Source organism: Nicotiana sylvestris, chromosome 6 (assembly GCF_000393655.2).
Source record: "Nicotiana sylvestris chromosome 6, ASM39365v2, whole genome shotgun sequence".
NCBI lineage: Eukaryota > Viridiplantae > Streptophyta > Magnoliopsida > Solanales > Solanaceae > Nicotiana > Nicotiana sylvestris.
In genome coordinates, this window is record NC_091062.1 from 211,717,810 (window position 1) to 211,782,111 (window position 64,302).

Below are 64,302 nucleotides of genomic sequence, written 5' to 3' on the forward strand. Positions count from 1 at the left end.
TTTTTACCTTTTTAGTCCCTTTTTAAATCTTCTTTTAGCTTAAAAGTCCCTCACATATTGGCTTGTTACTCAAGTTATATTGTTAAAAGTCTGAAATTCACAGAGAAACCCTCACCAGAAACTTCCAAATCAGTTACACTAAAGATTCCTTATGCCAATTCCATAGACTAACCCCACCTAGACTTCCCAAGTTGCCCCTGAACCCCTGTTAATATACTAGACAGACCGAATGGGCCATGGGTCAATTTGACCCAACTGTTCAGCCCCAAAAGAGCCGGAATAGACCCAAAACCCAACCCTGAAGATCAAAAATCTATTCGGCCCAACTAGCAATTATCTAATTAACAAATTGTAAACACCGAGTACCACAGGACAATTAACACTTTAGCCTAAATGATTTACTAACTAAACTTAACCAAACTAACAGTTTTAAAACTAATCTAATTACAACCTAACTATACTAACTAAAAACAAGACTCTAATTACTCATGCATGAATAAATAAACTCCAGAACAAATGAAGAATGATTCAAGAATAGGAGAAGAGATAGAAAATCGAAAAACAAATGGAGAACAGATTAAACCAAGAGAAGAAAAGAAGAATACCTAAGAAAGGTTCAGAAAATGAAAGAGGGGGCCTGGGTCTTCAGATCCTCGGATTTTCTGGACAAATCTGATGTTAATCGTGCGTTCTTATGAAGAACACACGAATAAAATCGGATTCGACACCAAATTTCGCCAAAACTTGACTTGAGATTTCTGGGGTTCATTTCTGATCTAAGATTCGAGGAACTATGGCAATATTCGAGGGTAATGGAGTATGGATTTGGAAAGAGGGGAGTGAGGAGGCTATAGGGTGTGATTTTGGTGGCGTTTGGAGGGGGTGCCGCCACCGGAGGCTGGTGGGAAAGGGTGGCAGCTATTAGGATTTAGGTTTGGTCTCCGGCGTGAGAGAGATAATTGAACTAGGGGGAAAGAATTCGGACCTATAAATACTAACGGGAAACCTAGTTCCTGTCTGTTGGATTAGGCACGATCAACGGCTCAGATCAAGGTTTAACGAAATGACGCTGTTTGGTTGGGGTGTGGGACGGACCGGGTTGGGGCCAATCTGGGCCGGATCTGAGGGAAAAAAATGGTTGGGCCTGGAATTGTTAAAACAAAAGCTGGCCCAATTTTGGGTTCTTACAAAGGAGACTCAATTTTTGATTACCTTTTCTTTTCTTTTCAAATTAAAACTCAAAATCTAAATTAATTCTTAATAAAGTTATCCTACAAAGTAAAATAAATTAATTAACTTTAAATCAATATTACCATAAATAATTAGATACCAAATTAAAAGAAAGACTACCAAAATTTGAAGCTAATAATTAAAAGTTACTTTTTTTTCTTTTGATTTTTCTATTTTTATAAAACAATTAAATTACTAATTAATTTTTAAGAAAATGCAAAGTTAAACTCTAAATGCAAATGCAACATATTTTTGTATTTTTCATTAACTAAAATGCACACATAAAATGCAAATAACAGAACATGTCATGAAAATCCACAATATTGCGAACACTGAAAGAAATTATTTTGTTTTGAATTTATGGGAGTAATTCATATATGGCAAAAATCACGTGCTCACAACATGTACCTCCACCTCTAATACCTCTACCTCCACCTCTAGCACCTCTACCTCCACCTGTAAAACCTCTACCTCCACCTCTAGCTGATTGAGCGGGTTGAACGAGTCCCTCAATGAACCTCATCACTCTCTCTCTCTCAGTAGAAGTATAAGAAGAGCATGACGGGTAAAACCATTAAACCTGGTTTCGTACTAAGTAACAGTCATAGAACTCCGCTAAAGGTGCTCAAACTGTCTCGGGCAGATCTCTCTCTGAGTGATAGGACGAAACTTCTCCAAAAATAGTTAAGAAACTGATCCCAAGTCAAAGTTGATGACCTAACTGGTCTAGCCAAACAATAATCTCTCCAACAAGTCTTGGCAGATCCAGACAAGCGAAAAGTAGCAAAGTCGACCCTATTGGTCTCCACTATCCCCATGTTCCTAAAAACCTCATGACAAATGTCTAGATAATCCTGGGGATCCTCAGAAGATGCACCGCTAAAAGTGATAGCGAAGAGCTTGGTGAAACCTATCCAACCTCCGCAAAGCCTCCGAAGATGTAGTTGATATAACACCGGTCTGTGCTGTTGTTAGGCTGAAGAAGCGGTACGTGACCTCGCCATTCGTGAAAGGACAAGAGTAGAGGTTTCAATTTAGCATTGAGAAAACAAAATTGCACGACAGGAAAGAATAGATGAGAAGTTTTTTTTCCTAACTCTGTAGCCTCTGGGATAAATACAGACGTCTCCGTACCGATCCCTCAGACTCTACTAAGCTTGCCCGTGAATTGTGAGACCTATGTAACTTAGAGCTCTTATACCAACTTGTCACAACCCAAATTTTCCACTCTCGGGAGTCGTGATGACGCCTACTCGTGAAAGTTAGGCAAGCCGCGTAATATAGAATCCCTAACTCTTTTATTTAGCCTCTTTAACAATTTAAGTTAACAATGAAATAATAGTGAAATATTAAAAATTGATACTAGCGGAGGACTTAATCTGATAAATTAACCATAACCAATGTAGACACGTGATTTTTGACCCTCCCCGAGAATTTTCATATTTTTAGCGTGAATATTTGAAATTGGGTCTAATATAGCTATTTGGACTATTTTACTTTATTTCATTGCAAAAAAGAAAAATTACAAAAAATATATATATAAATTTTTAGTTTATGTATTTCTCATAAACTTGAAAAATACGAAAAATAGTACCTTATCTTGTACTTTACATAATTTCGAAAATTACTAAAAAATATAGTTCTATTAATGTTTTGTAGTCATTTTAATTTTGAAAAAATACAAAAAATATTACTTTATATTTTATCTTTATATAAAAACGAAAATTACAAAAAAATAGTTTTATTAATATTTTGTAGCTATTTTAATCTTGAAAAAATATTAAAAAAAGATATAGTTTTGTTTTAAATATTAGTCTTATTTTTGGTAGTTATTTTGCTTACATAGGATTAGTTAAGCAACGTCGTGTTCTTATTCTCGGATCCGGGCAAAAGAATAATATTCGGGTTCAAACTACCCGGTTTTTAGGCCTAATTTTCGGACCTAGCCCATAATAATCCGAGTCCACCACACATGAGGGACACGCGTGGGGAACACGGACGGAACACCGTACACGGGGAACCCCACCGTGCATGGGGGAAACAAATCTTGGACCCCTACACACGTGGGGTCCATTTTTTGGCAATGGGTACAAAAATACACGGGAAGGCAAAGGAAAAAATGGACAGACTTTGAAAATTTTTTGGAGGAGGAGCACTATTCATCATCTCCTCCAAAAGCAAAACCTAAGAAAAACCCTAACAAACCCTACTCCAAAAACCACCAGCCCCCACTCCCCCGACGCCATAAACACCACCTCCATCGACACCGCCCAAACGACCCCTCGCTCCCCAGCAATGAATCAAACCCAGCGACCATAACCCCACTCCCCCACGTCGTCGCTGCCCTTCGAGCGTGGCTGCTCAAGCAGTCTAGCAAACGACCACCTCCAAACGACCCTACACCAAACAGACCCTTCCACCACCAAAACCACCATAAACAACACCACCAAACGACCACCCCGTCTCCTCCCAAACTCCATCGCAACCAGTCCGTCACCTTCCCCATCACCCTCCCATCGTGAAACCACCATCACCATCGTCGACCACTGTCCAAACCACCACCAAACAGGCCCGTTAGCATCCCTCCCCCTCGTTGTCACTGCCCAGTTCGTCAGCCTCACGCACAGCCCGAACAAAAACCAGCAGTTTCACCATTTTCAGTCCAACGAGCAGCTATTGCTGCGTGCCAAACAGTCGTTGCTGCGTTTCCGAGCAGCTGTTGCTACGTGTCTTCGCCTTCGTCGCCAACGACCCCTCGTATTCCCAGCAACCAGTAGCAGCGTCGTCACTGCCCGTCGACCCTACGTCCAAACGCCATAACCATTGTCATCACTTTCTTCGTCATTCAGCCCGTCGACTCTACTGTTGCGTCGCCAGTCGGGCAGCAGCTGTTGCTGCTTTGCCGAGCAGCTGTGGCCACATTTCTTCTCCTTCGTCGACCACTGGCCAAACGACCCTCCATAGCTGCCCCTTCCTCAAGCCAAACGACCACCTAAGCCAGCCTCTCCTCGTCTCAAAACCCCCAGAAATGACCAACTAGGCAGCCATGAAACCATTCTTGAGGTTGCCGTTCGTGTTATGAGTTCCGTCGAGGTTGTTGCTGTCCATTTTTTGCGAGTTCGAGATGTTGAAACTCAACGTTGCTGTTAAACGTGAGTATTCATGTTACGGCTCGGTATGTCCTTTGCTTTCACGTCTTGTCTCGGTAAATTTGAGTAGTAGTAATATACTTGTCATATTTTAAAGTTTATATCGTCATGTTAGTTTATCACTGATTGTTAATGTTATGTTCTGTTGTTAATTTTATATTTTGTTTATCACTGATTGTCAGATGTTTGCCATTTATTGTTAGATTACTAGCTTATATTTCATTAAGCTAGATTAAGAAGAAAGAGAATGATAGTTTAAAAAATAGCATCCAATTAGTGATTTGTGGCAACGTTGGTGTTTATATGTAATTAGATTAAAGGAACCGGGAGTACATTTCATGTGACCCGGCTCCAATTTGGAACGAGGTTAAATAGAACTTGTCGTGAACCACGAGTGCATTACATATAGCATGACTTGCAATATGTTTTAAGTAATCTTGAATTAACTCTTTAAATAAGTATAGCAGAATGTAGTTCTCTTTTAAAAAATATAAATGAGACGAGCCTCGCTAAATAAATCACACATCGCCGGGGCCCTCAATAAAATACATAACCATTGACTAGACTTTGGACTTGGCCGTTTAATGAACCTTCACGGCCTCTTCCTAAAATAACAATACGTTAGTCTCTTTAGGACGCGCCTTAATAAACCTTACATTCTTAAACTCGGGTGCACATTTATGTGACCCAAATCCAAATCTCAACGGAGTCGAAATATGTCTCTAATTACGGGTACATTGATTGTGACGTGGTTCGAGATGCGTGTCCATGACGTTGCCAATTCCTTTTAAAAAAATAAGAATGAGATGAGCCTCGCCAAATAAAAAATACAAAATTGCGGGGCCCTCAATAAATATTTGCCTTAAAATTGCTTAGACTTCGGGATGGATCGTTTAGTAAAATTCCACGGCCCTACCCAAAGTAAATGATACGCTAGTCGCTTTAGGCGCGCCTTTAATAATTTAATTGCCTTAAACTCGGGTGCACATTGATGTGACCCAAATCCAAATCTCAACGGAGTCAAAGTGTGTCGACGACCACGGGTACATTGATTGTAACGCGGTTCGAGATACATTTTCACAACGTTGCAATTCCTTGTAAAAAATAATAATAATAATTATGAAAGCGGTCAAAAGTTAAAATTTGCACATAAGTTCATATATGTATAAAATCAGATAATCAAGCCGAATATAACAGTTGAGCGACCGTGCTAGAACCACGGAATTCGGGAATGCCTAACACCTTCTCCCGGGTTAACAGAATTCCTTATCCGGATTTCTGGTACGCAGACTGTAATATGGAGTCATTCTTTTCCTCGATTCGGGATTAAAATTGGTGACTTGGGACACCCTAAATCTCCCAAGTGGCGACTCTGAAATAAATAAACCAATCCCGTTTTCGATTGTCCTTTAATTGGAAAAACTCCCTTGTACCCATGCGGGGGCGGAAAAAGGAGGTGTGACAGCTCTGGCGACTCTGCTGGGGACAAACTCCAGAACCACTGGTTTAGGGTTAGAATTTCGAGCTTAGATAAATTGTTATATTTGTTTATTATCTGATATATATTGCATGTTCTGACATAACATACTAAATGTTGTCTTTTACCGCTTTGATATTATCTGAACTGTATATAAACTGTGCCGAAACCCTTCTCTTCTTACCTCCGGGGAGAAGCTCGCTGGTCGAGGCTCCCTATTCTGTTAGTGTCAATACCTGAAATAAGAAAGAGGACGGATAAGTTACGAAGCCGGATGGCCTTTTGGTTCCCGGTAAGTTGCCCCCTCCTCGACTCGAGTTGTCCGCTCGGGTACACAGTCTAGAACATATACCCAGGTTATAAACCTAGTATAACGAAACCTCATGCCGGATCCCTAGTAGGAACGCTTATTTGCATCACGTTGCATTTGACTTAGGGGACTCAACACAGGGGTTGGGTCCGTCTAGGACTAGCAACCTGAAATGAAAAGACCATTCTGATGCATCCTACTTGCTCTGTACATATATTTGTTTCGAACTTGCAGACCAATGATAGTTGAGGACAAATGACACTCCTTATCATGCTGATCACGTTAAATAAGAAAGTTGCACGATTTTTTAGATAAACATGCTATTATGTTAATTAAGCACATGGGGAACATTGTGGAATTCAAGAAGCCTTGGTATTCCACATGTCCCCCACGCTTCATTTTTTGGGAAAAGCACATGGGGAACATTTGTGGAATCCAAGAAGTCTTGGAATCCTCTATGTCCCTCATGCTTCATTTTTGGGAAAAGCACATGGGGACCATTTGTGGAATCCAAGAAGTCTTGGAATCCTCTATGTCCCTCATGCTTCATTTTTGGGAAAAGCACATGGGGACCATTTGCGGAATCCAAGAAGTCTTGGAATTCTCTATGTCCCCCACGCTTCATTTTTGGGAAAAAACACATGGGGAACATTTGTGGAATCCAAGAAGTCTTGGAATTCCCTATGTCCCCCATGCCACATTTTTGAAAAATAATAATAAATATAAAAAATAAATATATATATATATATATATATGTATATATAAAACATGAAAATTCAAAAGATTTTGTATGTTGTCATCATTTTCCACAAATTAAAAAAAAATCGTGAAAAGAGGAGAAAATAACAGTGTAGAGATATAGCTACTTATTTTTAGAAAAAAAAAAACAATGTCCAAGTAGTATCGAAACTCTGCCGAAATTCTGGAAAAAAGAAGAAGGAATGTTTTATGTTTTACGTTAGTTTGTTTGTTTGTTATGAACGAAAAATAATAGTTTGTTTGTTTGTTGTGAAAAAAAATAGAAAATAGAAAAGGGTCTTCTCAAAAATAGTTTATTTGCCCGAACTACGCGGGTTTGATTCTCACCAGATGTGAGATACGTAGGCAACCCTCATCGGGTCCAACCCCACCATTTTGCTAAAATAACCAAAAACAAATAAATAACAAAAAATATATATGTCAAATTTTAAAAAAGAAGTCAGGTGATGCTGTTTTGTCATAAATAGCCGAATGTTCCCGAAAGGGACGCCGGAAGGCTAACTTTGCATAAACAGCCACCTTCGGGTCATTTTTAAGATTTGGTCCAGTTGACCCACACAGCCTTAAAAATCTTCGTCCCCGAGACGTTGAAAGGCCGTGTTTGCAATATTGACTTTTTTTATTCGAAAAACGATAAAAAGAGTCATAAATAAGTCAGGTGATGTTGTTTTGTCATAAATAGCCGAATGTTCCCGAAAGGGAGGCCGGAAGGCTGACTTTGCATAAACAACCACCTTTTGGGTCATGTTTAGGATTTTTGGTCTAGTTGACCCACACAGCCTTATAAATCTTCGTCCCCGAGGCGCTGAAGGGTCGTGTTTGCAACACCACGTTTTCATTGTAATTTGAAAAAAAAACAAAGAGTCCGCGGTTAGGTGAATACCGTTTGAATTTTTAGTCAAAAAATAAGTCGAGCCAGCTTCGGTCGCGTCTTAAACTGTTCTTGCCGAAATAGCCTTAGAGTATCTTTCAGTTGTCGAAAGGCTATTTTCGTAAAAGAACGGACAAGTTTGTCAAATGTCATAAAATAATCCTCACCGGCCTCAAATTCATGTGAAATTTGGAGGGGCCTACGTTTGCAAAAATAACCGTTCGGTTGCATATGCCAAACGGAGAAAGGAAGCTGGCCATTTGTTTTTGGAGTTTGTAAATCTTTTTATTAGAATATGTGGGTTGTTTGATTTTCGAGTTTGTAGGTCATCTTCAAACCTTTGAAACCCAGTTTTGTTTAATATGAAAATCGAAAAAAAATGTCTATTAATGTTTATCTTTATTGCACGGACTACGCAAGGTTTGATTCATGCGCGGTCATGATACGTAGGCAATCTCCATAAGATTCGACCATAACATAAAAAAAAAAAAATCGAAAAAAAAACATCGAAAAAGAAAAAGAAAAAAATGTTGTTAATAATGAGGACCGACTGAGTCCATTCTAACCTGTTTGTTTCGCAAATAAAGTTAAGGTGGTTGGTTTGTGGTAAGCCGGACAATGACACCCAGAATCCTTTACTGGTATCCCATGATACACACTCTGCGGGGATCAGGCCTGATAACAGAAGCACTCAAATCCTATTTGGGAACTTGTTGACGGAGGTTGATGATATTGAAGGAAATGGTCTTGACAATACTGATGCAAAGCTCAGTGGCTAAGATGCCAGTTTTGATAAAGTGGGAGAACGCTCCGTTCCTTGGTTAACAAGAAAGGGGCATTTGGTGGCTTATTTTGTTGTCATTTCTGTTGTTCGGATTATTAGGATTGTAATTCGGATTTTGTCCTGTGTCAAACCTTCTTATCTTTCCATTTTTCGTCATAGCGGTTTGTTCAAGTTTTGTCCAGGTTGTTTAGGATTTTATTCCGGTTTGTTTTGTTTTTTCAAACCATTTCACCGGTAATCTAATACAAAAGCTGGTCTTTTATTATTTCCAGTCATCTTTTTGTTTAGTCCTTCTATCATTTTTGTTCAGCACCGATTCTAGTGACATGACATGCGCACACAGTTTGGGCCTAATCTTAAAAGTTAATCATAAAACCTCGGAAAGGCTATCAAAGCATTTAAAGGAAATAAGTACGGTTTGATATTATTCGGAGCTCGAGTCATGTGGAACTAGGGCAAGTTAAACACAAAGAAAACCGTTAAAAGCAAAGATTCGCCAAATTGGCATGAGGGTCGTTCATAATAATGAGAATGAGAGTGTCACCCAACGGTGCTTTAGAAGTGACAAATGAACAAACAGATGTTGAATATAATTGTTAAGTCAAGCACCATCAGAAGAGGCTACGAATTTAAATTGTGTTGTTTGCACTTGGCATGTTTTGAAGACTGGAATGACGAAGGCATTTTGTTCTGCTACCTAAACACTTTATCATTCGTTACCCCTTTTGAGCCTTATTTATTTTTCTTTCATACCCCTCGTTCGGAATCAGTAGCAACGAAAAAAAAAGAGAAAGAAAGAAAACAACAAAACGAAAAAAAAGAGAAAAAAAAAGAAAAGAAAATGATAACAAAGAAAAAAAGAAAGATGAAAAAGAGGAATTGGGAACTACGTTTGACCTGATTCCTCAAAGAGGATACGTAGGTGCTTCACGGCTCGGTCATAGTTTTGGAAAAAAAAAATCAATCAATTAAGATATTCCCAAGCAAGAAACTGGGGCAGAGGTTGCGTTCGTTGTAAATAAATCTAGTTCCGAAGGTTGTAATTAATGACCCAAAATCGATGAATTTTTTTTTGAGCCTTTAATACCCTTTTTTTTCTAGCCCTATCCAAAACCCACATTACGGTCCAAAGAAAGACCTTCTGATCGGTCTTCAAAAGATGCCAAGTCAGATAAATGAAGAGTCTTACCGGCGAACATAACATTCTGTTCCACAGCAGAAATGACTCTAACCTCCAGCAGAAAGAGTCATACCGGCGACACTCCAAATCCCCAGCTGGGAAGTGATACAAATGAGAGAGTCTTATCGGTGAAAACCTTCACGGGCACCATAAGGCGATGAAAGCTGAGAGAAAAACCAAAAATGAGAGAGACTTGATAGTGAAAACCCTTCGGGCACTACAAGTCGAATAGGATTGAGAATCAGATGGGGAATTTCCAATTGAGGATCTTGAAGGATGATTGGCGGTAGAGGATAGGCTACATGTGCATGTCATGACCATTAGAGTCGGTATCTGCATTTGATAGGTTTTTACTTATAGTTTCTTTTGTTAAAGAGTCATCTTTTTCCTTTGTCTTTTTATTCTGTCCCCTTTTATCTTTTTCCTTTCATAGAAAAATCCCCAATAGAGTCTGTTTGGTCAGAACAAATGTGAATTGACTTCAAAATATGCCATCAGCTTTCCAAATATGCAAGATGAGATCTGACTAGTACATCCAAGTGGTATAGTCAGCAAGGAACAAGCGCGAGGCCAGTGTCAAAAAAGATATCCCCAGCAAAAGGAAATTGACAAAAAGATTGACAAGTGTAAAGAGGGATACCCTTGCCAAAATCAAAGGTTATAAACCTCAAGGCCGAAGCCCGTGGGCAAATCAAGGAGAGCAATGAGCATGATTTGGGAAATTCTTACTAGACTAAAAGGTCGGGGAAATGCCAGTTTCCGAGCTATGTCACAAAAGAAGAGGGATATCCCCAGCAGAAAGGGATTATCCCCAGCAAATAATATCATCCCCAACAAGTTGTGGAGCACAGAGCAAGGAAGGAGAAAGGGAACTCCATCACAACCAACCACCGCATTTTAAACTAACAAATTTTGTTTGATTTGAAGCAGGTAGAAGAGATGGCATTGATGCAAGAAATGCATGCACAGGGATATTATCAAACTGGGGCAGAAAATTTTCCTTCCATTTAGAAAATTTTCTGGAAGTCAGGTACCCATTCGGGGAAGAATAAAAGATAACGCCAGTCTCGAGGGAAGTGGTCTTAGAACCAGTGTTGCCCCCAACATAATAAGTTTCAATGGAGGAAGTTGTTCCCCAGCAAAGGGATGAAACTTGAGCTCAGAAAAAGCAAGAGGCCAACATCATTCCCAACGGCCTTCCGAAGAGTGAAGCACTAGTTCTGAAGGAATCAAAATCCCCCGGCAGTGTTATCCTCAACAGCGTTATCCCCAGCTGATAACATGTTACCCCCAACGGTAAGTAAATAATCCCCCAACAGTGTTATCCCTAGCAGTTTCGAGGAGTCCAACACAAGGTTGGAAAGTCGGTATCCTCAGCGGTTCCTTTCGGGGAAAGGCAAAATGACTCTCAAGGGAGGTAGTCTTCGAAGGAAGAAGCTATGCAAAAACAAAACAAAGAATAAAAAAAATAATAAAAAAAAAGAATAAAAAGATAATAATGAGAAAAGAAAAGAAAAGGAAAGTCATCCCCATCAAAATAATCCCCCAGCAGTTTCAAGGGAAGACAACACAGGTAAGTAAATAATTCAGGAAGAAGGAAATAGTTCACGCATAGGAGACGCACTTCCTAAGCGAAGATTTCATTAATAGGAGACGCACTTCCTAGTTTGAAATCATTGGAGTTTTACCCATAGGAGATGCATTTCCTCCTAAGTTTAGTTTTTACCCATAGGAGATGCATTTCCTCCTAAGTTTGTTTTAGTTTCACCCATAGGAGACGCATTTCCTTCTAAGTTTGTTTTTACCCATAGGAGATGCATTTCCTCCTAAGTTGGTTTTAGTTTCACCCATAGGAGATGCATTTCCTCCTAAGTTTGTTTTAGTTTCACCCATAGGAGACGCATTTCCTCCTAAGTTTATTTTACCCATAGGAGATGCATTTCCTCTTAAGTTGTATGCAAAAAAAAAAGAATAAAAAGTATATACAAAAAAAAAGACCTAGTCTGATGAACCTTCTCCTAGGATCAAAATCTTAGTCTGACGAATTTTTCTCCTAAGATAGAGACCTAGTCTGATGAACCTTCTCCTAGGATCAAAATCTTAGTCTGATGAATCTTTCTCCTAAGATACCAAAAAAAAAACCTAGTCTGATGAACCTTCTCCTAGGATCAAAATCTTAGTCTAACGAATTTTTCTCCTAAGATAGAGACCTAGTCTGATGAACCTTCTCCTAGGATCAAAATCTTAGTCTGATGAATCTTTCTCCTAAGATACCAGAAAAAAAGACCTAGTCTGATGAACCTTCTCCTAGGATCGAAATCTTAGTCTGACGAATTTTTCTCCTAAGATAGAGACCTAGTCTGATGAACCTTCTCCTAGGATCCAAATCTTAGTCTGATGAATCTTTCTCCTAAGATACCAAAAAAAAAGACCTAGTCTGATGAACCTTCTCCTAGGATCAAAATCTTAGTCTGACGAATTTTTCTCCTAAGATAGAGACCTAGTCTGATGAACCTTCTCCTAGGATCCAAATCTTAGTCTGATGAATCTTTCTCCTAAGATACCAAAAAAAAGACCTAGTCTGATGAACCTTCTCCTAGGATCAAAATCTTAGTCTGATGAATTTTTCTCCTAAGATAGAGACCTAGTCTGACGAACCTTCTCCTAGGATCAAAATCTTAGTCTGATGAATCTTTCTCCTAAGATAATAAAAAACAAGACCTAGTCCGATGAATTTTCTCCTAGGATAAAAAAAAAGAGTCATTTTTAGCTTTTTAGATTATCAATGTTTAATTTTCCTAAAGCCAGGTGCCCACCTGTATAACGAGAGGAATACATTTCAGTCTTTTCATTTCAAGTGTCGAAGCCAGGCGCCCACCTGTATAATAAGGGAATACATTCCATGTCGTACCAATAGGAGACGCACTTCCCAGCTTGGCTTTTCAGGTTATATTTTATTTTAGGAGACTCACTTCCTAAATTGAGATTTTACTCGTAGGAGATGCACATCCTAGTCTAGTCTTTAGTTCACTCTCAGCACTGCATCAGTAGTATCGGTGGGTTACGATTTTGCTAACAACTCACAAACCTTCCCAGTGCAAACTGGGTTAGGAAATTTCAGTTGTGTTGTTTGTTTTGGTTGTCAGAAGCCTGCTTGTAGAGCGGAGGTTGTTATACGTCGAAGATTGAAGAAGTTAGGGGTCCGCCTGTAGAACAGAGGAACATCGTTCAAGGTCAAGCCGTAACCCATTGGAAGGCAGAAGGCTACAACAAAAATCCCCAGCATTCAATCCAAGTTAGAAACAACAAGAAGCTCGCCTCAAGAATGCGAGTCAACAGTCTGAGATAGTCAGCAAAAGCTAGTCACAAAAACAAAAAAAAACAAAAAAGAAAGAAGAAGAAAAAAAAAATGAATCCAAAGTACGGAAGTGGAGAACAGATGTGGTCTGCTCAAGAACTAGCACCTACAACTAGCAAGTGTCAAGGTTCAAATCTAAAGTCTGTATGAAGCACCATTCAAGAATCAAGACCAAGTTTCAGAAGACTTAAAGATAGGAATCCTTGTAACTAGTAGCTGATAGGCTTAGTTAGTCTTTTTCAGTTTTCATCTTTGATGAAATGACAAGACCGCGGACCGGAACCTCAACGGAACGGCACCTCGATCGGCTCTTCACCTCGGTACACTTTACCATCTCTCTCATTTCCGAACTACACGTGGCCTGATTCCTGTATAACCAAGGATATGTAGGCAGCTCAGATACCAGGGCTCGGTCACATTCCCTTTTTTTCCTTAGTGTAGTCCGTCCAAGTAATGGTCGGGTCAAAAACATGTCTAGTCGTTCTTTGTAGGAAAACTCTTCGTGTTTCCAGTCAAAGAGGGGCAGTTGTAGACACGTGATTTTTGACCCTCCCCGAGAATTTTCATATTTTTAGCGTGAATATTTGAAATTGGGTCTAATATAGCTATTTGGACTACTTTACTTTATTTCATTGCAAAAAAGAAAAATTACAAAAAATATATATATAAATTTTTAGTTTATGTATTTCTCATAAACTTGAAAAATACAAAAAATAGTAGCTTATCTTGTACTTTATATAATTTCGAAAATTACCAAAAAATATAGTTCTATTAATGTTTTGTAGTCATTTTAATTTTGAAAAAATACAAAAAAATATTACTTTATATTTTATCTTTATATAAAAACGAAAATTACAAAAAAAAATAGTTTTATTAATATTTTGTAGCTATTTTAATCTTGAAAAAATATTAAAAAAAAGATATAGTTTTGTTTTAAATATTAGTCTTATTTTTGGTAGTTATTTTGCTTACATAGGATTAGTTAAGCAACGTCGTGTTCTTATTCTCGGATCCGGGCAAAAGAATAATATTCGGGTTCAAACTACCCGGTTTTTAGGCCTAATTTTCGGACCTAGCCAATAATAATCCGAGTCCACCACACATGAGGGACACGCGTGGGGAACACGGACGGAACACCGTACACGGGGAACCCCACCGCGCATGGGGGACACAAATCTGTAGGGGTCCATTTTTTGGCAAAGGGTACAAAACTACACGGGAAGGCAAAGGAAAAACGGACAGACTTTGAAAATTTTTTGGAGGAGGAGCACTATTCATCATCTCCTCCAAAAGCAAAACCTAAGAAAACCCCTACTCCAAAAACCACCAGGCCCCACTCCCCCGACGCCATAAACACCACCTCCATCGACACCGCCCAAACGACCCCTCGCTCCCCAGCAATGAATCAAACCCAGCGACCATAACCCCACTCCCCCACGTCGTCGCTGCCCTTCGAGCGTGGCTGCTCAAGCAGTCCAGCAAACGACCACCTCCAAATGACCCTACACCAAACAGACCCTTCCACCACCAAAACCACCATAAACAACACCACCAAACGACCACCCCGTCTCCTCCCAAACTCCATCGCAACCAGTCCGTCACCTTCCCCATCACCCTCCCATCGTGAAACCACCATCACCATCGTCGACCATTGCCCAAACCACCACCAAATAGGCCCGTTAGCAGCCCTCCCCCTCGTTGTCACTGCCCAGTTCGTCAGCCCCACGCACAGCCCGAACAAAAACCAGCAGTTTTACCATTTTCAGTCCAACGAGCAGCTATTGCTGCGTGCCAAACAGTCGTTGCTGCATTTTCGAGCAGTTGTTGTTGCGTGTCTACGCCTTCATCGCCAACGACCCCTCGTATTCCAAGCAACCAGTAGCAGCGTCGTCACTGCCCGTCGACCCTACGTCCAAACGCCATAACCATTGTCATCACTTTCTTCGTCATTCAGCCTGTCGACTCTACTGTTGCGTCGCCAGTCGGGCAGCAGCTGTTGCTGCTTTGCCGAACAGCTGTGGCCACATTTCTTCTCCTTCGTCGACCACTGGCCAAACGACCCTCCATAGCTGCCCCTTCCTCAAGCCAAACGACCACCTAAGCCAGCCTCTCCTCGTCTCAAAACCCCCAGAAATGACCAACTAGGCAGCCATGAAACCATTCTTGAGGTTGCCGTTCGTGTTATGAGTTCCGTCGAGGTTGCTGCTGTCCATTTTTTGCGAGTTCGAGATGTTAAAACTCAACGTTGCTGTTAAACGTGAGTATTCATGTTACGGCTCGGTATGTCCTTTGCTTTCACGTCTTGTCTCGGTAAATTTGAGTAGTAGTAATATACTTGTCATATTTTAAAGTTTATATCGTCATGTTAGTTTATCACTGATTGTTAATGTTATGTTCTGTTGTTAATTTTATATTTTGTTTATCACTGATTGTAAGATGTTTGCCATTTATTGTTAGATTACTAGCTTATATTTCATTAAGCTAGATTAAGAAGAAAGAGAATGATAGTTTAAAAAATAGCGTCCAATTAGTGATTTGTGGCAACGTTGGTGTTTATATGTAATTAGATTAAAGGAACCGGGAGTGCATTTCATGTGACCCGGCTCCAATTTGGAACGAGGTTAAATAGAACTTGTCGTGAACCATGAGTGCATTACATATAGCATGGCTTGCAATATGTTTTAAGTAATCTTGAATTAACTCTTTAAATAAGTATAGCGGAATGTAGTTCTCTTTTAAAAAATATAAATGAGACGAGTCTTGCTAAATAAATCACACATCGCCGGGGCCCTCAATAAAATACATAACCATTGACTAGACTTTGGACTTGGCCGTTTAATGAACCATCACGGCCTCTTCCTAAAATAACAATACTTTAGTCTCTTTAGGACGCGCCTTAATAAACCTTACCTTCTTAAACTCGGGTGCACATTTATGTGACCCAAATCCAAATCTCAACGGAGTCGAAATGTGTCTCTAATTACGGGTACATTGATTGTGACGTGGTTCGAGATGCGTGTCCATGACGTTGCCAATTCCTTTTAAAAAATAAGAATGAGATGAGCCTCGCCAAATAAAAAATACAAAATTGTGGGGCCCTCAATAAATATTTGCCTTAAAATTGCTTAGACTTCGGGATGGATCGTTTAGTAAAATTCCACGGCCCTACCCAAAGTAAATGATACGCTAGTCGCTTTAGGCGCGCCTTTAATAATTTAATTTCCTTAAACTTGGGTGCACATTGATGTGACCCAAATCCAAATCTCAACGGAGTCAAAGTGTGTCGACGACCACGGGTACATTGATTGTAACGCGGTTCGAGATATATTTTCACAACGTTGTAATTCCTTGTAAAAAATAATAATAATAATTATGAAAGCGGTCAAAAGTTAAAATTTGCACATAAGTTCATATATGTATAAAATCAGATAATCAAGCCGAATATAACAGTTGAGCGACCGTGCTAGAACCACGGAATTCGGGAATGCCTAACACCTTTTCCCGGGTTAACAGAATTCCTTATCCGGATTTCTGGTACGCAGACTGTAATATGGAGTCATTCTTTTCCTCGATTCGGGATTAAAATTGGTGACTTGGGACACCCTAAATCTCCCAAGTGGCGACTCTGAAATAAATAAACCAATCCCGTTTTCGATTGTCCTTTAATTGGAAAAACTCCCTTGTACCCACGCGGGGGCGCATAAACCCTTACATTCGAGGACGAATGTTCCTAAGGGGGGGAGGGTGTTACAACCCATATCCACATGTGTTAGTTCATGCCATATATTAGTTAACATAAATCCAAGAAGGAATTATCTTTGAGATGATAAGAAGTCAATCCTATTGGTCTTAAGTGATACAAGAGTGTATAAGGGTGATTAACCAGTATTAGAAGTTAAACGAATCAAGGATGTTGTAACTCGTATTTTCAGGTAATCTAGCGGTGCTTAATACACTCAAGAGGTCATTTATTAAGGTATTTTAATCATATAATATCCGTATCATAAGTCTTGAAGTCAAACGAGTTATGAAACAAAAGTCGACAAAAGTTGTCGCAACTTAGGTTCATAATTTTACTTAAACATTAGGTCAAATGTTTCTAATCTTTTCTCATAATTTACAAGGAATTATGGGGTGATCTACCAACCAAATTAAAGATCTATGAGTCTAGTTTCCAACGCATTAAACCGTTCATCGATACGATCTCGGAGTAGAGAGATATTCGCATTTTCGCGAGACTGCGCCAAGCACCTCTCTATGGGGCCCACTAAGTCGGTTTAAGATATTTGGACCTATATAGGATGCCTCCAACCCGTTTTAAGTCATTTCTTTTCACTATTTTCAGACCTTAGAACCCTAGGAACATCCTCTCAAGGTTCTCTCAAGATTCAAGACCCAAAAAAAGGGCAAACAACACAAATCAAGTGTCGGGAATTCCGTGGCGCTAGTAAGTCTCTTGTTCTTCTTGTTGTTGCTCATTTTTGTGTCGTTTCAGCTCGTGTGGGAGGTTGTTTTAAAGGGTTTATGTTCTGTAAATACTCCCTAATGTTCTTAATATCAATCCTAGGTGATTTCAAGCCTTCTAAAGTGATTCTAGTGCCGAAAAACTCTAATTGATCGCTAGTTTCGCTTTTTTGTTGTTGTGGCAGCATTGGAGGGATATTTCATGGAAATTTAAGGTCAAATTGGAGTTGTTCTTTCTGTATAAAGGTAAGGAACCTCTTACTCTATATGTATTTAAGATTATCCAAGTTGCGGCTAAGCCATTGAAGCTAGAACTTGTGAGATATATATCGAAAGGCTTGGTAGTAATGTTATTGTTTTGTGGACTGTTTTGCGTTGTTGTTGGGCTGCGTATTTTACTACTATCTTGTGGAGTTTTGGAGGAGTAAGGGTGTGGAGAAACACCATATATATGTAGGGTTATGGGCTGATAGTTATTCGTAACATTTCCAGGTTGTTTGACACGACTACGGTGGTCGTCGTATGTATGGAGTGATTAGGCTATGTGTGGACTATTTTGGGAGGCTCAATATGTTTATTATTGATGTTGTTTGGGCTGTTTGGTGACTGTTTTGAATGGTGTGAGGTCATATATATAGGGGAGGTGCTGTCCGTTTCATCGTAAAATAGGTTGTGGTCGATACATAATAGTTATGACGCTTAAATGATAACGATAGTATCGTTTCTCTTATTGTAGACTAAGGAGTTTTGACAATTGCATAGCTTGAGATTGGGGCAGTATATACAAGGTATGTTAGGCTATCCCTTTCCTTCTTTTGCACGACTCCGATTGTACATAATGTAATGAACGATCTTCCAAGATACTCTACTCTTAGAAGCTAGCAGTACTTACATTGTTTTCCCTCTTATGGAACGATTGATGTTAATGTTGCTTCTCTTAGTCTTATGTTATCAATGTTATTGGTACTTCCTGATTCTTATAAGGTTCATAGTGAAGAGTTAGTCCTAATAACGTGTACAGAGGATACCGACCTTACGTCACTCCGAAAGGTTTAGAATGTGATTCCATGAGTCGAGCATGCATTATATATATGTATCTATTTTACTCTACCGAGCCACGCTATAGTTGGCCGGGTACGACACCTATTGTGCAACCACTGATCAGTTGGGTTTTACCGAGCTCCACGTGGCCGGGTACGATTCTACCGAGCCTATTATGGCCGGGTACGATATGATGATGATGATTTATACATATGTATCATGCATTTCATGTAAGTAGCCCTCAGAGGTACTAAGATGTTACAGGTTGTATATTCTTTATCCTTGCTTACATTACTGATCGTATTTATGGTTCCTTGCCTTACATACTCAGTACTTTATTCGTACTGACGTCCTTTTATTTGTGGACGCTGCATGTCGTGCTGCAGGTCCTGATAGACAGGCAGGTGCAGCTCCCCCACCACAGTAGACTGTCCAGTTCAGCGGTGATTGGCGAGATCCCTTCTCCGGACTTGCCTTGGTCTTGGTATGCAATTTTTGTTATAGACATTATGGGTATGTCGGGGCCCTGTTCCGGCTATGTTGCAACACTTATGTTCTTTTAGAGGCTCATAGACAGGTGTCGGCTCATGTATAGTTTGGTATGCCTTGTCGGCTAGTTTTTGTTGTATAGTCTTTCATAGTAGCGTGGTAGCTCATACCTTATATGTAGTTTCTTGATTGTCTGGTCATCCCCTGCTATGTATGTTCATGCCGTCATATTTTATTGCTGGTTGTCTATGATCTAGGTCTACCATTTATATTGATCTCGTCAGCCCTAAAAGATAATAATGAAGGTTAGATGAAATGTGCATTGGTGCTCGGCAAGTGTGGTCGGGTGCTAGTCATGGCCCTTCAGTTTGGGTCGTGACAAACTTGGTATCAGAGCAAGTCTGTCCTAGGGGTTGTCTATGAGCCGTGTCTAGTAGAGTCTTGATTATGGATGTGTAGCGCGCCACATTTATAATCAGGAGGCTACATGACATCTAGGGTTGTTACCTTCTTCCTGAATCTAGATCGTGCGTAGAGTTGAGTCGTAAGTGTTCGTCTCTAATATTCACCTTGTTTTTTTCAGTGATGCCTTCGACTAGGAAGCAAACGATTAGTAGACGGCTTGATACAGCAGCGGGAGAGGGTACCAGTCAGGTGCCCCAAGTCAGAGCAGGACAAAGTGAGGCTCAAAGTGAGATGCCCTCTCATACCTCATCTACTCCATCTCCTCCAGAGGATATTAGAAGGCACCCAGCGCCTCCAGTTCCTCCGTCTGGCACTCCAGACCAGGATATGCGGAGTGCTTTGCAGTTATTGACTAGCTTGGTAGCTGCTCAGGCTCAGAGGCAGAATACAGGTGCTGCTGAGAAACCAGTTAGTACAAGAGTTCGTGATTTTATTAATTTAGACCCTCCAGTGTTTACCGGATCAGACCCCAAGGAGGACCCACAGACTTTTATTGACCAGGTTCATCGTACACTTCGGGTTATGCATGTTAGTGATACAGAGGCAGTAGAGTTGGCTTCTTATCGGCTACGGGATTTAGCGGTTCTCTGGTATGATAGTTGGGAGAGATCCAGGGGTCCGAACCCTCCTCCAGCTGTGTGGAAGGAATTTTCTGAGGCCTTTCTTCATCACTACTTGCCAGTTGAGATACGACGAGCTAGAGCTGATAAGTTCTTGAACCTTAGACAAGGTAATATGAGTGTGCGAGAGTACAGTATGCAGTTTGATTCTTTGGCAAGGTATGCTCCCCATATGGTGGCCGAGATGAGTGATAGGGTGCATATGTTCGTGAATGGGTTGGGACCACATCTGATAAATGAGTGTACGACAGCCTCCTTGGTGGAGGGCATGGATATTTCCCGTATTCAAGCTTATGCCCAGACCCTAGAGGATCGTAAGCGCCAGCAGAGGGCAGTTAGGGAGCAGGATAGGGGCCAGCATAAGAGGGCGAGATTTGCAGGGTATTCTGATGACTTCAGAGGCCGCATCAGGCCACAGTTTTCGAGGAGTTCGGCGCCACCTGTAGCTAGTGCTCCTCCACAGTTTCAGAGGCCTCGATATGATCGATCCTATTCTGGTCCAGGTCAGAGTTCGCGGGCATCTGGCTCGCAACATCACAGGGATACTAGTCAGATGAGACCCCCAACACCACATTGTGATCAGTGCGGCAAGGCCCACTTTGGACTGTGTCGTCGAGGTTCTGATGCATGCTATTCGTGCGGGCAGCCTGGCCATATGATGCGGGATTGTCCTAATAGAGGAGGTGATGGTATGGCTCAGCCGACTGGATCTGTGTCTGGTTCTTCCTCATCAGTTCGACCTCCAGCACGGGGTTTTCAGCAGTCGACAGGTCGTGGTAGGGGTAGAGGTGCAGTGCCGAGTTCGAGTGGTGCTCAAAATCGAACCTATGCTCTAGTAGGTCGACAGGATCTCGAGTCGTCTCCAGATGTTGTTACAGGTATTATATCTGTGTTTTCTTATGATGTATATGCGTTGATTGATCCGGGATCTACATTATCATATGTTACACCCTTTGTGGCTAATAAGTTTGGCATTGAACCTGAATTGATAAGTAAACCCCTCGCGGTATCTACTCCGATAGGAGATTCTGTGATTGCTAGAAGGGTATATAGAGGTTGCACTGTGATGATTTGTAGTCGTCAAACCTCGGCAAATTTATTTGAGTTAGAAATGGTTGATTTTGATGTGATAATGGGAATGGACTGGTTGGCCTCATGCTATGCAAATGTTGACTGTCGTACGAAGATGGTTAGGTTCCAATTTCCGGGTGAACCCGTCATTGAATGGAAAGGGAACATTGCTACACCGAAAGGTAGGTTTATTTCCTATCTTAAGGCAAGGAAAATGATCTCAAAAGGTTACATTTATCATCTCGTTCGCGTTAGGGATGCGGAGGCGAAACCGCCTACTTTACAATCAATCCCTGTGGTCAACGAATTCCCAGATGTTTTCCCAGATGAACTCTCAGGCCTTCCTCCTGAAAGGGAGATTGAGTTTAGCATTGATGTGTTGCCTGACACTCAACCGATCTCTATTCCTCCATACAGAATGGCCCCGGCAGAGTTGCGAGAGTTGAAGGTGCAGTTGAAGGACTTGCTGGATAAGGGCTTTATTAGGCCTAGCACTTCACCTTGGGGTGCACCAGTCCTATTCGTGCGGAAGAAAGACGGGTCGTTACGGATGTGTATCGACTATCGACAGTTGAATAAGTCTACTATAAAGAACAAGTATCCACTTCCAAGAATTGATGACCTGTTTGACCAACTCCAGGGTGCCAAGTATTTCTCTAAGATTGATTTACGTTCAGGGTATCATCAGGTGAGGGTTAGGGAGAAGGATATTCCAAAGACGGCCTTCCGGACAAGATATGGGCACTTTGAGTTCTTGGTGATGTCGTTCGGGCTAACAAATGCCCCAGCAGCTTTTATGGATCTCATGAATACTATATTCAGGCCCTATCTTGATGTGTTCGTGATTGTATTCATTGATGACATTCTAGTATATTCTCGTTCGGAGGCGGAACATGCGGGCCACTTGCGGATAGTATTACAGATGCTTCAGGATCGTAAGTTATATGCTAAGCTCTCCAAATGTGAATTCTGGCTGAACTCAGTAGCATTCCTTGGCCATGTGATATCTGATGAGGGTATTAGTGTCGACACTCAGAAGATCGATGCAGTAAAGAATTGGCCGAGACCTACAACACCATCAGAAGTCCGCAGCTTCCTAGGGCTAGCAGGATATTATAGGCGGTTTGTAGAAGGATTTTCCTCTATATCATCACCATTGACTAAGTTAACACAAAAAGCTACCAAATTCCAGTGGTCTGACACTTGTGAACGTAGTTTTCAGGAGTTGAAGAATCGATTGACATCTGCACCAGTGCTCACTCTTCCTGAAGGAACAGAAGGTTATGTGGTATATTGTGATGCCTCAGGTATAGGTTTGGGGTGCGTATTGATGCAGCGTGGGAATGTGATTGCTTATGCATCAAGACAATTGAAGAAGCATGAAAAGAATTATCCAACCCATGATTTGGAATTGGCTGCAGTAATATATGCTTTGAAGATATGGCGGCACTACTTATACGGCGTCCATGTTGACATCTACACAGATCACAAGAGTTTACAATACATCTTCAAGCAGAAAGAGTTGAATTTGAGGCAGCGTAGGTGGCTTGAATTATTGAAAGACTACGACGTCGAGATATTGTATCATCCCGGTAAAGCCAATGTTGTGGCAGACGCTCTCAGCCGTAAATCAATGGGAAGCTTAGTACATATTGAGGCAGGTAGATGGGGGTTGATTAAAGAGCTTCATCAGCTAGCCAATATGAGAATCAGATTGTTAGACTCTGATGACGGAGGTGTTACTGTACAGAATACATCAGAATCATCTTTGGTAGCCGAGGTAAAAGCACGACAATATGAAGATCCTATCTTAGTACGATTAAGAGAAAGCATTCAACAGTGTAAAAGTATGGCTTTTGGGATCGGAAAAGATGGGGCACTGAGATACCAGAGCCGATTGTGTGTGCCTAATGTGGCAGGGTTGCGAGAGAAGATTATGAATGAGATTCATCAATCCCGATATTCCATCCATCCCGGCTCGACAAAGATGTATCATGATGTCAAGGAGCAATATTGGTGGGATAATATGAAGAAGTCTATTGCAGAATTTGTAGCCCAGTGTCCCAATTGTCAACAAGTAAAGATAGAACATCAGAAACCCGGTGGATTGCTTCAAAATATAGAGATTCCGACCTGGAAGTGGGAGGTGATTAATATGGACTTCATTATTGGATTACCTCGCTCTTATCATAAGTTTGACTCCATCTGGGTGATAATTGATCGACTTACAAAATGTGCCCATTTTCTGCCAGTGAAGACAACTTACACGGCTGAAGATTATGCAAAGTTGTATATCAAGGAGATTGTTAGGCTTCATGGTGTGCCCATATCTATTATATCAGATCGAGGAGCTCAATTTACGGCTAACTTTTGGAGGTCTTTCCAGAAGGGTTTAGGCACACAAGTAAATCTCAGCACTGCATTTCATCCGCAGACTGACGGACAGGCTGAACGTACCATTCAGACACTGGAAGATATGCTACGAGCATGTGTTCTAGATTTTAAGGGGAATTGGGATGATCATCTTCCACTCATAGAATTCGCCTATAACAATAGCTACCATTCCAGTATTAAAATGGCCCCATACGAGGCACTATACGGGAGGAGATGTAGATCACCAGTTGGATGGTTCGAAGTCGGTGAAACAGAATTATATGGGCCAGATTTGATTCACCAAGCTATTGAGAAGGTGAAAGTGATACATGAGCGATTGAGGACGGCACAAAGCAGGCAAAAATCTTATTCTGATGTCCGACGTCGTGATCTAGAGTTTGAGGTTGGTGATTGGGTTTTCCTGAGGATCTCACCAATGAAGGGTATTATGCGTTTTGGGAAGAAAGGTAAGCTGAGTCCAAGGTATATCGGGCCGTATAAAATTCTTCGACGGATTGGACAGGTTGCTTATGAGTTAGAATTGCCATCCGAATTGGAATTTGTCCACCCGGTATTCCATGTATCTATGTTGAGAAAATGTATTGGAGACCCTTCTCGAGTCGTCCCTATCAAAGATGTACAAGTTACAGAGGACCTATCATATGAAGAAGTGCCAGTGGCGATATTAGATCGGCAAGTCCGCAAGCTGAGAACAAAAGATGTAGCTTCCGTCAAAGTATTGTGGAGGAACAAAAATATGGAAGAAATGACATGGGAAGCAGAAGAGGAGATGAAGTCTAAATACCCTTACTTATTCCAGAATGAAGATAACAAGGATGCTGGTGGAAGACAGGATACATTGGAAGAAGAAACGGCTCTATGAGGTAAGCAATAATTTGAGAATACTCCTCCTTAATACAAAATGGTGATATGTAGATAATGTAAATACGCATAATGCTTTGTGTAGCCTTGTGAAGCCATATGTTGGGCTTAATTACTTGCAAGTTTTGCTAGTGACCATTTTATAGGGGAAAATTGATCGGAAATTTCCATTGGAATCCACGATGATTTAAACTCCCCATAAACCCTTACATTCGAGGACGAATGTTCCTAAGGGGGGGAGGGTGTTACAACCCATATCCACATGTGTTAGTTCATGCCATATATTAGTTAACATAAATCCAAGAAGGAATTATCTTTTAGATGATAAGAAGTCAATCCTATTGGTCTTAAGTGATACAAGAGTGTATAAGGGTGATTAACCAGTATTAGAAGTTAAATGAATCAAGGATGTTGTAACTCGTATTTTCAGGTAATCTAGCGGTGCTTAATACACTCAAGAGGTCATTTATTAAGGTATTTTAATCATATAATATCCGTATCATAAGTCTTGAAGTCAAACGAGTTATGAAACAAAAGTCGACAAAAGTTGTCGCAACTTAGGTTCATAATTTTACTTAAACATTAGGTCAAATGTTTCTAATCTTTTCTCATAATTTACAAGGAATTACGGGGTGATATACCAACCAAATTAAATATCTATGAGTCTAGTTTCCAACTCATTAAACCGTTCATCGATACGATCTCGGAGTAGAGAGATATTCGCATTTTCGCGAGACTGCGCCAAGCACCTCTCTATGGGGCCCACTAAGTCGGTTTAAGATATTTGGACCTATATAGGATGCCTCCAACCCATTTTAAGTCATTTCTTTTCACTATTTTCAGACCTTAGAACCCTAGGAACATCCTCTCAAGGTTCTCTCAAGATTCAAGACCCAAAAAAAGGGCAAACAACACAAATCAAGTGTCGGGAATTCCGTGGCGCTAGTAAGTCTCTTGTTCTTCTTGTTGTTGCTCATTTTTGTGTCGTTTCAGCTCGTGTGGGAGGTTGTTTTAAAGGGTTTATGTTCTGTAAATACTCCCTCATGTTCTTAATATCAATCCTAGGTGATTTCAAGCCTTCTAAAGTGATTCTAGTGCCGAAAAACACTAATTGATCGCTAGTTTCACTTTTTTGTTGTTGTGGCAGCATTGGAGGGATATTTCATGGAAATTTAAGGTCAAATTGGAGTTGTTCTTTCTGTATAAAGGTAAGGAACCTCTTACTCTATATGTATTTAAGATTATCCAAGTTGCGGCTAAGCCATTGAAGCTAGAACTTGTGAGATATATATCGAAAGGCTTGGTAGTAATGTTATTGTTTTGTGGACTGTTTTGCGTTGTTGTTGGGCTGCGTATTTTACTACTATCTTGTGGAGTTTTGGAGGAGGAAGGGTGTGGAGAAACACCATATATATGTAGGGTTATGGGCTGATAGTTATTCGTAACATTTCCAGGTTGTTTGACACGACTACGGTGGTCGTCGTATGTATGGAGTGATTAGGCTATGTGTGGACTATTTTGGGAGGCTCAATATGTTTATTATTGATGTTGTTTGGGCTGTTTGGTGACTGTTTTGAATGGTGTGAGGTCATATATATAGGGGAGGTGATGTCCGTTTCATCGTAAAATAGGTTGTGGTCGATACATAATAGTTATGACGCTTAAATGATAACGATAGTATCGTTTCTCTTATTGTAGACTAAGGAGTTTTGACAATTGCATAGCTTGAGATTGGGGCAGTATATACAAGGTATGTTAGGCTATCCCTTTCCTTCTTTTGCACGACTCCGATTGTACATAATGTAATGAACGATCTTCCAAGATACTCTACTCTTAGAAGCTAGCAGTACTTACATTGTTTTCCCTCTTATGGAACGATTGATGTTAATGTTGCTTCTCTTAGTCTTATGTTATCAATGTTGTTGGTACTTCCTGATTCTTATAAGGTTCATAGTGAAGAGTTAGTCCTAATAACGTGTACAGAGGATACCGACCTTACGTCACTCCGAAAGGTTTAGAATGTGATTCCATGAGTCGAGCATGCATTATATATATGTATCTATTTTACTCTACCGAGCCACACTATAGTTGGCCGGGTACGGCACCTATTGTGCAACCACTGATCAGTTGGGTTTTACCGAGCTCCACGTGGCCGGGTACGATATGATGATGATGATGCCCATAGAGGCGAATGCTTTAAAGGTTTATGTATTTATACATATGTATCATGCATTTCATGTAAGTAGCCCTCAGAGGTACTAAGATGTTACAGGTTGTATATTCTTTATCCTTGCTTACATTACTGATCGTATTTATGGTTCCTTGCCTTACATACTCAGTACTTTATTCGTACTGACGTCCTTTTATTTGTGGACGCTGCATGTCGTGCTGCAGGTCCTGATAGACAGGCAGGTGCAACTCCCCCACCACAGTAGACTGTCCAGTTCAGCGGTGATTGGCGAGATCCCTTCTCCGGACTTGCCTTGGTCTTGGTATGCAATTTTTGTTATAGACATTATGGGTATGTCGGGGCCCTGTTCCGGCTATGTTGCAACACTTATGTTCTTTTAGAGGCTCATAGACAGGTGTCGGCTCATGTATAGTTTGGTATGCCTTGTCGGCTAGTTTTTGTTGTATAGTCTTTCATAGTAGCGTGGTAGCTCATACCTTATATGTAGTTTCTTGATTGTCTGGTCATCCCCTGCTATGTATGTTCATGCCGTCATATTTTATTGCTGGTTGTCTATGATCTAGGTCTACCATTTATATTGATCTCGTCAGCCCTAAAAGATAATAATGAAGGTTATATGAAATGTGCATTGGTGCTCGGCAAGTGTGGTCGGGTGCTAGTCATGGCCCTTCAGTTTGGGTCGTGACATCTTTACCCAGAATTTGGTGTCACAATATCACAAACTGTCTACGAATTACTACATACAAATGTCTGAAAGGAAAGTACAATCTGTTTCAGAAGCAAATGAAAACAGAATACATATAAAGATAGAAGAGAACGCCAGGTCTGCAGACGCCTGCAGGAGTACCTCGGGATCTCTAGCTGGACCGAAGGCAGCCACCCAATGCTACGGTCCAAAAGCTGCCGCTCCGGGATCTGCACATAGTGTAGAGTGTAGTATCAGCACAACTGACCCCATGTGCTGGTAAGTGCCTGGCCTAACCCCTACAAAATAGTGACGAGGCTAGGACCCGACTACCAAATAAATTTGTGCAGTTCTATAATATGCAGCGGAAAATAAAACATGAATAAACAAGTAAAGATGGGAGGGGTACATGTTGTGGGGGAATATCAGTACCAACAGTAAATTAAGAGAAAAGCATAAGAACAATTTAGAATTTTGCAGCCAAACAATAAGGAACTCGTAACCAATCTATGAACACTTCGTATTACCAATTGTTGCAGCGCGCAACCCGATCCCAAAACATAATAACTTTGTTGCAGTGTGCAACCTGATCCATATCATTCATCACTGTTGCGGCATGCAACCCGATCCAATTATATTATTGTTGCGGCGTGTAACCCGAACCAAATATAGTATTGTTGCGGCGTGCAACCCGATCCAAATATAATATTGTTGCGGCGTGCAACCCGATTCAAATACAATATTGTTGCGGCATGCAACTTGATCTCAATATACAATTTAACACCAATCACACTGGAGCCCCGACAAGGGAACAATAAGGGAATAACAAAATCCCGGCAAGGGAATCAATAACAATATAATAGAATCAAGTAACAACAGAAAATAAGTAAATAAACGTAAAGGACAACATAACTCAATTATCTGCAAGATTCAGGAAAATCAAGGACAAGTACACGACATCACCCTTCGTGCTTTAACACTCTTTTACCAAAACAATACTCACAAGAAATAAGGGTAAGGAAATAAATGAAGTCACAATAAAATCCCGTCAATGGAACAACAATACAACAATCGAATTCCGACGAGGGAACAATATCAAAAATCCTCTTCTCTTTTCCTTTTCACATTTACTTCACAACTCACTTCACAACTTGAGCCAATGCTCTATAGGGTTCAATTGCCAATTATTCTTCCACAATTCATTTTACAACTTGAGTCAGCGCTCTTCAATATTCAAATTCCAATATTACTTCCATGAGCCTTGCTCAACAATAGAAATCCTCACAAAAGGCATGAACAATACAAACGAAATCACATTAATCATAGTATGAGACTCACGAGCATGCTTGATACCAACGTATAGATACTTGTCACCATGCCTATACGTCGTACTCAACAAATAACACATAGCAAATAGAACGCAACTCCTAATCCCTCAATCTAAGGTTAGACCGAAACGTACCTCGATGTCACGAACACAATTCAAGCCTCTACTATCGCTTTACCTCTTGATTCCATCACCAATTCGCTCGTATCTAGACACAAGTTACACAATTACATCAATAAATGCTAAATGAATCAATTCTAATGCATGAAAATGAGTTTTCTAAAGTTTTACCCAAAAGGTCAAAAAATCTCCCCCGGGCCCACATGGCCAAAACCCGAGGTTCGAACCAAAACCCGATTACCCATTCCCCCACGAACCCAAATATATAATTTATTTTGAAATCGAACCTCAAATTGAGGTCCAAATCTCCAATTTTTGAAAAATCTAGGTTCTACCCAAAACACCCAATTTTTCCCATGAAAATCATTAATTTTGAGTTGAAATCATGTGAAAAGATGTTAATGATTGAAGAAAACGAGTTAAATGCGAACACTGTGTCGCATTTGCGACGACTGGCTAAGAGGGGGAAGCATCGCATTTGCGATAGGTCCCTCGCAATTGCGAGGTAGCTGGATTGGGCCATTGTTCGCATTTGCGACAAGGCCTTCGCATTTACGAACTCGCATTTGCGAGATGCGAAGCCCGCAGGTCTGCAATGCAACAGCTGAAGGTCTGCAATTTTTCCAAGTCCAAAATCCACCCCGTGGCCTATCCAAAACTCACCCGAGCCCTCGGGCTCCAAACCAAACATACACACCAACCTAAAAACATCATACGGACTCGCTCGTGCATTCAAATCACTAAAATAACATCAACAACTATGAATTTAACATCAAAATCATGAAATTTCTTAAGAACTTTAAACTATCCAATTTTCTCAAAAATGATCTGATTCATGCCGTTTCAAGTCCGTTTCTTATCAAATTTCACAGACTTATCTTAAATCATATATAAGATCTGTACGGGGCTCCGGAACCAAAATACCGGCCCGATACCATCAAGTTCTAAACTCATTTCATTTCTAAAACTCAGAAATAATTTCAGAAAATAATTTTCTTTAAAAATTCATTTCTCGGGCTTGAGACCTCAGAATTCGATTCCGGACATACGGCCAAGTCCCATATTTTCCTACGGACCCTCCGGGACCGTCAAATCACGGTTCCGGGTCCGTTTACTCAAAATGCTGACCGAAGTCAAATCAATTCATTTTAAAGGCAAAATTCATCATTTTTCACAGATTTTCACATAATGGTTTTCCGGCTACGCGCCCAGACTGCGCACGCAAATCAAAGTGAAAGAGATTTTTAAGGCCTCGAATGCAGAATTTATTTTTAAAACAAGTGATTACCTTTTGGGTCATCACACAATAAAAACGAGAAGAATGGACCACTGTACCTACAAAATAAGGCACATAGCACGAAATGTTCGTAAAAGATAAAAATGCAATCCAAATTTAAATGATTACAAGCAAGCATGTGAACAGAAGCGTATTTGCTTCTTCATACTTCTAACAATACAAAATTTATTTATCTACTTAACAAGGGGTGTACCGGATTCAACTGAACTCATAACTTTTAATGCGGTGCATGAATTCATGTGTAAAAATTTATTGAAATTGTAATAAATAGTACTATAATATATATGAACTCATAACTTTAAAAAATATAATGAATACTTACCCACAATCTTTTCATTCTTTCCGATTTTTGTGGCTTAAGTTTCCAAAATAAGACAAGAAGAGAACCATTAAGTCCAAACCCCAGCCTCGAGAAATGTATAACTTTGGGGCAACGCACCAATTGAGGCTAAAAAAAATAACTAGAATATGCACGTTTCTATAAACCAACTTTTGGCTGTTTTCCCCTTTTGGGCAACCATGATTCCAACAATATGAACACCATATTGTCACTAACAATAGCAAGTTAGAGATTATTCAAGGTCTATTAGAAATAGCCTTTTTACCTGCATAAAAAATATCCATAAATTTTACCTGTGGAACTATATTAATAATTTGTTTGGTCAAATTTTTAAAATTGGTTTATTTTGAAAAGTGTTTTTTCAATAGTATTTTTTTTCTCAAAAGTAATTTTGGTGAGAAGTAGTTTGTGTTTGATTAATTAATTTGAAAAGCACTTCTAAGCAGCAATTAGTATTTGGCCAAACTTTTAAATAATATTTTTAAGTGTATTTTTCTTAAAAGTGCTTTTGGGGAGAAACTACTTTTTCTGCTTCTGCTCCTCCTAAAAAAACACTCTTTTTTTTCTTCCAAAACTTTGCCAAACACTTCAAATTTGAAGAAGCTTGGCTAAACAGTTTATAAGTATGATTGTTGTAACAATAAGTTAGAGATAAGATGATTTGAATATTATGCTTCGAGTTCAGAATTTTAGTATAAGTTATTTGATTTATTAGGTATGAAATCTATATTTGTAAATATTTAATAAATTTTTTAATATATACATAAAGTTTGAACTAAAATTATTGAATTTAAATAAATTCGTAACATATTAACTATATCCGCCTGACCGCCTCTAGATAGTAAATGGATAGTTAAGTTTTATATCGATATGATAAATAAAGTTAAATGTATAATATATGCTTCCTCTAACTAACAAAAAAGAAAGAAAAAAAGCTCTTGCACACTTTGATTTTGCCGGTATTTTTAATCTTTATTTCAGGTACATATTTCAACTTGTAGTCTTGTACAAAGTATACAAGACTGAACATCTTATGATTATTTTACTTGTTATGTTTGTCAAAAGTAATTAACTTTCCCAAAATATCTGTTATATTAATCTAAGGAAGAATTAATGATCTTTTTTTCTTCAAACTTTACCCTAGAGTGAGTATTTATTGAAGGAAGATCAATGTAATGAAAGATCAAAGCATAAATAAGAGTAAATTAATCAAATAAATCTTATCATTACTATTTTCTTTAGTGCAAAACGCTAATAGGACAAACAAATAGAAACAAAGTACTAAATCAAAGAACCTACGCAGAAGCAATAAGGCAACAAGGCAAATCTAGTAAGGCATTAATATTAACAGCACTTTTCTCGTAAGATCATATGATTTCGTTAAATCTACAAGTATTTTTGCCCGTCTTTTTGTGATGACCTTTTTGCTTTAAAAACCTCTTTTAGCGTCACCTCAATTTGCGTGCGCAATTCGGGCGCGTAGCCGGAAAGCCTAAATGTGAAAATCTGTAAAAAAAAAATTGATAAATTTGACTATAAAATGAATTAATTTGACCTCGGTCAACGTTTTGGGTAAACGGACCCGGACCCGTGATTTGACAATCCCGAAGGGTCCATAGGAAAATATGGGACTTGGGCGTATGCCCGGAACGAATTCCAAGGTCCCAAGCCCGAGAAATGAATTTTTGAAAGAAATTGTTTTCTGAAAAATATAAAGGTTTTTGAAAGTGAAATGTTATGTGAAACCTGTGGTATCGGGCCCGTATTATGGTTCCGAAGCCCGGTACAGATTCAATATGATTTATATGTATTGTCGGTAAAGTTTGGTTACCCATTTGGCGTGATTCGGACCTTAAATGCAAATTTGATGTTTAAAGAAGTTTTGAGAAATTTCATTGATCTTGAGGTTTAATTCGATAGTCATGATGTTATTTTGGTGATTTAAGTACACGAATAAGTCCGTAGGATGTTTTTGAGGTTGTGTGTATATTTGGTTTGGAGCCCCAAGGGCTCGGGTGAGTTTTGGATAGGCCACAGGTGCATTTTGAACTTAGAAAATTGCATGTTTTATGCTGGTGTGTTTCAGACCTGCATTTGCGAAGCCTGTCTCGCAAATGCGAGCCATGCGAGAGGTGGCCTGGGCAGCCTTCTTCGCAAATGCGACACCCGCCTAAATCCCTACAGTCGCAAGTGCGAGCCCCCCAGTCGCAAATGCGACTTCGCAATTGCGATTCACCCTTTGCATTTCCCAACCCAGCAGAGGTCGGGGTTCGCAGTTGCGAACCCCTGTTCACAATTCCCACATCTGAGACCTGCAACTTTTATACTTAGACGATTTTAAACCCATTTTTCATATCCTCTCAAGACATAAACACGCTAGAGTGATTTTTCAAAGGCTTCTTCTTCTCCAAATCAATGGTAAGTCGTTTTTAACTCATGTTCTTCAATCATTAACATCTTTTAACATGATTTCAACTTAAAATCAATGACTTCCATGGGGGAAATTGGGTGTTTGGGGAAGAACCTAGGTTTTTCAAAAATTGGGGATTTGGACCTCGATTTGAGGTCCGATTTCAAAACATATATTTGGGTTCGTGGGGGAATGAATAATCGGGTTTTGGTTCGAACCTCGGGTTTTGACCATGCGGGCCCGTGAGCAATTTTTGAATTTTTGGGCAAAACTTTGGAAAACTCATTTTCATGCATTCAAATTGATTCATTTAGCGTTTATTGATGTAATTAAGTAACTTGTGACTAGATACGAGCGAATTGGTGGTGGAATCACGAGGTAAAGCTATAATTAGGGCTTGAATTGTGTTCGTGGCATCGAGGTAAGTGTTTGGTCTAACCTTAGCTTGAAGGATTAGGAGTTGTCTCCTATTTGCTATTTGTTTCTTGTTGAGTACGACATATATGCATGGTGACGAGTATTTATACATTGGTGTCGAGCATGACCGTGAGTCTTATATTGTGATTTTCATGACTTCGTTATGTTATTCATGCCTTGATAAAGGTTTCTATTGTTGTGTAAAGTTTGTGGAAAGAATTGTGACCTATGACCATTGAGGATCGTTGGCTCAAGTTGTATAACGAATTGTGAAAGTATAAGTGATAATTGAAACTCTAGAGCATTGGTTCGAGTTGTGAAGTGAATTGTGAAGTAAATGTGAGAAAGAGAAAAGATCGTTATGTTGCCCCTTGCCGGGCTATTGTTGAGTTGTGGTTCCCCTTCATTGTGTTCTTAATTGATATTACGGATGTTTAGGTTGATGATTCTTTGTGTTAGGTGTTGTAACAAGCTTAGTTATAGCTGAGGTAGTTAGGTGTTGTAACAAGTCTGGTTGTAGCTGAGGTAGTTAGGTGTTGTAACAAGTTTGATTATAGTTGAGGTAGTTAGATGTTGTAACCAGTTGGGTTATAGCTGAGGTAGTTAGGTGTTGTAACAAGTTTGGTTATAGCTGAGGTAGTTAGATGTTGTAACGAGTTTGGTTATAGCTGTTTCTCCCTTGCCGGGATATTGTTTGTTGATATTATTTTTCCCTTGTCGGGATTCCTTGTGATTATTGTTGGCTTGTACATGAGAGCGGGTGATAAGCCTACCACAAGATATAATGAAATAGGAGCGGGTGGTACGCCTACCACAAAATATAATGAAATGGGAGTGGGTGGTATGCCTACCACAAGATATAATAAAATGGAAGCGGGTGGTACGCCTACCACGAGATAAATGAAATCGGAGCGGGTGGCACGCCTGCCACGAGATAAATGAAATGGGAGCGGGTGGCACGCCTGCCACGAGATATAATAAAATGGGAGCGGGTGGCACGCCTGCCACGAGATACAGGAAATGAGATCGGGTTGCACGCCTGCAACAAGATGTGAAAAAAAAGTGAAATCTGCCTTTATTTTCCTTATTCTTGTTAGTGGTTGAATTTTGATTCCTTTATAGTTCTCTTGATATTCTGTTTTTACCTGTTATTCCCCGAAGCATGTTTCCCCTCCCATCTTTACTTATTTATTTCCGTATTTCTTTTCTGCTATATATATTTGAAATGCACAGGTTTATTTGATTGTCTGGTTCTAGCCTCGTCACTACTTCACCGAGGTTAGGCTAGGCACTTACCAGCACATGTGGTCGGTTGTGCTGATACTACACTCTGAACTCTTTTGTGCAGACCCCAGTGTTGTGAACTTCGGACCGCAGTGAGATTGCTGATTCTTAATCATCAGGCGACCCGAGGTAGTCCTGCAAGCGCCCGCAGGCCTTGGCGTCTCCTTCTATCTACTATTCATGTTTCTTTCTTGCATTTCTAGAGACAGTGTTGTATTTATTCCTTTCAGACCCTTTATTTGAAGTATTCTTAGACCGTCTGTGAAACTGTGACACCAGTTCTGGGTAGTCGAGACTCAAATAGTTGTATTAGATATTCATGTTCGGATAGCTTATTGTTTCTTTCTTCCGCTTGTGTTAAATTCCGTTGTTTAAATGTTATTATTTCGAAATTGTTAATGAATATAAAATGGGTAAAAAGGTAAATTGTGCAATTAATTGGCTTGCCTAACTCATACTAGTAGGCGTCATCACGACTCCCGAGGGTGAGAATCCGGGTCGTGACACTTTTTCACTTGTCTTTGAATAAGTTTCATTGCTTCATATGTGAATGAATCTTATTTTATAAGTATGTATGTTTTACTATTTCTTGTGTCGTAATTGATAGAGTTTTTTCTGAAATTATCATTCCAACTTTTACGCCCATATTTTTTGGATTAAGAGTTTGCTCAACGAAGATTGGGATCGTACAGGACTGGGCATATATCGGATAAAATCGATAACTCGAATCGTTAATTTTTTATTGGGTTATTGATATCGGGTTATTGGGTTAACGGTTCGGTAACGGTTTAGAATTTTTTTACTATTGGGTTATCGGTTCGGGCCTCGGTTTGCCAATTTTGTTAATGGGTTAACCGATAACCCAATAAGAATTAATAAAATTACGACTTTATCCTTAAGTATATACAAATGCTAGGGCTTCAGTTCATTCACTCCTATTCTTTCTCAACCCCACTCTTCAGTTGTTTCATCTTCATTCTTCATAGACCTTACTAGTTACTCCTAGCGTAAGTCTTTAGTATGTATATGTGAATTCTTCTCTTTTTTACTTAACTCCGGTGAATTGTCTTTTCTTTTTTGCTTAACTCTTGATTGAGTTATCTTATCGGGTAAACCGATAACCAAACCGATAATGATTGATAACCGATTAACCGATACCCGATACCCTGATATCTTATCGATTCGGTTATCGGTTTATCAAATTTGTAAACCGATAACCGATATGCTAAACCGATAATATTCGTAACCGAACCGAACCGACCGATGCCCACCCCTAGGATCGTAGGCCGATTTTTTTGACCGAGACATCATGGCTTAGTCTTCTTGCACGACAACTACTTATGATACAAATATATCTCAGAACATTGGTTAATATGATACAAATATATCTCAGAACATTGGTTAACTTTACAAGGTTTTGCATTAAACAGCGTATTAAAATTTTCCAAAAAAACAGAAAAAGAAAAAGAAAAAGAAAAAGAAGAAGCTTTGAAAACTTAAAAATGTCTACTAGCTCTCTATGGGAATATATAGGTGTAAAGATTAAAGTACTTCATATGTCTTCTTCGGATTAATGAAAGTGATCCAATGCAAAAGTAAGGAAGGAAGGATTAACCCAAATAGTCGATCACTTAACCGCTTAAACTAAAAATAGCCGATTAAAGTATAATATATACATAATTTATGTATTATATGTGTATAATTAATGTATAATTTATATATATGGCTAGAAAAAATTCATTGCATTTATATTCCTATCCTCCTCTTCTGTTATACATACTAAGCAACTAGCAAGAGAGACAGAGGGGTTTTAGACTGTATTTTCTTGTCTTTATTTCGAAATAAAAGGCCTCCCGACTTTTAATCTTCCCCCACCCGAAAAAATGGGAGAAATTAAAAAATAGCCAGATTTACAAGTGGTCATTCAAAAATAGTCACAATTTCAAAAGTAATCGAAATTTAGCCACTTTTTATGTAAAGATAAATCTGAACGAAAACACTGTTCAAAATCCGGAAAATACTCCATCATAATATATTGGAGTTCCAGCATAAGTATACTAGAATTCCAACATATTATAATGGAGTTCCAACATAAGTATACTAAAACTCCAGCATAATATACTGGAGTTCCAATATAATATATCGGTCTAGCATAATATGCTGGAAGTTCATACACAAGTGCTCCAATCTCCAGTATATTATGCTGGAACTTTCCGCGAGTTGGTGTTCCAGCATAATATGTTGGAAGTTCATACACATGTGCACCGATCTCCAGTATATTATGCTGGATCGGTCCCTGTTGTAGCAAAATAATGGCTATTTTTCAATGACTTTACAAACGTTGGCTATTTTTGAATGATCCGTCCAAAAAATGGCTAATCCGTGCTATTTTTACAGAAAAAAAATGGGAAATAGCCACTTTTTTCGGAAATCTAATTGATATTGTTATTTTAAATTTATTTAATATTTAGCCGCTTTTTGATGCAAAAATAAATTTTGAACAAACAATGCCCCTAGATAAAATACGAAAAACTTCCAGAAATTTGCTTGGAGTTTGAAAGTTGGGGAGTTTGAAATGGACATTTGAACTTTAGGAATTTTTCGAACTCCAAGATATTGTGATGAAGTTCCATTTGTCAAAAGCTTCGAATTCCAGCATTTTGCTGGAGTTTCGTATTTTAGAGAGGATATTTTATTCAAATGTTAATTTCATCTTTAAAAGTATTTTATTTTTTATTAAATTTCAAATAGGGGCTGAATATTAACAAGCGATGAAATGCACAAATAACCCTCAAAAGTAGATGATATTGAATTTTTGTCCTCGCTTGTCCCATTGGCAGAACTTCAAATATAACAAGTGTTGCCCCTCGCTTGTCCTATGAACAATAATTATAACTTTTAACCTTGAACTCCTGCTCAAGTGGCAAATGAGGGTCAAAACTTAAAAATCACCCCAAAAAAGTGTCATATTTCTACAATTCAAAAACTGGCCATCCGGGCTAATTTTTACGTTTACTAGTCTCCAATCCAACAGGTGAAGGAACATTTCGGCCCATCTACTAGGCCCACAAATGAGAATTGTTGAGAACTGACCAATGGTTCCTGCGATTTTCAGTTCATCGGCAAAACCCTTACATCTTTCTGTGTATGTAGTATTTGTATTTGTTCGTGATTTTACACCCAAAGCAGGGCTTAACTAGGGATCTCACCCATCACCATGTCTTCTACCCTCGAAATCGAAGCTCGAGAGTAAGTTTCTAATTCTCTGTTTGTTTATATATGTTTGCATCATAAATATTATGCATGAATTTTAGAATTTGAAATGAGCCCTAATAGAGCTTAATGGGTATTTTTATTGATATAAGAGAGTAATGTGATACAGAAGTCTTATTTGTTACACATGGTGCCCCATGACTAAAGAAATTTGCTTAATCTGACCAAAAATAAAAATTGCAGCTTTAATAGTAGTTTCCTGTACTTTAATCTTCTCAGAAAAGATGAGCTGAATGGATACAGAGGATTCATATAGTCAGCCCATGTGGTTGGGGTGTAGTTGATTGATTTATAATGTTTGTGAGATAGAGATACTGATTAGGATATATCTTAGGCAAAGTAATATAGAGGGTGCTACTATTAAAGCTCCAATTTTTGCTTTGCTTTTGGTGAGGTTAAGCAAGGCACCGCGTATAATAAAGAAGACTTCTTGCAGCATTTGTGATGTGCTTTTACCTTAATGTTAGTCAGGATAAGCAAAAGTTTTGTTATGTAGCACCTTGTGTAACAAGAAGATTCTTGCAGCGGCCGTTGCGTTTACCCAACCCTTTTTTTTGCGCACATTACTGGATAAATGTTGCTCTTGAAGTGTTGCATGTATAAGTAGCAGTTCTAACTAGTTGCGCCCTTTTTTTTTTTGATAAGTAAGTTGAGCCATTTGCTGTTAGGACCATTTTGCTTTCCCAAGAAGACCGTTTTGCATTGTTCTCATTTAAGATATTACCTTTGCAGACATATCAATTTGAAACAGCATAAGAGTATCTTATCCTTATTGTTGTATGTGAGAGATAATGTTATCTTTCTTTCTTGCAGTGTCATTAAGATAGTTCTTCAATTCTGCAAGGAGAATTCTCTGCATCAAACTTTCAAGACATTGCAAAATGAGTGCCAGGTTTCTCTTAATACTGTGGACAGCCTTGAAACCTTCATAGCCGATATTAATAGTGGGAGATGGGATGCAGTACTACCTCAAGTTGCACAATTAAAGCTTCCGAGAAAGATACTGGAGGACTTATATGAGCAGGTCTGCACGTATCATTCTTTCAAAGAAGCATTTTAAATTGTGTGTTTTATGCTTATTATCCTCTTGTTTTTTTGTTTGTTTTTGTTTTTGTTTTGTTGTGTGTGTGTGGAATAAAAATTGCTTGAGAGTTGTATAAATGTTTGATGTGAGAGTGAATAGATTTTCGGTTTAATATTGTACTCTTTTCTTGTTTAAGCAAAAAACATGCATTTTTCTTGTCTGGTTTCTTGTTTCTCTTGATTGCTGTAGTTCCATATCGCTGCTCTTTATTCAGATGAACTTCAGCTTGGCAGAAAAATATTAAGTGCAAATATTGCTTTGTTTTCTTGGTTTTCTCTGAAGTATTTGATCACCTTTTTACTGTCTTTGTTCAATGCAATCTTTTTTGCTCCTGACTCTTTCCGTTGCCTGATAGATTGTTTTGGAGATGATTGAACTTCGAGAGATGGATACTGCACGGGCTATTTTAAGGCAAACCAATGTGATGGGTGTCATGAAACAGGAGCAACCAGAAAGATATTTGCGGCTCGAACATCTACTAGTTCGGACTTACTTTGATCCACATGAGGTTAGATTCATTCTTTAAAATAAATGATTAAGCTATGTGTGTCCCTTTTTTTTGCGCTAGTTGAGATTTGAACATCCTCAGTGCTGTTGTTTGTTTTATTCACGTGTATGTTATGTCAACTGGACAAGTATATGTGTTTTACTTTGATTCTACTTGTGTTCAACCTCCTGTTAGATCTCTGTTGGTGCGAAAGAATTGGCTTTCTTCTCTTGGTTGTCTGCTGCATTCTTAACTGCTTGAAGTTATCTTGATACCCTTGACTTGAGGTTTGACTGGATGTTGCTTTTGACCTTGCCTGCAAATGTTATATGTGCAGGCTTATAATGATTCAACCAAGGAGAAAAGACGTGCCCAAATTGCCCAAGGTTTCCAAAAATTGCACTTTGCTTAGATTGATAAAACATTTAGTTTGAAAAAAAATCTATAATGAAGGAATTTGCAATGTGTTCTATGCTGGTTTACATGTAGCACTGGAGCAAGTTTTATGAGAACAGCAGTTTCATTTAAGTACTCGGCGTAAACCAAATTTAGCAATCTGTCTTGATAGATGCACGGTGCCATGAAGAATCCAAAGGCCATTAACATGTTAAACTCTTCAAATAGGGATTGAAAGATTACCTGAGACGTGATTTGAAGTATAATCCTGAAAGTAGTTTCTGTAAGGTTCCTGCCAAGTAAAGGGAAATGTACTTTTCCTAAGGCCCACTACGTAAAAAGGCCCATCTTACTATCTCTCCTATTACTTTATCCCACCAGATTAACATCTTCTTATTGCAATTCCTCCTATGATCCGTCTATAGTCTAATCTATGTGTTCTTTTAATATGTTATATTCTGAGATCTGTGTATCTGCATAGCAATGCCATTATACTGGTCCTCCGCGTCTTTATAATTGGTTAAGAAGTACAATTACGTTAATTCAACACGACTAAATAGGGCTGAGCAGTTGATGATATTTCAGGGTTGAAATGGTTGGAATGCTGTAATGTCAATTATATATACTTAATTCATAATTTGGTATTTATACACTTAAGATTATAACATATCTTCTTTGGTTGCATTGCAGCACTTTCAGCTGAGGTTTCTGTTGTTCCACCATCGCGTTTAACGGCTTTGATTGGTCAAGCCTTGAAGTGGCAGCAGCATCAAGGTGAGATATACAATCTCATCTTTAGATTTTTGATTGACGTGTTAGTAACTTCTGAGAATTTTCACTTTATTGAAGAGTAAACTAACGTTGGTAATTTTTGAGGACATCAAAATTGATAATTGCCTTTTATTTTCCTTATAAAATAAAATGGTAATTGTTCATAGAGTTGTTAAGTTTGGCTAGTATTTCACGCACCAAAAAATGATCATCCTGTGGAGAGATGACTTTTGGGCTCAATGAGTTTATGCTCCTTCTCTGCCTTCCAATTTCTCTTGGGGGGGGGGGGCAGGGAGAGGTGGTTGTTGGTTCTCAGGAACTCAGGTTTACTGCTAGTTTGTTAACTGCTTCAAATTCTTAGTTTAGTATTTACTCTTAATATTTTGATATTTGTGAAATAAGAGAGTACATCTTCTACCTACAGTTATTGCAAGATGATCATATTGGATCTTCTAAGGCTATAAGGTTCATTCATAAGAAAGGCATCTTCTACCCGCAATTAATAACAATTTTTTGTTCTCCAAGTCCAGATGCATGTCTTGATAGAATTTACATATTGCATCAGTCAATCGTGAACATGCCTATTTTAGATAAAGCTTAAATTTGTTAAAGAAGGATGAAATTCCCCATATCTTGTGTCAAGTGTCTAATAAAACTTCTAATGCTTCCAGTGGTGTGACTTTGCATAATAGGTGAATTAGGTTTTTGCTAACATAACCCTATAATGACTTTTATACCATGTATGTTATTTTCTTCTGGCTCTTTTCAGGTTTACTTCCACCTGGAACACAATTTGATCTATTCCGAGGTACAGCTGCTATGAAACAAGATGAAGAGGATATGTATCCAACAACACTCGGCCACACTATTAAGGTTTGTTGTATTACGTTAAACTCATATTTGTTTGCTGTTAGATGGAAACTGTGTGTTGCATGTTAGGGTGGTTATAACTTCATCAAAGAGCTTTCGTTGTTGAAACATCAAACTGTCAATGCTTGGAAATTGCTCTAGAAGTCCCTGTGAAATCAAAAACATGGGGACCTAGATTTATTCAATTTTTTTATTTTTTGCTTTTCATTCTCATGTGAAACTGCTCTCAGCTGGTTAATCACCTTCATGCCTGTGTATCTCTCTGTTTTTCTTTTTAATGGTGTCCTCTGGTACCAGGCTTCTCACTTAGATATGTGTGTCGAGCTTTTTCCCTAATCTCTCTCTGTTTGTTTCTTTTCAAGTTTATTTCTTATGTGTGTATTGTCCTTTGGATAACCATTGTTGTTTTTGTGAAACTATGTTCTATGCTTTTCTTCCTAATATAAAAAAAAATATTGTGTCCAAAGTCCAAACAAGTTCTCCTCAAAATGCAAAGAATTAAATGACATCTCAGGAAGTCACAAAAGTATGATAATGGGAAACAGTTAGAAATCCTCAATGTTCTGATAACACGGGTATCTATGTTTGCCTTCTTTTCTTTTTCACCGTTATCTGTTTAAATTTGACAGAAGAAGTACACAAATAAATAAGAAAACTTGGAACACCACCCCTTTAGTGATTTGGTGGACTATTACACTAGAATTTTTGAGAGCAAATTGGAGCCTGTTATTAGCATTAAGGACAGATGCATATCTTTACTACTTTTTTGGTGCTACGTGGCTGTTGCATATAGACACCATGTTGGGCTTCTTGAGCTCATTACATAGACACCATGATGATATCTTTATTACTCAAGTTCTTCCTCTTGGATGCACGCAACATTTATAATGTGCATGAACTAGGAAATGATTAATCTCACCTGATATATGCTGAGCTTTAAATTCGTAGGTGTTATTTCTTAGTCCTTGTACACTCGTTGTACTATAGCACAGTCCATATATTTTTTAGAAAATCTTTCTGGAGCTGTTTCGTTTTTCCTTTCAAGCTTTCTCTCCTTTTTTCCTTTTCGGGAGTAATAAGCGGGTGTGAATAAGAAATTTAAAGATGATAATTTTATTTCTCTAGTGGATTTTGTCCTACAGTTTGGGAAGAAGAGTCATCCAGAATGTTCTAGGTTCTCACCTGATGGACAATTCCTTGTCTCATGCTCAGTTGATGGATTTATTGAGGTATACTAAACCTAAGTCTCTCCGAATGCTCACTTTTACCTTTTTCATTTCTTTTATTTTAACTGATGGTATAGTGTTGATTCAAATTTATTCTTATTTGATTCACCAGGTATGGGACCACATAAGTGGAAAACTGAAGAAGGATCTTCAATATCAGGCTGATGTGAGTTATACATTTACTATTTCTTAACGAGTTTCATCTTAATTTTTTGGGCTTTAGTTTCTACTTTCTTTGAATCCTAGCATAATTCCATGGTTGTTTCATCTCTGTATGTTATTATTGGTGCTTATGTTGTTGCTGGAACCTTTACTCCATCTGGCAAGTGCAGTTGTGAAGATATAGTATATCTCAGTTGTATGCAGCTAGTTGTCTTGTGAATTGCCTTAAGCAAGTCTTATCACTTATCTACTTCTCCAATATGTTCCTTCATAAATGTCAATACGCAAAGTTGTTCAAATCTGAATATTAGTTGTTTTTATAAAAAGGGATGTACGCTGTTTGTTACCTATAAATATAGGCTTATCTCTTTTCCCATGTTTTTCTCCCCCTTTTTTGGTTTGGGGGGTTGGGGGTATAAGGGGTTTGAATCTCACTTTTAGAATACCTAATCATATGGTTCGGCTTTCCTACTGGTGCTTTTGTCATTGTCTTTTTTTGAATTTTTTTTAATCATGATACATTTCTTATTATTTGGGTGTATAATTAATTGGGTGTATAATTAATTTCTCATCAGGCTGTTTGGTGGAAAGAGACGTCCTGGAATTGCCACTTTGTATTTTTGAATTTGTATCGTCTATCTTGCTGGGTTCCTGCATCTTCCATTTGTCTAATCAGCAGCTGTTTTGTATTAACCTGCCCATGTTAGGCGGATGATCTCTGAAAGAGGACTTGGTTATCTTGATGCATTTGAATTTGTCTTTAGCTATTGTTTGACTTGGGATGTTCATGCATGTGGTGAATCTTTTGTATTTTCTGACTTGCTGAATATTTATGTAGGAAACTTTTATGATGCATGATGATGCTGTCCTTTGTGTTGATTTTAGCAGAGACTCGGAGATGCTTGCATCTGGGTCACAAGATGGAAAAATAAAGGTAAAGGTTTAGTTCCTGATCAGCTCTATTCAATAAAACCTTTCTAATTCGTATTATCTTCGTCCTGCCCATTGACCGCTGGGAGAACTGAGACACTTGAGGAAGTCTTGAGCTGTTTGTTTGACATTGTTACGCTGTAATTGCACTTCAGATAAGTTTTATGTAAAATGCAGTTTAATGCTGGCGCCCCAAATAATAACATGCTGGAGCATTGAAACGAAGAAATATATTCTGTTGCTTCATATGTATAATCATTCGAAAGCAGCTTTATAAAGCTCCTTAATATTTCCATAAAGATCCTTATAGTTTACTTATCACAAAAAAGACAAAAGTCCTTAACGTTTGTAGGAGCTGGAGAAGGACTCCATAATCAATGAAAAGAGAGAAGGATAAAAAAAACCCATAATGGCTGTTTTTGCTTAAGCTTACCTGTTGGATCAGAAACTTTAATTACTGAATCAACTCAAGAGTCCAAGTTGTCTAATTTATGACGCATCCTCCATATGCCTCTTCATATGACTTTATTTTAACCGTCCAAGTTGTCCAAGTTGTTGCTGTGCAGCTACTTCTCTGTACAGTTTGTTACTCTTTGTTGTCTTCTGTTTTTTTTTCTCTTTTTGTTTTCCTATGTCAACGTGTTAGATCTGGTTTTGGCTTGCTAGTTCTTATGTTTACTATGTGTGATAGGTTTGGCGTATAAGGACTGGTCAGTGCTTGCGCCGTCTTGAACGTGCACATTCACAGGGTGTCACCAGTCTTGTCTTCTCTCGAGATGGAAGTCAGATCTTAAGCACATCCTTTGACAGCACAGCAAGGTTTTTAATCTTTGACCATTTGCTGTGATGGCATGTCTCACTAGATGTTAAGACACAGTGGTTTTGGCTAAATGATATCCTCAGATGCAGTCATCACCTTCTCTCTCTTGGGAAAAGGGAAATAAACTGAAAAATAAAACGTCTGCATAGCCATAAATGGTCTGCTGTTGGTCTTAGTTGGGAGAAGCATGCCTGATATCTCTGTTTCATCTGTTGTAGAATTCATGGTCTGAAGTCAGGTAAATTGTTAAAGGAATTCCGCGGGCATTCATCTTATGTGAATGATGCCATCTTTAACAATGATGGATCTCGAGTCATCACCGCATCTAGTGACGGCTCAGTGAAGGTAAGATTACTGTTTTTCAAGGGATGACTGAGAGAAGCGTGCCATATTTTTTTTCCAATTCTATTTAATTGGGGTTATCTACTCTATTCTGTGTGCATAATTTGTAGTTGCCTCAAAACAGGTCTGGGATGCCAAAACTACAGAGTGTCTGCAGACATTTAGACCACCACCTCCTTTAAGGGTATTCGATTTGCCTGGGGCATATTACTACTATATTATTTATTATGTGTTTGTTTTTCTCAGGATACTTTGTTTTACGAGATTTTGTTTTTTGAACTCGTTTGCTGCTATCTTTTTCTCCTACAGGGTGGTGATGCATCTGTGAATTCTGTCCATCTTTTCCCTAAGAACACAGATCACATTATAGTGTGCAATAAGACGTCATCTATTTATTTGATGACACTTCAAGGACAGGTTAGCATTGTTGTTTGTGGATCATTTTTCTTTCCCATTCTTTAGTTTTTTGTTTTGGAGATTTTCCCTTCGCATAGTCGGGGAAAGGGAGCCTTGGCGTAGCCATAACTGGTAAAGTTGCTGCCATGTGACCAAGAGGTCACGGGTTCGAGCCGTGGAAACAGCCTCTTACAGAAATGTAGGGTAAGGCTGCGTACAATAGACCCTCGCGGTCCGGTCCTTCACCGGACCCCGCGCATAGCGGGAGCTTAGTGCACCGGGATGCCCTTTTATAGTCGGGGAAAGAGGTAACGTCTGCATACACATTACCCTCTCTGATCCCACTTGTGGGATTATACTGAGTTTTGTTATTGTTGTATAGTCAGGGAAAGAAGAGCGAACAAATTGGGAAATGGAAAAACTTCAAGCTGTGACAGACTTTTTTATACTAATCGAAATGTCAAATTCGTTTTCTAAAAGAAAACATAAGGACAATGGACTGAAGTGGAGTTTAATAGAAGAATTCAAATAATAAGTGAACTTATGCTATGCAATTGTCATGTAGGTCGTTAAAAGTTTCTCATCTGGTAAAAGAGAAGGTGGAGACTTTTTGGCTGCTTGTCTATCACCAAAAGGAGAATGGATTTACTGTGTAGGTGAAGACAGGTATAGTTGATATTTAAGTCCCTTGCTTTATGGAGTTTTGAGATTGATGCCATTATTTCTTATTGCTACGGAAAAAGAGAGCAGGAGAGTGTGACTTTGTTGTTACTTGGTGAACTTTGATTTTATTTCATCCTTGAAGATTTCTCTTCTCCTACATATGAAACTTCAAGGACTAGCTGCTATAGATTTGTCTACGATTGAACTTAATTACAATATTATTCATAAATGATCGTGTTATTCTGAAACTACTACTGCTCTCTTGTATCTACTTTTGAACCGCCATTGCTTATAGTACAGTATTACAGTGGAAATATCTTTTTTTTTTTATAAGGTAAAGGTTTTATTGATAAAAGTACCAACATGGTACATAAGATTACACCAGGATCAGACAACACCTATAATAGCATACTATCAGTTACAAGTTGCTTAACATATCCAAAAACTCCATATATTGATCTAGACTTTCAACTAAACAATTTCTTACACGAAAAAAATAAATTTTGAAGACAAGTATTTTTTATTCTAGCAATGTAATTCCTCTTGTCCTCAAAGCAAACATTGTTCCTTTCTTCCCAGATGGTCCAGAAAATGCATAGAGGGATGGTCCACCATAGTTGCTTCTGATTCCTTGATACCTTCTGCCCTTGCTAGCTGACCAGTAAAGATCTTATGTCTGGAGGCATAGTCCACGAAACACCACACAGATTCAAAAAAAGCTCCCAGCACTGTTTAGCAATTTTACAATGGATAAATAGATGATTAACAGTTTCCAACCCTTCTTCACATAAGTATCATCTGTTACTTAGGCAGAATCCCCTTTTTTGTAAATTATCTTGAGTTAAATTGGCTTCTCTGATAGCAACCCACCCAAAACAAGCCACTTTAATAGGTGCTTTGGTTCTCCATAACATTTTCCATGGCCAATTTGATTCATATTGATCATTTTGTTCCTGGAGAAGATGATAACAGCTTTTGACAGTATATCGCAGATCATTGCTTGCTGTCCAAACCATAAGATCCTCCTTGTCTTCCTCCACCACTGTTGTGCCTAGTAATTGGAGTAATTACCCCACTTCTTCCAACTCCCAGTCATTAAAGCCTCTTCTAGGATTTAATTGTCAACCATTAGTAGAATAGAACTCAGCAACAAAACCATCTTTATTCACAGGGCAATTGTACAGGTTTGGAAATCTGTTACTTAAGCTCACATCCCCTAACCATACTTCAGTCCAAAATATCCTTTTTTTCCCCTGCACTCAAAATGTGTCAGTTGTGTGAACTTTATTACGTTGTTGATATTGATATTCAGTGGGGAAGGATTTATCCCATTTATGCTGATGATGTGGTTTGTCTATTCCAACAGAAACTTGTACTGCTTTAGTTATCAGTCAAACAAACTGGAACATCTGATGAAGGTACGCTTTAATTCCGACATTAAGTTTGTCTACCAAATGTTTTTTCCTTATTGTCACAGTACAAGTCATACTTGTAGAGTTAAAACTTTGAGCTTCATAGTGTTATAAATCTCTCTTTTCTTGATTTCTTTATCTCACTTGCTTGCTCACTTAATCATCACTGGGATGTGTACGTATGTACATGAGATGCACGTGTTCACATACACGGATGCTGCCGAGGCTAAATTAAATGTTTTTTCGTTTGTCAAAAGATAATTACAGTGCCAAGAAGATATTGTTTTTTCTCCTTGGCTCATCCTCCTAATACCTTCATTCATGCCAAGAGAAGGGGGGAAATGATAACTTGCTGATGTGTTGTGTGGTTTTCAGTTTCTTACCTAATATTTACATGTAAAATAATGGATACCATGGATGTTTTGGTTTAACACGTCTTATATTACTTCTCACTATACCTCTCCAACCAACCTGCTAGCGAAATAAGAAAATGATAGAAAGGTTAGTTAACTGATTCCGTGGTTATTTCTCTGTAAATTCATCCTCAGTCTCTATTGCACTATCTCATTTTCTTTTTACCAAATCATATTTGTTTTAATCAACATTTATGCAGTGATAATGGTGCATAGACTATTTTCTTTTGTTGCCTCTTAATCCTTCCTAAATAAACTTTTTTACCATTAAGCCCCTTCCCCCTTTCCCTAGCAACAGTAAACATATCTGCCTCCTGCATTCACATGCACATGTATGTACACATATACCTATAGCGGAAATTACTAGTTATGTCAGCCCATAAATAAGTTAGTACAAATATTAGCCAATTCATAAAATACTACCAATATTAGCCAATTAGTTATTTGTAGCCAAAAAAATATCAAATTCTTGCTTTCTTTCGAGTGAGTGTTGTTGGAATAGATTGGATACATCTTAAGGGGTTTAAATCTCAGTTTTGGGATGATTTGGTAGAGTTTTGAGGTGGTTTGAATTGAAAATTTGAAGTAGAAGATAAATATAGAAAGAGATGATGTGTATCACATTCTGTATCATTTGTGTATCACATATTTATCATATTTGTATCAAATGTGTATCCATGTGTACCTATGTGTGAGATACATGCGTGATACATGCGTGATCCATGTGTACCAAATCACTTCCAATCTTCCTCAAATTTTGTATATTGACTCATCTATATATTTTCAATGAATTTCAATCATATATATGTTATCTTTTTATTTTTTTATTTTTTTTTGTATTTCATCACCTTGTTTGTTACCTCATCCATGAAATTTCCTTTGTGTCTAATGTTGCTGATCACGTTTAAAAATATGGAAGGAGATCTTTGCGTGTTACTGTTGGAGAGATAGAATCTTTATTTATTTGAGTTTTCAATTTTTATATGTGCTTGGCTAGTTTTGATAAGTCTATGATTAATGGCTAGAGGTTGGTAAGTTAGGACTTATTTGAGACATTTATGTAAGTTTCCCCGTACTATATTGCATATTGTCAGGTATGGTTGTCGAATATGTTTTTTTTAATCAAGTGATATGGTAGTCATTCTTTGTCAGGGGTGCATTAAGTGTCTAGGTGGGTTTTTAATGTTCTTGGCTTTAGGATCAGGATAAAAAGCTAGTCGCTGAAAGTTATACTTTTCTGCTTTATGGCAGGTACATGAAAAGGAAGTAATTGGTATCACTCACCATCCCCATATAAACCTTGTCGCCACCTATGGAGAAGACTGCACCATGAAGTTATGGAAGCCTTGACACATTCTTTGCCATGTAGTTTCGGTGTAAAATTGGAATAGAGATACCTGTAAGATTGTTTATTGGTGCTGACTTTGGGGTAAAGTTGGGGTTGATTAGTGTGATCTGGTGATAGCCAACTTTTTGTATATGTATATTTATCTCTGATTTTTTTTTAGAACTTTAGTCAATTCAGTTAGATGCCTTGTGCAAATGTCTTCACCATATGTGGAGCCTGTTTTTCTTGATCAAATTTGTTTAAAAACTGACCATTATCGGTCCAATGCACTTGGTTTGAGCTAGGATCCCATTTTTGGGTGCTAATTGTTTTTAGGATCTTTCTTCAATGAATCTCCATTGTGTAGGAGACAAATAAAATGCCTCTAAAACTAATTATTTGGGGTAAGAATAAGTGCGACATCTCTCTATAAGAGGAGAGAAACCACGTACGTTACACTCCAAAACTATATGGAGCTCTTCAAAAAGACCTGTATTGTCTATACAGAGAAATTGGAAAATACAAATATTCAAGTTTGTGTTATACAACCTAACGGTAATTGACATGAAATTAAGTATACTTGCACTTCACGTAGTTAGCACGAAGGTAATAACAGAAGATTCAAGTCAAACATAAAGGCCAGTAGTAGTAAATACGAAGCAACCGTCCCAACTGTCCCCAACACACAAAAATAAGCATTTCTGCATGCACATCATAAAAAATAAAAAGGGCAGCCGGGTGAACTAAGCTCCCGCTATGCACGGGGTCCGGGGAAGAGCTGGACCATAAAGGTCTATTGTATAGAGTCTTACCCTGCATTTCTGCAAGAGGCTGTTTCCACGGATCGAATCCGTGACTTCCTGGTGACATGACAACAGTTTTACCAGTTACGCCAAAGCACATCGTGAAAGAAAAAATGATTTTGCATTTAGTTCTGAGAGTCATAAACCTCCCCCTTTTTTCTCTTGGGAACCGTGTTTTCTGCTGAGAAACTTGATACTACTATTACCAGCTGCAAATGGAGCTAAGTATTAATGAAGGAATGCAGCAGCTCAGCATTGTTAAGAGAGGTAGCATCAAATGTAAACACGGCATCAATGGCACAGAGCTCCGCCCAAACGGACCAATCATTTGTTAAATCACAGCTCATCCATGGCTGCAACCTGCAGCCATGCATGATTACTATAGCAGTTACTCATGACGTTGTTTATTTTCTCAACTAATAACTTCCTTTCAATTTTTGTGTGGCGCTGACTCTTTTATCTTTGTTTTAAATGTTTTCCTTAGGTTGAAATATACTCTTTTCCTGTTTTACATATTAGCCGTTTTGCCCTTATTTCTTACTCCCTCCGGTCCATAATAAGTGATCAATTTGCCTTTTTATTTTTGTCCAAAATAAGTGTCTATTTATATAATCAAGAAAAAAGTTAATTTGTTTTATAAAATTACCCTTATGTACATATCCCTAAAAAGTTTTCTTACTTCTCACATTAAATATTTAATTAAGAGTAGTTTAGTCATACTAGATGTTTTGGTATAAAATTTATATTTTTTTAATGGGCGTGTCAAAAGTAAATTGGTCACTTATGTGGACCGGAGGGAGTAATTGAATTTGTTCCATATAACTTGTCAATTTTAAGTAATAGCCACTGATATATGAATCTACTTATATATCTTCTCAAGAATTTTTCCAGAAATACATTGATATGTAACTTCTCAAATAACAATGAAGAACTAGCAAAATTAAGCAAATAATATTAAAAAAAAAATGACTGACTAATATTTAAATTCCTAATGAGGTGAAAAAACCATCAAATCAATAAACCAACCTGAAATATAGTACTCTCTCTGGTTCACAATAAGTGTCCAATTTGCCTTTTCATTTTGGTTCAAAATAAGTGTCCAGTTATGTAATCAAGAAAGAATTCAATTTGTTTTTACAAAATAAACCCTGTGTACATACCCCTAAAAAGTTTTCTTACTCCTCACATTAAATGTTAAATTAGGGGTAGTTTAGTCATAATAGGTATTTTTGTATAGAATTTAGTATTTTCTTAATGGGCGTGCTAAAAACAAATTGGACACTTATTGTGAACCGGAGGGAATAATATAATTCCTATATACTCACTCATCAATTATTACTCATTTACTGCATAAAACAACTTACAGGTGAATTCATTTACTCCTCTCTAACCACCGCATTTCCCTCCTTTATATTAAACCCTTTGCCACCTTTTCATTCCTTCTCACTTCAAGCTAGTTACATTATTATTATTTACACACACTAACCAAAGTAAATAGAGAAAATCCATCTATATTGAGGAAATGGCTAGTAAGTTTAGGCTATTTTCTTTGGGTTTTCTGTTGTTTGTTGTATTGGCTAATAATGCAATATGTCAAGAAGAAGATGGAACGAGGAATGCTTTGGTACCAGCCATGTTTATATTTGGTGACTCTTTGATTGACAATGGAAACAACAATAATTTGCCTTCTTTTGCAAAGGCTAATTATTTTCCTTATGGCATTGATTTTAATGGTGGCCCTACTGGTCGTTTCTCCAATGGTTACACCATGGTTGATGTAATTGGTAATATACACAAATTATCCACTTATTTATATTTGTTTTTTTCTCCAAATACTTCATTTTCTAACCCCTTGTGCATGGAATTTATTTCATGGCATCCCTTATTCTTGTCGATTTTTCCTGCTGAAGTTACCTCTAGACTTTCTATTTTTCTCCTCTAGGTAGAATATTAAGAGCAAGTATCATTAGTTAGAATGATTAAATAAGATAGTAGAGTATTAGCATACACAATAATCAAGCCAAATATAATGTGATACTTTCAAACTCAGATTTAGGTATAACAATATTTTAGACTCTAGTATATGTGGACTTATTCTCAAAATTTTTTCTATATTAACCCGAATATCTGTCCACCCATCCACTTAAATTAAAAGTAGCTCGTTGAGGTATAATATATGCATAATTTGTGTATTATAGGTATATATTTGTGTATAAACAATATATAGTCTGTATAAGGCTAGAAAATGTAGATAATAAATGTGACCGACTATTTGTGTAATGATCCCTAATTTTCCCGCCAAGAAACTTCTCATAACTAGGTAAAATATTTAAACAAGGATAAAAGCAACCATTTATTTCATTTTCTAAAAAAATAGATAAAATTAGAAAAGTGGGTGAATTAATATACATATTTTATACACTTTTTAGCTAGCGAATACAATTAATTTCACCCGACCAGTCATTTTCGTATTTTGCCCTTAGTTATTGACTCATTATTACTTGCAGCTCAATTGCTTGGACTACCCCTTATTCCACCATACACTGAGGCTTCTGGAGACCAAATGCGATTTGGAATAAACTATGCCTCAGCTGCTGCTGGGATTCTTGATATTACTGGCAGAAACTTTGTGAGTTTTCTTTTTTATTTATTTTTATTTTTTGAAATATCTAATTCACCCGTCAGACAAGAGGGGTTGCTCTGATGGTAAGCAACCCCCACTTCCAACCGAGAGGTTGTGAGTTCGAGTCTCCCCAAGAGCAAGGTGGGAAGTTCTTGGAGGGAAGGATGCTGAGGGTCTATTTGGAAACAGATACTGGGTTGTTGTTGTTGTTGTTGTATCTAATTCACCCCTCCCCCTTCCCCCAAAACTTGCATTAATCTACTAACTAACATATTTTAATCAAGCATAAATTTTGAAGGACAATTTTGTCTTTAACTAAGTTAATGCATGCATTAAAACCCATTGCATTGCTAATACCATTGTTTTCTATGCATTAGTTATGCATAGGATAATACCAAATAGGATGTATAACTAATGCTTACATAACTAATGCATACGATCAAAATGTCTACCAAACAATGTATTATTAATACACAAAGCTAATGCATGTATTAGCTTATCTAATGCATCCTACCAAACGACCCCTTGTGCAAAGAACTATCAATGTAAATATAGCCTGCTATGGTAGGGGTTTTTAACTTATTTTTAGGCTACTAATTTTACTTATTATGAACAATTACTTATAATTATTTTTTCCTGATCTGATAGTGTAGTTTTTTTTTTGTACTGTTAGTGTATAGAAAATTTAGGAATTTGATGAATTGAATACAACAACAACAACCCAGTATAATCCTACTTAGTGGGGTCTGGGGAGGGTAGTGTGTACGTAGACCTTACCCCTACCTTGAGGTAGAGAGGCTCTTCCCACCTTGCTCTTGGGGAGACTCGAACTCACAACCTCTTGGTTGGAAGTGGAGGTTGCTTACCATCATAGCAACCCATTTGTCTAATTTGATGAATTGAATGATGAATTGAATTTGATGAATTGAATGATGCATCAAATTCATATAGAACCCAATGGAAGACAATTTAAATGCCGTAACAATAAATCCATGAACAAACTAAATAACAAAGGTAAATGAAGAGCATTTAGATCTAGGATTTAAATTTTATGGGCTTAACTTATCAAATTTTTAGCATTGAATCCATTGTATTTTTAAAGTTATAGGTTTATATTGCTATATACTGCAATATTATTGAATTTTTACACATAAATTTATGCTCTGCGCCAAAAGTACTGAGTTTAGTTGAATCCGGTACCAATAACTTGCGTCCGCCATCTCTATACCACCTATCCAATTGCTGTTACTTTTTACATTTTAAAGTGTCACATTAGTGTCTTTTAATAGAATCTTGCATGTAATTAATTGGACATTTTTATTAATAATGTTATACAGGTTGGACGTATTCCATTCAATCAGCAAATCACTAATTTTGAGAGCACAGTTAACCAAATCAGAAGCAATCTTGGAGTATCAGATGTAGGAGAGGCATTAGCCAAATCTATTTTCTTTGTTGGAATGGGAAGCAATGACTATCTTAATAATTACCTTATGCCTAATTATAATACAAAGAATCAATATAATGCTCAACAATTTGCCAGTCTCTTGGTTCAGCAGTATAATCAACAACTTATGGTAAGACTCTTTTTTTTTTTTTATTTTTTTTTTAATTTTTTATTATCTCTTTTGTAATTTTCCAAATTAGTGTATTTTCTATTTTTCTCTAATATAATATACAGTCAGACCTCTCTATAACAACATCTTTATATAATAGAAATTCACTATAAAAACCGAGTTATTCTTGGAAACGAATAAAATATTTCGGAACAAACGAGGTTGTTACAGAGAGGTTTGAATGTATATACTTTTATAGTAGAGGGTTTTTGGTGAAAAGAAAGAAATTATATTTTCTTTTTCCTTTTTATTTTCTTTTTTTCTTTGGTGCCTGGCAAGTGGAAAACTATTTACCTTTTCCTCTTTTATTGGGAAACAATTTTTTATGTAGCAATTGATCTAGCTGGTTCCTCTCATTTTCAGCACAATAAATATTAGAATAATTAAATTCTTTTGAAATATTTTATTTATTTAAATGACGTACACACTATCCTCCCCAGACCCCATTTATGGGAATAAACTGGGTTTGTTGTTGTAGTTTATTATTTGATATTTTGTACCACATTGAATAAATAACAAATTCCTTTTTTTTCAACACTGTATTTGTTTTATACAGGAAGAGAAAACCTTAAAATAAACCTTTTCTGCTAGATTGTTTCTGTTAAAAATCCTTTAGTGACATCATTTGTGGAAAATTCTATGTTTTCTTTTCTTTTTTAAAAAAATATTCCATCTTCATCTATCAGTTTGAGGTGATTTCCTTCACTTTAAATAAGACAACATAGATTTGAGTTAAGCCATTTTTTTCCTAGGACTTTACTCTAAACTAGTACTTTTCATTTAATTTATCAACATGTTTTTCCTTCTATTTTTTTCCCTTTCTTAATTCAATTTATGAAAATTGCAGAGATTATATAATCTTGGAGCTAGAAAATTTGTGATTGGTGGAGTTGGACTAATGGGGTGTATTCCAAGTATTCTTGCACAAAGTCAAAATGGTGAATGTTCAGAGGAAGTGAATCAACTTGTTCTTCCATTCCATAACAATGTTAGATCAATGCTTAACAATTTTAATACCAATCTTCCTGGTTCCAAATTTGTTTACATTGACATCAGGAATATGTTCCAAGATCTCCTTACCAATTACAGACAATATGGTAAGTTAATCTTATTCCAGAAAAGTTCTTATTTATTTTATTCAATATTTTATTTTACTCGGATCCATTATTTGCTACTTGGCTGCTTTATCTTATCTCTATTGTTCCTTGAGCTGAGGATCTATCAGATCATCCTCTCTACCTTTATAAGACCCCATTTATGAGATTACACTGAGTTTTTTTTTGTTTTGTTTTTGTTATTGTTGTTGTTGTATTTCTCTTGGACAAAGAAAGAGACATTTGAAAAGTTCATGTTCTTTACAATAAGTTAAATTTAAAATATATTAATAGTATAAAAATTCTTTAAACTGATAATGTATAAAAGTTAAATCCATTTTTAGTTACTCTTTAACTGAAAAGCGCAACCCAGTACACAAGGCATTTCACGTTCACGCAAGGTTCGAGAAGTGCCGCACCCCAAGGGGAGTGATGTACACGGCCTATTTTAATGCAAACATTAGTGACTGCTACCATGGCTCCAACCTGTGACCTATAAGTCACACGGAAACAACTTTTACCGTTACTCCAATGGTCCCCTTCTAATTACCCTTTAACCATCCACCCCTTTTTCTTGCTTTCCCTTTCTTTTCTTTTTCTTTCCTTCTATTACTGTTATTATTAATGCTCTCCCCTACTACAGTCCTTTTTGTCTAAATAAAGATTTCTTGGAATTTTGTATTAAATCCTTGGAAGAAAAAGCTAACATTCTGTATTCAATATTGTTAATGATGTAACAGGATTTAGTGAAATAAATAATGGATGCTGTGGAGTAGGGAGAAATAGAGGGCAAATAACATGTCTACCATTCCAAACACCATGTCAAAATAGGGAACAATTCATATTTTGGGATGCATTTCATCCAACTGAGGCAGTTAACATCTTGTTTGGAAGGAAGGCTTTCAATGGTGGTCCTGATGTTGTTTATCCCATCAATATTCAGCAACTTGCCACTTTTTGAGTTTTTTTTTTTTCTATGGAAAATTATGGAAGAAATTAACTTGAATTTCTTTAGCTTCTCATTTATTTGAAGTGAACTTAGTTTTCTTTTTTCTAGTTAATTTTTTTCTTTTGGGTATTTTGCTATATTTAGTAGAGAATATAATCTTGTGGAGAACCATGAAGCAGTGGCTGATATATTAGGAATGCGTTAGAATATACAATTTTACTGCAAATTTCTTAAGATCCACAATGCCTCAAAAGATTAAAAAAAAAATATGATTTAAATATTATATTTATTATTCTTTTTCTGATGAAGAGATTTACTTATGAATTGGAAAAAAAAGGTTGTTGCAAGTACTTGAGTGGTGCAGGCAGGGAGATAAAGATAGGGATCAAAAATCATAAGCCATTATTATTTTTTAACATTATTTATAGTTCTTCAATAATTGTTTAATTAATTACTACTCCGTCTAGGTCTGTTACGACCCAAACCGAAGGGCCGCGACGGGCACCCGGTGCCTTAATCGAGTACCAACATAACATATATTTCTTATTATACTATCTTGAGTAAATAAGCCAGAAACCCGTCATGAGATAACAAGAATAAAACGTAAGGGAATACTCAACATATGACGACCCAACATGATATACAAACTTATACATGAGACATACGGGCCTAGAAGGCCGACATGACCCTTTGTAAACTCAACACATAGGCCAACAAGGCCATACAAGTATCCATAAACCCGACATCTGTCTACAAGCCTCTAAGAGTACATAAAATCATAAAGGTCGGGTCAGGGCCCGCCATACCAATCAATACATATCCAAAACATACCGACCAAATAGGTAATTTTGGAGCAAGTGGATTGCACCAACACCTCCGCTGAGCTAATAGCCTACTAGGAAGACTGTCAACCTTTATTTGAAAACATACCCGGCCATCATAAGGCTCGGTAGAATCGTACCCGACCACGTGGAGCTCGGTAAATCCAACTGATCAGTGGTTGCACAATAGGTGTCATACCCGGCCTACTATAGCGCGGCTCGGTAGAGTAAAATAGATACTATATATAATGCATGCTAGACTCATGGAATCACGTTCTAAACCTTTTGGAGTGACTTAAGGTCGTTGCACCTTCGATTAACATTATGGACATTATACCATCAATATGAGCTTCTATAGGATTCAAGGATCATACATACTTGCTTAAAATAACTTTATAAGGAAAGAATAACATGAGCAACCTTAGTTTCTAGGAGTAGATCCGTTATGAAATAGCGTATTCATTTCACTTTAGATCATGCCAAAAGAAAGAGGGAAGTACCTTAACATACCTTAACCATGGTGAGTCCTTAATACCTCCCAAGCTACTCTTCAGACAACTCAACTCAATCTACCATTGCATAAGGAGATTCAAATTAGTGTTGAATAAAGGCTAAGTCTGCAATTTAAACTTGTAGCTCGTTTATATAAATTCGGGCAGCATCTCCCCTGTAACAAGAGCCTCCTCCAATATCATATACCAACAACAATTACCAGAGAAATCCAGCAATACATAATTATTATAAACAAGACACCATAAAACAACAACAAGTCATAACTATTTTACGACGAGCGATAAGCTCCAATTGGAATTCGTATACCCCATATCATCCCTTATAGACTTTTTACTTTAACTTAATAGTATCATTAACATGATAATGAAGTCATTCATTAATAATTCCAGCCTTATACCATATATCCATAACAAAGAAAATGATCCACAACTCCAATTATTCTTAATTAGCAACTTTATTCACTAGTTCATGTCTAGTTCATCCATTTAACTTAACCGATGTCAATATAACCTTAAGCACCTGTAGGAACACAATATAATTACCTCCTACAGTAGATGCAAGTCGAAATCCATGTTATATTTAGCTTACAATATCCCAATACACCCAATCAATTCATACCCAAAACAACGACTATAGTAGTGTCAAACACCCTAAATATATTACAAAGAATGACTAATCCATCATTTCGCCATTAAGTGGTGTTTCTCCACACAATTTATCCTCCAAAAACTCCATTAAATATCAGAAAATTATACAGCCTAAAAGCTACACGAAACAATCCACAAAATAGTCCATTACAAATCAAATAACTCGAACTTACGGCTTTCGATCGCCGTTCCGTGAGTTCTAACTATTATAAAATGAATTAATCAACCTTACTTGATATTTAAGATCTTAAAACCAGAAATTAGGTATTTTTATTAACTTCAAAATACCTTCCAAAACTCAAACTACAAAGAAAAAGAGAGGCAATATAACAATACTTACGCTGTCGGGATCGTTCTAGTGTTATTGCTTCTTGATTTTGTTCCCGGGATGATGGTATTGTTTGAAACTCATGTAGAGAGCTTAAGGGTGATGTTAGGGGGTCTTATTTAGTTGTGTTATCTGGAAATATGTAGAAAGAGACGAGATAAAGGAGATAATCTCCATTTTGTTGAAAAGTCAAAAGGTGCTACTTGGCACCATTTCATTGGCCTTTTTTTTAAACACTCATATCTTTTTATCCGGATATTTTATGAACGAACAATTAAGAGAGTTGGAAACTACATTACAAGACCTTCAATTTGGTATATAATATGTCCCAAAAAGACCTCATATAGCATATGAAATTTATTACTCAAAAAGCTTCATTACAAGGCAACTCCTTTGTCGGTTTTTCCGTAACTTAAATCTGATTTTTCTCAAACTTTATACTTCATAAACAAACATCATATATAGTCATATCATGGCTTTAAACTCATTCAAATCATGATTAACAAGTCTCATATTCATCTTAACTTGCTTAACACTTCGGTAACCTTTCTTATCCTTGTAGAAGGATTTCATCCTTTTTGAGCTTACATCAATTGACTCACGACGTACTTTCAGGTACAAAAACATGGGTTGTAACATTATTCCACCCTTTGGAACATTCGTCCTCGAATGTTGACTGATGCGCTTCTCATTCTCATACTATATGACTCTTATGAATACTTTAATATTGTCCTTTGTCATCTAGACAATTGTTCTGTGAATAAATTTAAAAACCAGGGCATTCCCCCCTTTAGTCCTATTCTCACCTCGTGAATTATGGCCGGAGTTCTTCCAATCTCGTAACTTCAACTACCTTCTATGATGTATCCTATATGACTATGTCCTTTTATGCACGACTCTTCTCTCTTTTTTTCCTCCAGCTTTTTGCAAATCTCTTGGCTTCACTTTGTGAATACATATATAGAACTATGACATGATGTCCCTCTGGGCATATATAGGTATATTTAAGCTCTTCGCTTGGTACTTTGCTGAATGTACGACTATTGCTATATTTCGTTTTATAGCCTTGGTATTATTACCGATGTGCTACACAATTCTAGGTTACTTTCTCATTGCTTGTCCCATAACCTATCGGCGCAACCCTGCCACATTAGGAACATATAATCGACCTCGATATATAAGTACTCCATCTCACCCTGCCACATTAGGAACATATAATCGACCTCGATATCTGAGGACTCCATCTCCTGTAATCTCAAGTAGTGTTTTCTCCTTTTGAGGGGTTGTATCTCTTTAATGATCTAGCACATGATCTTCATACTGGCATTCCTTCACTTCAGTTACTAAAGAGGAGGTTTCCATGTCCTAAGTAGTAACTCTGGTACAACCTGCATCTAGTAATTGAATTTCAAGATTAGCTAGCAGATGAATCTCACAAGCTTTCTCACTCTTCTATGCCTGTAAATATGATAGGCTACACATAGATCTACGAGTGAGGGCATTGAATACTACATTCGCCTTCCCTGGATGATATAAAATATAAACATCATAGTCTTTCACTAAGTCCAACCATCGACTCAAATGTAATACATTGTCACTAAGGCTCGCGTCTCATCGGGGAACATCTGAAGTGATTTTATTGATGCACCTAGGGACAATACTATACTTCAATAACTGCATTTTCATAACATCCCAACGTATTGATCTTACGGGGGCATTCTAATACCGTGCCATCCATGGAATCCTTTTTCTTTAAATCATTACTCAATCGAAGGCCCAAACATCATTCTCTTAACTATCACAATTACACCTTTATTCTACTACTAGGGCAGTATTCCATCTCTTCTAATTGCTCCTGTTCTTAGACTCCTCTGAGTTCATTCAGAGTGTACCGAGCTTTCTATAGCTCATGGAAAGCATCAGCTCTCTTGTTTTGATGGGTTTAATCCTGAGACCTTGCCTATTATTGTCACCTTCTCACTCACATTTACCATACTTACCTTTAAATCTCGCACCGTATCTTCTATCGATTTCATAACCTTCCTTCTACATTGATGGAATTCACATCCATACCTTAAATCTCTACTATAATACTTGCAACCCTGGTGCATACACAATCTGGTGGGAGCTTCATATTAACGTCGTATGAGGCTGGTACTCTTTTAATTGCTTTATTGTAGAGCTTTTATAGAATATGATTGTTGTATTGTCTCTCTTATACCTCTGCTATTAAAAGTGTTCCTGCTATGGTTTGAGTCACGATTTCTATAATCATCTAGGTCTAACAATCGGACTCATGATGTAACTTTCGAGCTTCCTCTTCCTTCTCAGCCTTTAATTAAGCTTAGGCTATCTTCCAATAGTCAGCTTAGGGTATTAGCTATTACATTAACCTTTCATGGATTCTATGTAGCATCCATGATATAATCTTCTAACAATTCAAGCCTTTATAGGTGACGTTGACTTAATTCTTTCTTTTAACTATATCAGAGTCTCCTATAGCTGTATGAATGTCAACATATATGCTGCATGGATATAACTTTGAAGTCTTAAGTGCATTCACAACGCAATTAACTCTGGATCATTGATTGAATAATTCCTTTTGTGCCTTCTCAACGTTCTTTAAATGTAAGCAATCACTTTTCTTGGTCGTTATGCCACTTATTGCATGAATACTTGGCTTATCTTATTGCCCACCAATACTTAAATTTCCTATAACTCATATGATCTCAAATATCACTTTTGACTTCCCGTTCATTAGTCACTATAGGTGCCACTTTCGTATTGAGTGCATACAATGTTGTAGTAGGACTGTTGTTACCCGACCATATCTTCTTTATGTCATTATGCTTAAGTTGAAGCCTTCTTCCTTATTTCCTCAGCTAGTATTTCTTTGTAGTACTTAAGGAGACCTTTTAGATCTTGTAAAGTTACGATCTTGTTATACTATATACCCGAAGGAATTTTGTGATGTTCTTACTCACCTACAAACATCCTTAGTTACATACCTTCGTGCCCTTGTGCTCGTAGGGTTACTTCTAAACTCAGATTTTGATTGTCTCCTTAGTGGCACTCTCCATTATTCCCGTAACCCTTATACGGTACCTTTAGTAACCCAACTCCTATCTGAATATTTCTCAAGGTTATGACATCATATCTGCGAGACTGAATTTACTAGATTAAGATTCATTATGTTTATCTCGCATGATCTGTTGATTTGCTTATACCCTCTTTTCTAGCCATAACTAGGCTCTTTCTGAATCAACTACAAACTACTCATTGATCCAATCTCATATCTATATTTAGCGTAATCTCTCTTTAGTTATTTATTTTGTCTTAAGTTACCTCTCGCACTGGCTCCTTATGTATCAAGTATTCATTTGCACCTAATATCATCGGGTGTGTAACCCTTACCGCTTCTCTCCGGCGTCATGCTTGCATAATGTTCAGGAGTCATATCATATCTATAGGATCTGAATAGATGCAATCTCATTCCTTTCACCCTTTTACCGGTTCCTCATTTACTATTCCATAATTACCTCTTCATCTTGGCATTTTTTTCCACATCTTCACTAACATCTTACTCGCCTTGCGGTAACCTCTCTATACCAGGGATAATTGAATTTATTATGCACAAGGGTGACACTTAATGTAACTGACACACTTAGTCCCTTAAGCTTCACTTTGCTCCATGTGCTTGCTTTAGGGAAGCATCTTCCTAAATGAACCTTAAAGGTTATTTTTTTGTTGTCCATTCTATTATTGTCGGAATGTTATCTCTGAAATTCCCATGATACCAACTATTACAAAATCCTTCAGTCCCTAATTCATATTCAGTTTATCTTGCTCACCAGTCCATACTGATTTCTACTACTCTGGGGTCTAACCTTTCCTCCTGGTAATCACGTTAAAGTCACCAACTTATTTCTTGAAATAAGGATATGACTTTATGACTTATACTCTTTTATTGCCTCAAGGCCTGTCACCTCTTGTAATTTCCTTCACTTGACTATGGACTCTGTCACCGTGTCATATTTTGATTTACCGTTATCATCCATTTATCACATCTTACTCATGATGCTTCATTTACTCTCTTCTTATTCTCCGGATAATATCTTTATCTATCACTTTATTCTGAAAACTCTCACAAAATGTTCTTTCCCATTTAGCTCCCCTTTCTTTATCTCACTGGCTGTTTGGAATGCCTAACATTCTCTTTTTTTTTACTTGGGGCTAGAGTCATACTAAGGTAAATATTTGTCCATTCTAGGATCCCACCGCCTATCTTCTGAAATTTCTGAATAATCTAGTATTCATATCTGATTGTACTATTCTAAAGTTCAACATCTTGGTGTCTCACAAGGAGATCTATTACCACATTTGCACTATCCTTCGGATACATTAGTTAATGATAACAATCCATCCATAATTTTGGGTTACTCTAACCCGAATTAATTCTTGGTATCACCTTCTTCTTTTAAACTATATTTGTTAGCTCTCATAGGGCACAACTGAGATGGGTATGGTCAATTGTATATATCACCATTAATATTGAAGGTAACACCAATACTTACATTTCTCTGTCTGAATTGTAAATACTGATAATCTTCATTAACTAGGTACCTCGTACACTTCGTCATCTTGCATGTTTTACTTGCTGAAACTTGTGTCTACTTCCCGATTCTCTTATTCCTTTTTACCATACGAGTGGATATATATTCTTGCCTTATGACTCCTTATCAAGAAGCTTACACATCTTAGTACACACATGATCTGCTGAAGACATCATATTTAGTCATCATAAGCATGATGCAAAATCGAGTTCCTTTGACTCAACTCTTTCGCATCAAAATTCAATATTTTACTAACTGTCTTTCTGGATGTAGGTATCACTGTATTATGAATAAAACAAAATTTAGGAGTTTGAATTCTTACAACTGAGCTCTATCACATGATCTAGGACAAGAAAAAAGAGTAACAGTCCTAAATGCCCTGTAGCCTCCTACTTATAAGTGTGGTGCACAACACACCCATAAGCAAGACTCTACTAGACAAGACTTGTAGACTCCCTAGGACAGAACTGCTCTGATACCACTTCTGTCACGACCCAAACAGAAGGGCCTCGATGGGCACTTTGTGCCTTACTCAACCGAGTACCAACATAACATATCTTTCTTATTATACTGTCTTGAGTAAATGAGACAGAAATCCGTCATGAGATAAAAAGAATAAAAAGTAAGGGAATACTCAATATATGACGACCCAACATGATATACAAACTTATACATGTGACATACAGGCCTATAAGGCCGACATGACCATTTGTAAACTCAACACATAGGCCAACAAGGCTATAAAAGTATCCATAAACCCGATATCTGTCTACAAGCCTCTAAGAGTACATAAAATCATAGGTCGGGACATGGCCCTCCATACCAATCAATACATATCCAAAGCATACTAACCAAATAGGCAACTCCGGAGTAAGTGGAGTGCACCAACACCTCCGCTGAGCTGATAGCCTACTAGGAAGACTGTCAACCAATCAGTCGGGACCTGCGGGCATGAAACACAGCATCCCCAGGCAAAAGGAATGTCAGTATAAATAAAGTACCGAGTATGTAAGGCAGAAAAGCATAAACAAGAACATTAATGTAAAGAGAGATAGAGGAGATACAACCTGTAACATATGAGTGCCTCTGAGGGCTACTACCATGAAATGCATAATACATATATATACAT

At 37.8% G+C, this 64,302-nt stretch overlaps 2 protein-coding genes across 3 annotated transcripts; both read left to right on the forward strand.

Moving 5' to 3' along the window:
• The first annotated feature begins 37,679 nt into the window (after positions 1-37,679).
• LOC104240642 (suppressor of mec-8 and unc-52 protein homolog 1) lies at positions 37,680-49,515 on the forward strand. 2 transcript variants are annotated; one of them, XM_009795506.2, is made up of 17 exons: positions 37,680-37,843; positions 38,681-38,891; positions 39,307-39,459; positions 39,776-39,824; positions 40,525-40,608; positions 41,375-41,478; positions 42,618-42,704; positions 42,814-42,867; positions 43,439-43,491; positions 43,752-43,797; positions 44,485-44,612; positions 44,832-44,958; positions 45,080-45,139; positions 45,265-45,372; positions 45,917-46,017; positions 47,381-47,432; positions 49,091-49,515. In XM_009795506.2, the coding sequence occupies exons 1-17, from the start codon at positions 37,812-37,814 to the stop codon at positions 49,187-49,189; spliced, it is 1,548 nt and encodes a 515-aa protein (XP_009793808.1). In that variant the 5' UTR covers positions 37,680-37,811; the 3' UTR covers positions 49,190-49,515. The 2 variants fall into 2 exon arrangements, with proteins under 2 accessions (XP_009793808.1, XP_009793809.1); XM_009795507.2 differs by lacking the exon at positions 43,439-43,491 and having other exon boundaries at positions 37,681-37,843; positions 43,702-43,797.
• A 1,901-nt stretch (positions 49,516-51,416) lies between these two features.
• Positions 51,417-56,322, forward strand: LOC104240643 (GDSL esterase/lipase At1g71691-like). Its single transcript, XM_009795508.2, has 5 exons — positions 51,417-51,753; positions 52,477-52,598; positions 53,930-54,169; positions 55,056-55,305; positions 56,043-56,322. Exons 1-5 carry the CDS (start codon positions 51,492-51,494, stop codon positions 56,261-56,263), a joined length of 1,095 nt encoding a protein of 364 aa, XP_009793810.1. The 5' UTR covers positions 51,417-51,491; the 3' UTR covers positions 56,264-56,322.
• The last annotated feature ends 7,980 nt before the right edge of the window (positions 56,323-64,302 follow it).

What these genes read in the sequence shown, in the direction of transcription:
- LOC104240642 (XM_009795506.2), top strand. Translation starts at nt 37,812, where the DNA reads ATGTCTTCTACCCTCGAAATCGAAGCTCGAGA. An exon ending in CTCGAAATCGAAGCTCGAGA is followed by an intron (nt 37,844 to 38,680) that starts GTAAGTTTCTAA and finishes TCTTTCTTGCAG; the next exon opens with TGTCATTAAGATAGTTCTTC. An exon ending in CACAAGATGGAAAAATAAAG is followed by an intron (nt 43,798 to 44,484) that starts GTAAAGGTTTAG and finishes TATGTGTGATAG; the next exon opens with GTTTGGCGTATAAGGACTGG.
- LOC104240643 (XM_009795508.2), top strand. Translation starts at nt 51,492, where the DNA reads ATGGCTAGTAAGTTTAGGCTATTTTCTTTGGGTTTTCTGTTGTTTGTT. An exon ending in AGTATAATCAACAACTTATG is followed by an intron (nt 54,170 to 55,055) that starts GTAAGACTCTTT and finishes TGAAAATTGCAG; the next exon opens with AGATTATATAATCTTGGAGC. An exon ending in TACCAATTACAGACAATATG is followed by an intron (nt 55,306 to 56,042) that starts GTAAGTTAATCT and finishes ATGATGTAACAG; the next exon opens with GATTTAGTGAAATAAATAAT.